Source organism: Lepus europaeus, chromosome 16, assembly GCF_033115175.1.
Source record: "Lepus europaeus isolate LE1 chromosome 16, mLepTim1.pri, whole genome shotgun sequence".
Classification (NCBI taxonomy): Eukaryota; Metazoa; Chordata; class Mammalia; order Lagomorpha; family Leporidae; genus Lepus; species Lepus europaeus.
The window spans coordinates 67,267,022-67,339,110 of record NC_084842.1 but is presented as its reverse complement, the minus strand read 5'-3'; positions in this window follow the sequence as shown (position 1 = coordinate 67,339,110).

The window sequence follows — 72,089 nt, the reverse complement described above, 5'->3', positions numbered from 1 at the left end:
TCTATTTGAAAGACAGAGTTATGGAGAGGAAGAGGCAGAGGTGGAGAGAGAGAGAAATTTCCCATCCACTTGCTCACTTCCCAAATGGGTGCAAAAGCCAGGGCTTGGCCAGGCCAAAGCCAGGACCTTCATCTGGGTCTCCCATGTGGGTACAGGAGCAAGTACTTAGGCCATAATCTTCAGCTTTCCAGGTGTATTAGTAGGGAGCTGGATCAGAAGTGGAGCAGCCACACCTGAAACTATCTCCCATCTGAGATTTCAGCACAACTGAAAAGGTTGCCAGGAATCCTAAATACCTTATTATGGACAATTTTACAGTCCATGAACTTACAGAGATAGTGATTTTAAAAGGAAAATATCAGTTGGCAATTCACAAATATCTTCACCAAAGTAATTGAATTTCTAGGTCTAATCTCATCTTATTCAATTGTCTTTCAGATAAATTCTAAACTAAGCATGTGAGTAGTGAGTTTATACATAATTATAACTGAACTAATACATTTAAAAATCTCAAACACAAATAACTTACTTTACTGTAATCTCCCATATTATAAAATAATTTTCTCTATACATCTGCCCTTAGCAATAATTAGAGTACATGTAGATTTGAGGTCTTTACCTTTCTTCATCTTTACTTTCTGTTACTATCTCTATTCTCCTCTAACATGCTTAGACCCCTAATTTATCACTTCTGAAGTTTAATGTTTTCAATAATTAAATCTTTTGTTTTTGTTAGGTACATAAGTCAAGTATAGCTACAACTCTAGCAAAATTGGATCACAAAATTCTTTGCATTAATACATATAAGTACTATAAGCCCTCAATTCAGACAGCTTATTCATCTGTATTTACTTGTCATTATTTTAAATCATTTATATTTCTATCAAAGTGAGTGATTTATATACCAATCTGAGCCAGTAGTCTTGATTTAAGCTTTAAAGAGAATGTAGAAGCTATCTGAAAATAATCTCTTACCTTCTACTCGTTCTCCTCTGATATGTGAATGTGTGCACTCATCTATTCCCTACCCTCTGTTTGTGTGAAGGATATCATATTAGTGCTAACACTTCATTTTACCAGGCTCTGTATCTTATGCTTCTGGAAACTTTCCTATCCATTCACCTTGTCTTCAATTCTTCACTAACGTTTGCATTAACATAATGCATTTAAACATGCATTAGCTTTTCTTTTCATGTAAGATAAAAATAACAACAAACAAGTTTTCCTTCATGACCTAAACTCATTCCACCCGACTCTATCCCTGGCCTGTTAAACAATCAAGCCTCTTGAAAGTGTTGCTCAGCACCTCTTGTTTCAGCTTTCTAAACTTCCCTTTTACATATTCAATAAGTCATTCATTAGCATCAACCTATTAAAAAATACTCCCTCTAAGAATACCTATGATCTCCATATAAGTGAACAAAAATGCCGTCTCCTATTGCATTTTTGTCCCCTAGCATCATTTGTGTTTATCCATCTCCACTGCTTTTCTGAAATACTCACACCATTCTTTTTCCTTGGTCCAGCTTCTCATATACTTTTTTTTTTCTTACAATGAGCTCTTTTCCTTGGCTTCCATATAATTATTTTTGCTTGGCTATCTTTTAATACAGGTGTTCTTCAGAGCATGCCCTTTTATTTTCATCACCTCCTACATATTTTCTTGACAAAACCAACAATTCTGTCTTAATTACCATGATCAAATAAATGCCTGTCTGCTATATGTTCCCAGCAGTTGTCACTATTAAACTTTGGGGTTTTAGATCCAATTTTATACTAAATATTCCCATTTGGATGCCTAAAATTAAAGTTCACAAATCACAAACATATTCTTTTTGCCTCCAAAATGTCCTTTCTATTTTTGTTACAGTTTCAACATACGCCTGCTATTCAATAACGAATTTAGATATTATATTTGGTTCCATTTTTTTCCTCCACATCCAACAGATTATTTCATTGTACAGAATTTTATATCTTAGATAACTACACTTTTATTTATGCAGCCATTATTTTAGTGGGTCACTCTATCTCTGGTTTCTCAATGGTAACATCCTCCACCTGTGTTCTGCTTTTGTTTTTTCTTTGTCTCCTTCCTACTCCATTTCAAATGAGGAGTAACAAATAACACTGAAATCTTTCTAATATAAATCAACAAAATCATATTTCCCATGAATTCTTTCTGTACCTCTCCTATTTGAGAGACATCCTTATCTCTACAATCCTCATTTAGGAATGCAAATGAAAAAAGGCTTCAATACCTGGTATATCACCACACTGAAGAAGGAAGGAGGAAATATAGAAAATTATTCTCTGACTCTTATAGGCTTATAGCCAGCAATAACATACATCCTCTTGTTCATATTTTTCTTTGCCCTAGGTAAATCAGTTGACCATTTCTAAATTTTGTTAAAGGAAGCATAGCCCTATACTTTGTACCTTATGTCCAACAATTATGTAGTTTCTACTACTAATACAAAAGAAAATAAATTTTCAGCAAATTTGGGAGCAATAATCCAAATAGCTACTTGTCGGAGAAGCTAGTTTAAGGATTGACATTTCTAGGTGATATAAAAAAATCCATACCATGTAAATGACAATATATTCTTGTTTCACCAATTGAAATATAAATGGGGGGATAATGAAGAATCTTGGGATACTAGTAATGCTTTGTTCTTAATTTGGGTGTTGGTTATGAGTGTGATCAGATGATAGAAATGCTCATTTATCTGTATACTTATGTGCATAAATTTCACTTTCTGTCTCTAAAACTCTTTTATCTTTTACTTCTTTTTTAGTTTTTACTTCTTGGATCAAGAATCAAAAATCCCTTTTGAACTGTAACAACACCTAAATTCATGGAATCTCCCTTTTCCTTTTTTGTACCAGTTTGCTTGTGTGGTAATAATTTTCTGTAACTACTTTGTACTTGAACTACTTGCTGATTACAGCTAACAAAGCCACAAATACCTTTAAATAATGGTTTCTGAATTCATCCTATAGTTCTCCAAATGTGTTTCTTTGGATAACCACAAGTTTCTATATATTAATTATAGAGGGGTTAGTACTAAGAACATGTTTTGTCTTTTTTCTTTTCTTGAACTTTTGTTTATACTCTAACATACAGTCCTCTAATTTCTGCCTCACATATTGTTTACTTCAGATTCACACTCAAAGAAACAGGAGTAGTGCAGGCAATGACAAAACACAGAAAATCGGTTACTTGAGCCTTGATTCCTTCGCGAGAATCTGCTGACATCATTCTACTCATATTTCACGATCAGGATGTGCAGCCCTGTGGAATACACACAAGTAGAACACAAAATATGAATGAACAACACTAACAATAGTAAACTGTCTTTAGCACGGTTCTTCACTCTATTTCTGAATATTTTAAATACATATTTCCTCTTTTAGTTAACTCATGCAATCAGGCTTCAAATAACAACAGGCTTTAAAAAACAACTTGGTTGTCATTTCATGGTTAAACTCTCGAGTAGTCAACACTGTGTCGTCAATACTGTGTGTAAGAATCTTTGATTCTCCTCCATGAATCTGTTTGGAACCAAACCCTATGCTAAGTATTGGCCATGAGCATGTTAGAGAGAAATTAATATTTCCCTCAACATAGATTTGAAAGAGATACATGCATAAATGCCACAATGATGTTTTCAGATATAAAGTTTAAAGTAGCAGACAGAAATGTATCTTTACATGTCAGGTATATGAAAACATTTCTAACTACAGAATCATCTAACACAAAGCCTACTTTATGAAAAAAAGTGTTGGCTAGCTCACACTATTATATATTGCTATATTTTACCAAAAGTGAAAGCAGAATGGCCATATGAATATATTTTTACCTAATCACAATGTTGTTAAACCAGAATTCAGCCATCCCAAGTTGGGAACTATGTGAATATTGCTTATATGAATGCAAAACTCATATGTAATTTTTATTTTATAATGCTCTAAATTTCTCCTGAAATTTTATTTAGAGGTTCTGAGGACAACTATAAAGCAAGGATTTTCTTCCCAATCAACAATTTTCTAAACTTGTCAGTTCCAAGATAAAAATGTCCTTAATGTAATGGAGTTTCATTGTGCTTCACTCTATAGTGAGTCCTATTACATTATAATTAAATAAATTATTTCATCTGTTCTAAATCCTAGATCACATTGTGGAAGGAATATTGAAGTAATCAATTTTAGAGAGACATTGAATCATCTTTCAAGCAATATATGATGACATTTTAAGCACAAATATCAAGATTATTATTTTTAATATTAAATATTACCTGAGTGTTTAAAGTGGCTGAGGAGCATATTAATATTAAATATTATTTCTGACATTTAAAAAAGGTCAAATATGCTGCTGTTGTACAAAAACTATTAGCAGAAACATCAAATTATTATAATCATTCTAAACACTAATTTGGTTCAAAAGTTAACATTTAAGGAGGTTGGACTCAATATTTCTTCTCAATGAAGGTCAACATAATTTCACAGCTCAAGTTTCAGCCAACAAGAGAAAAATCACTCAAAGTGAAAACACCAATGTAGTACCAACATGGACTTTCTAATTCACAGTGAACATTTTAATTTTTCCTGGCTAATTAAATGGGTAGAAAAAATAACTTTTCCAATTTCTAGATAACTTTTCTATAAAGTATAAATTAGCATTGAGCACAGAATGTAACTTAGAAACTATAGGACTGAGAAAAATGTATGCTTCTTTGTAACTGAAAGAACAAATTCCACTCTGCTATTCACAAGTGACTGAATAGAGGGCTGGACCTTGAGCAAAAACTTGGCTCTAGCTTCCGAGAATTGGCTTCCTTTACAAGATTTCGAATTTACTCTAATTATGGACTTCAATTGAATAAAATATCTTTCATGTTATTGCAATTATCCATGACAAGGTGATTTGCAATTGACTTTCCTTATCTTTCTAATTTCTCTTAATTATAAACTTTGAGTCAATATTTGCCTACTTCTCATTCATCTCTCATTTCATTCTCTTCTCTTTTTAATTTCTTTTTATCAATTTTTATTTTTATAAAAATATTTAAAGGTTTCTTAATTTATTTGTCAATAGAGTTGCACAGAGGGAGGGAGTGACAGAGAGGCAGAGATATTCCAACCATGGGTTCACTCCCTAAGTAGCTGGAATGGCCTGAGCCTGGGCAGACCAAAGACAGGAGCCTGGAATTCTATTTGTGTCCCCCCATGCAGGTGGCAGAGGCCTTCAGCCATCTTCCTGTGCCTTCTTGGGCACAATAGCGTCTATGCACTAAAATATTTAAAAGTCTGCAACTTGCTATATATCATTTTCTAAAATGGACCTCCAAGATATCACCTTATTTTGTTCAAATTCAAATAGCTGACAGTATCTTCACTGGATCTGAGACAGAAATTCTAAAAGAATGGCTTTTTAAATGTACTTTAGAAATAGTTATTTGAAAATTCACATAAAATCCTATTTATGGTCCCCTAAGATGCAAGTACAATTAAGCTACACAACTACTCAGAATCTTTCTATACTTCATACAATATTTTGAGGAGAATTGCAGATGGTGGGATCTTTCTGCTGCTATAATAAATTAGCCAAAAAGCTTTCTTGTTGTTGACTTTAAACATATAAGGGACAGTGGTGCTGACTCCCACATTTCATTGCAATTCATTTTCACTATAAAGAAAGTAATACAAATGAAATAAACAGATTTAAAATGACTCTGATGTACATTTTACTTATCTATGCATATATAGCTTTGTATCATCTATCTTTGTGCATGTTTAACCTTACATAGGTATAAAATATTTTAATAGTGATATATAGAAAAGTATGTCAGCAAAGAGAATAACTATTTTACTGAACATCTCTTTTTACTATCTTTTTCGGTTATCTGATTGTTGGCCTTCTAAGCTCCTACATTCTGTTTTCAGAATTATTGCTGATGCACCACATTTTCCGTTATTCATTTGGATATAATTTACTGATTTTAAAATCTATTTTCTCTCTCCAGGATGGTGCATGCTTGGTCTCTGTAAACATCACAAATTGTATGTATAATCTCTAGCAATTTAAGCCTCCAGTATTTATCTATAAGATGGGGAGAATAATGATAGCAACCCAAACTATTCACAACACCTGACATCTATCAATGCTTTATGAATAGTTTATATATTTTTGCTGTTAGACATAGGTTTATATTTTTTAATTTTGAAATATATTATATAACATTATTTATCATTCTTTGACTTTATGAACTAAAATGCATTTCAACAGCCCTGAAGGTTTGTCTTAGGACAACCAGTGTCATGTTTTCCCCATGGCTCAATCTGAAAGGAGGGCAGACAAGGGAGAAAAATAAAATCAAATTCTTCATCCATGGATAATGGACTCAACCAGTCTTGGGTTTTGCGACTATCTGGGAAGTGTTTTGAAATATTACCCTTTAAATTCCAATCCTTGTGAAAAGGAGATATTTCAGATATTCCATCTGTGGTTCATCCACATGTATATTTCTCCCTCAGCTTCCCTATAACCAAGACTGAGTCTCCTGAAAATAAACACAATTTGTTTTTCTGAGGGTGCCTGCAGGAGTCATTTTTCGGTATGAATTCTGTATTCAGTTTCCTGCTGCTTTCAATCCATCAAGGATTAATCAAAATTTACCTGTTTACAATAAACAGAATAGATATTGGTTATTTGATCAAGGACAGTCCTCAGGCCTTATAGTTTCTCCTATTTGTTGAAATTTAATGTCATTTAACCTCTGGGAGTGGAGCACAAGCTTTTCTCAAAACTAGATTGCTCTAATTTATAGGGGAAGCTTTTTGAATGAAATGGAGCTGCAAGGCTGATTCTTATTTGTTTTGTATCAAAATGTTTACATTTTTATATCACTTGCTTGCTCCAAGGGCTCCAAAGAATGGGTGATCTTTTGTTTGTTTTTACAGATCTGAAAAATAATTCAATCAATATGAGAATTTGTTGGTCTATAAACACTATTACTATTATAATCTTGTCTCTCCTGGACATCTTCTACAAACTCAGTTAATAAAAGAGAAGCCCTTACAGGGTTTTAAATCATGGTTATACTACAGACAAATAAATGAAACCAAACATCTTCCCTCAGTCTTATTTTAATAGAGCAGGAAAATTTAGTGTTTGGAGATTAAAGAGTTACTAGTGAGGCCCACGCATTAGATTTTTAAAAAAGTTTTATGGATGTTTGCAAGCTAATCATCTGATAAGTTTTTCTTGATCTCTCCTATCTCTGAATTAATGGAGGAGTATGAAGGTTATGTAACATATAGAGAAAAGTGTAGACAAAAATGAATAGGAAGACGGACAACAGGGCTTGATGCATACAATATCAATGCAGGTTTTCAGATACGGAGTACATGACATAATAGAAGTTTCCTATATCACATACAATATAGTCCCAAAGTAAACTTTGAAAAAAAAAAAAAGCCTGAGGTCAAGAATAAAACATAGTGTGTAGACATTAAGGCATAGATGGTTAAGCTACCACTTGGAAAGCCCATATCCCATATGGGAGTGCTAGGATTAAGTTTGAAATCCACTCCAAATCCAATTTCCTGCAAATGTGTATGGGAAGCAGCAAATGAGGCCCAAAGTGTTTGGGTCCAACCGGACATGAGGAAGACCTCGATGGAGTCTCTGGCTTCTGGCTTTGGTCCAGCCTTGCCCTGGATGTTATAGGTATGTGTGGAGTGAACCAGAGGATGGAAGGTGTTTCCAACCCTCTCTTCCTCTCTCTCTCTCACTCTGCCTTTTAAATTAAGTAATTTATAAAATTTAAAAAATGATAACACATAACACTTTGTAGTGTTAATTCATAAAATTTAATGCATAAAATCAAGTAAATTTGTATATAAAAAATATATAACTTCTACTGAAAATAAGAGGCCCTTTGATTTATATAGTAATAATACTTAAATATAAACATCATGAAGACTTTCTGAGATTAATGTTAGGTAATTAAAGTGAATATAAGTAATGCTCAGACTAGCACATAGTACATCTGTAAATATTATATCATGAAAATATGAGTGGTAAAGAATTAAGATATTTTATGAAAAAACAGAAAAAAATAATGGTTTTGTTTATGATTTGTAACCCATTTAACTTAACACAGGCTTACAATTTCATGGTCCCCAGCTTATTAATAGGCTTTGGAAATCCTAAAAAGTTTTGTACCAATAAAATTAAGCACTAACTTATGAATAAATTCACACTTTGTTTTTTTCAACTTTTATTTAATAAATATAAATTTCCAAAGTACAACTTCTCCATTATAGAGGCTTTTCTCCACATAACCTCCCTACCACCTGCAACCATCACATCTCCCCCTCCCTCTCCCATCCCATTTTTCAACAAGATTCATTTTCTACTATCTTTATATACAGAAGATCAATTTAGTATAAACTAAGTAAAGTTTTCAATACATTGTACACACAAAGACACACAACTTACAGAGTACTGTTTGAGTAGTAGCTTTACCATTACTTCGCATAGTACAACATATTAACGACAGAGATCCTACATTGGGAGTAAGTGCACAGTGACTCATGTTGTTGATTTAACAATTGACACTCTTCTTTATGACGTCAGTAATCACCTGAGGCTCTTGTCATGAGCTGCCAAGACTATGGAAGCCTTTTGAGTTCACAAACTCCAATCTTATTTAGACTAGGCCATAGTCTTGGCTTTCCATGCCTGCGAGACTCTCTTGGGCTTTTTAGCCAGATTCGAATGCCTTAAGGGCTGATTCTGAGGCCAGAGTGCTGCTTAGGATATCTGCCATTTTATGAGTCTGCTGTGTACCCCGCTTCCCGTGTTGGATCGTTCTCTCCTTTTTAATTCTATCAGTTAGTATTAGCAGACACTCATCTTATTTATGTGATCCCTTAGACACATAATCTTATCATTATCAATAATTATGAACTGAAATTGATCACTTGGACTAGTGAGATGGCATTGGTACATGCCACCTTGATGGGATTGAGTTGGAATCCCTGGGAACGTTTCTAGTTCTACCATTAGGGGTAAGTCCAAGTGAGCATGTGCCAAACTGTACATCTCCTCCCTCTCTTATCCCCACTCTTATATTTAACAGGGATCACTTTTCAGTTAATTTTAAACACCTAAGAATAATTATGTGTTAATTAAAGAGTTCAACCAATGGTATTAAGTAGAACAAAAAAATACGAAAAGGAATAAAATAGTAAGTTGTTCCTTGACAGTCAAGACAAGAGCTGATCAAGTCACTGTTTCTCATAGTGTCCATTTCACTTCAACAGGTTTCCATTTTGGTGCTTAGTTAGTTGTCACAGATCAGGGAGAACATATAATATTTGTCTCTTTGGGACTGGCTTATTTCACTCAGCATGATATTTTCCAGATAAATTCACTCTTTGAAAACTCTGTGTTAGGAATGTACATATTTTATTTTAGCTATAAACTAGTAACTTTGAAGATAAATTCATACTCTCAAAGAGAAGGGTGATATTGACTGGAGAGAAACAATAAATACAGTTAATGACCAAAACATGTATAAAAATGAAAGTGTCACCCATTACCTCTCTAAGAAACAGTCCAGGAAAACAAACCACAGCTTCTGTAGCAATTTCCCTCAAATGATCAAGACCTGATGAATGGCAGCCAGCTTCCCTAAGTTCTGTGGCCAGGTTGAATATAGTACCAACCAGAGAAATCCAGCTATGGTCCCCAAGCAATCATAAATGGCAGGACCTTTGGCTTCTTGTAAGTCCACCTTCAGCTTTCCTATACCACCAAAATCCAATCAGCACTTAGCTGATGCATGCCTTCTGTTTATAACAATGAATCTTTCACTCTATTCCATCTACCAAATTTAGAAGAGAGGGACTGCGTCCCCTCAAATCTGAATAAATAGCCTCTGCTTCTGAATGGAGAAATCTTTGTTTATTTTTATGTTACATAAAGAGGCATATCTTATATCAACAACTGAGAACTGCGCTGCATGTTGTTAAGAGGTAATGTGTTGCTATGAATTTTATGGAAGGCCATATCAGAGAATGACTTTTATTAAGGGACTGAAGATGGTTAAATGGCAAGATAATATTTCCAATTTCGATTCTAACATAAAAAGACTTAGTAATTGTCACTCTAGCTCTTATAAAAAGGAAAAATAATAGAGCACCTGAAAATGAATGACTTTTCCTGGAGCATTCAGAACTTTTAGATGCAAAAAAGCTCACCAAAACTGGAAAAGACTGATGCAGTCCAAGGGACAAACTATCCAAGATCTTCTTACCTGGACAGAGCAGTGCATGCTATCAATACAGGTAGGAACACTTGAATGGCGATTTTGACAAAATGCTGAAAGTAATGTGTGGACAAATTGAGAGGTAGAAACTTTGAGGGATCATAGCTTAAGTTTTCTCTGGTTCTCTGTGGGATTTGAGAAAGAAATTCTTGTGATTGTGCATGGAGATAAGGAAACAATACCATTAAAAACATGTTCATGGGGCCTGCACTGTGGCACAGCAGGTTAAAGCCATGGCCTGGAGCACCAGCATCTCATATAGGTATGGTTCGAGTTCCAGCTGCTCCACTTCTCATCCAGCTCTCTGCTATGGCCTGGGAAAGCAGTAGAAGATGGCCCAAGTCCCTGGGCTCCTGCACCTGCGTGGGAGACCCAGAGGAAGCACCTGGCTCCTGACCTCAGATAAGTGCAGCTCTGGTTGTTTTCCTGTCTGGGGAGTGAACCATAAGAAAGAAGACCCCTCTCTCTCTCTCTCTCTTTCTCTCTCTCTCGCTACACATCTCTCTGTAACTCTGTCTTTCAAGTAAATAAAATAAATCTTTAAAAAAATGCTCAGAATCCTCTTCAAACACATGCCTCTTCTCCGGTGCAAAGAACTTTGGCAAAGCACTAAAGGATAAGAACGTTTTATTCCTAATGGTGGCAGGGGCTATTCTGCTCAGTGAGCACAACCCAGCCTCTGGTCTCAACCAGAAAGAGAACACAAAATGGATGAAAAGCAGGGCCTCTAGAGAACAGAAAGGTATGACTTCCAAGGACCAGGTGGAAAAGAAAAACTTGTAGTGCATGGGGAGGGACAGAACCACTTGTGAAAACCACAATTTGAAGATAAAAGGTTGGTGAAAACTGGAATTAGAAAAGTCTTCCACCCCACCCTTTGCAGCAATATAAATAGACTCCAGAATAGTAATAGTAAATTACATCAAAAGATTTACACAAGATCTGGACTCCCACAAGAGCAGTACATCAGGAAGCTCTAAAGGCAAGATGGCAGGATACGATTCAGGGAAGCTCCAATGCCAGAGGAGCAGAGGAAACCGAGGACATTAGATGAATTAGAAGCTCCTGGTTCCCATGGTAACAACAAATACTAAACATCTATAAGCGTGGCGCCTGATAAATATAAATTCCCACTCTAAATGGCTTATTACTTCAGCTCTTGTTACCTAGTAGAACATAGCAAGGTTTCATTAAATATTAGGATGCATGACAAAAGACAAGACAAATACAGGCAGAAGAGACAACATAATCATCAAAATCAGACTAGCTATGACACAGATGTGGAGATCAGCAAAAAGGAACTTCAAATCACTCCAATTAACATACTAAAATTTCTAGTAGAAAATTTAGGCAATATGTAAAGCAGATTGGTAATGTTAGCAGAGATATAGAAACAAAGAAAGAAAGAAAATGCTAGAAATAAAATAGCTCAGTAACAAGAAAAATATAGATCTTTAAAGGATTCATCATCAATTAACTATGCTATTGGAAAAAAGAAAGAATAAGTGAACTTCCAGAACGGAAATTTTAAAAATGAATGATCAAACATGGAACAAAATACACAATAATTGTGAGACTATGGAATAAGTCATAAAACACAAATGTTAAGTTTTGTATTTGAAAAAAAAAATGGTAAAGATTTAAGGCAAAAGTCATTGGAAAATTCCAAGAACAATGATCAGAATGCATAGAAAGAGGCATGGAATTAGGAAAAAGCATGGTACATGCAGATTGGGAAGTAAAATTTGATTTAACCTTAGCACAAAACACACAGGAATGCAGCCTTGATGCAAAGATTCAGGTTATGGTGCTTCTGTGCCCCATGCTTTAATTTGAGACCTGATTCTGAGTACATTATGGATCTATTAAAGTTCTTTACACACACAGCAATAATACAAATTGGTTTGAATTTATTTGACATTTATGTTGCAGGCAGCTGAACTGTGATAGAATGTAAATCTGACTTTGAGGTTTCTTTTAACTCTAATTCAATTCCTTAGGAAAAAAGGGGTCAAGATTATTGAAGATCAAGAAAATCCTACAATCTTCTTTCTCATTTTCATTCTCCCACTGTGTCTCTTTAAATGAAAAAGGACTTCAAGTCGCAGAAGGAAACACTATTTGGGGAACAGTCTACCCATAAACTCATTAAATATGAGAGTATAACTTTGAAGTAATGCACATTTGTGTAATTTTCTTAGGAACAACATCTTAGTCTTTATAATTCTATCCAAATGGTTTTGTGACCAAAAAGAATATTGGTGTAAAACATTGTATAATACTAATTTAATTCTCAAAAATAAAATGCTGTAAAATATATTTACAATTACTATTATTGTATTTTTTATGTTTTATTTATTTTTTACTTTTATTTAATAATTATAAATTTCCAAAGTACAGCTTTTGGATTACAGTGGCTTCCCCCCCAAACTTCCCTCCCACCTGCAACCCTCCCATCTCCCATTCCCTCTCCCATCCCATTCACATAAAGATTTATTTTCAATTATATTTATATACTGAAGACCAATTTAGTTTATACTAAGTAAAGATTTCAACAGTTTGCACCACACAGAAACACAAAGTGTAAAGTACTGTTTAAGTACTAGTTATAGAATTAATTCACATTGGCCAACACATTAAGGAAAGAGATCCTACATTCAGGGTAAGTGCACAGTGACTCGTGTTGTTCGCTTAACAATTGACACACTTGTTTATGGCGTCAGTAATCACCAGAGGCTCTTGTCATGAGTAGCCAAGGCTATGGAAGCCTTTTGAGTTCACCAACTATGATCTTATTTTGAAAAGGTCGTAGTCAAAGTGGAAGTTCTCTCCTCCCTTCAGAGAAAGGTACGTCCTTCTTTGATGACCCGTTCTTTCCAATGGGATCTCACTCATAGAGATCTTTCATTTAGGTGTTTTGTTTTGTTTTGTTTTTTCTTGCAAGAGTGTCTTGGCTTTCCATGCCTAAAATACTCTCATGGGCTCTTCAGCCAGATTCAAATTCCTTAAGGGCTGATTCTGAGGCCAGAGTGCCAGAGTGTTGTTTAGGACATCTGCCATTCTATGAGTTTGCTATCTATCCTGCTTCTCATGTTGGATCATTCTCTCCCTTTTTTATTGTATCAGTTAGTATTAGCAGACACTAGTCTTGTTTATGTGATCCCATTGACTCTTAACTCTATCATTATGATCACTTGTGAACTGAAACTGATCACTTTGACTAGTGAGATGGCATTGGTACATGCCACCTTGATGAGATTGAGTTGGAATCCCTGGGCACGTTTCTAGTTCTACCATTAGGGGTAAGTCCAAGTGAGCATGTGCCAAACTGTACATCTCCTCCCTCTCTTATTCCCACTCTAATATTTAACAGGGATCACTTTTCAGTTAATTTTAAACACCTAAGAATGATTATGTATTTATTTAATTTAATAATTTAATAATGTATCTTAATAATGTAATAATTTATTAATGGATTATTTAATTTAATAATTTAATAATGTATTTGTTTAATTTAATAATTATGTATTTAATTATGTATTAATTAAATATTTCAACCAATATTATTAAGTAGAACAAAAAATATGAAAAGGAAAAAAATAGTAAGTTGTTCCTCGACAGTCAGGACAAGGGCTGATCAAGTCACTGTTTCTCATAGTGTCCATTTCACTTCAACAGGTTTCAATTTTGGTGCTTGGTTAGTTGTCATAGATCAGGGAGAACATATAATATTTGTCTCTTTGGGACTGGCTTATTTCACTCAGCATGATGTTTTCCAGATTCCTCCATTTTGTTGCAAATGATTGGATTTCATTGTTTTTGACTGCTGTATAGTAAATCTATACAATACATGTCCCATTATTTTTTTAATCTAGTCTACTGTTGATGGGCATTTAGGTTGATTCCAGGTCTTAGCTATTGTGAATTGAGCTGCAATAAACATTAAGGTGCAGACAATTTCCTTTGGGTAAATTCTAATCAGCGGGATGGCTGGGTTCAATGGTAGGGTGCTGTTCAGGTTTCTGAGGAATCTCCAGACTGACTTCCATAGTGGCATTACCAGTTTGCATTCCCACCAACAGTGGGTTAGTGTCCCTTTTTCCCCCACATCCTCACCAGCATCTGTTGTTGGTAGTTTGCTTATGTGAGACATTCAACCAGGCTGAGGTGAAACCTCATTGTGGTTTTGATTTTCATTTCCCTGATGGCTAGTGATCTTGAACATTTTTTCATGTGTCTATTGCCCATTTGGATTTCTGCTTTTGAAAATGTATATTGAGGTCCTTGTACCATCTCTTAAGTGGGTTGTTTGTTTTTTTGTTGTGGAGTTTCTTGATCTCATTGTAGATTCTGGTTATTAATCCTTTATCTGTTGCAGAGTTCACAAATTTTTTTTTCCCCATTCTGTCAGTTGCCTCTTCACTCTCTTGACTGTTTCTTTTGCAGTACAGAAACTTCTCAATTTGGTGTAATCCCAATTGTTAATTTTGGCTTTGATCGTCTGTGCCTCTGGGGTATTTTACAAGAAGTCTTTGCCGGTGCCAATATCTTGCAGGGTTTCTCTGATGTTCTCTAGTAATTTGATGGTGTCGGATCATAGATTTAGATCTTTAATCGATGTTGAGTGGATTTTTGTGTAAGGTGTAAGATAGAGTTCTTGCTTCAAGCTTCTGCATGTGGAAATCCAGTTTTCCCAGCACCATTTATTGAATAGACTGTCCTTATTCCAGGAATTAGTTTTAGATCCTTGATCAAATATAAGTTGGCTGTAGATGTTTGGATTGACTTCTGTTGTTTCTATTCTGTTCCGTTGGTCTATCCATCTGTTTCTGTACCAGTACCATGATGTTTTGATTACAACTGCCCGGTAGAATAAACTTAACCAAGGATGTTAAAAAACTCTACGATGAGAATTACAAAATCTTAAAGAAAGAAATATAAGAGGATACCAAAAAAATGGAAAAATCTACCATGCTCATGGATTGGAAGAATCAATATCATCAAAATGTCTATTACTATTACTATTACTATATATTCAAGAATCTCCGCCTATTTTTGTTTTACATTTTTTTTATTTATTTGAAAGAGTTACAGGGAAAGAGGGGAGGACACATACAGAAAGAAAGAGAGAGAGGGAGAGAGGGAGAGGAGAGAGGGAGAGAGAGAGAGAGAGAGATTTAAAAGAGAGATTTTTCTATCCCCTGGTTCACTTCTCAGATGGCTGCAACAACCAGGGCTTCATCCAGGTCTCCTACATGGGTAGCAGGGGCCCAACCTCTTGGGCCATCTTTCACTGCTTTTCCCAGCCCCCTTAGCATGATGCTGGATAGAAAAGAGAGTGGCTGGGACATGGACCAAAACCTATATGTAATGCCGGTGTCGCAGTGGGCAGCTATGCCCTAATGCGAGCCCCTCAGCCCATGATCTTTGTTTCAGAAAAGTATGCCATGATAACGTCCACACTGAGTTAACTGCGCCCCTCTTGATGGGTTAACACTGTTCACAGACACCCTTCTAATCCTGTACGTTTGAACCATTCTAAAACATAGACTTGTGTTCTTATTAGAATGTGAACTATGTGAGCACATGCTCAACTACCATTATGGGACACCTGAAAAAAATTGCCCTTACAATATTAGTTGAAAATGAATTACAGATTTGAAAATAAAATCAAGTTGGGAGACACTTAGACTTTTGGATATTTTATTATTTAACTAAAAAAAGTAAGACATTTAATTTTAGCAAACATCTTGAGGCTTAAGATTGATGAAAGTCCTAGATAGATGAGAAGTACATAAAATAGCAGAGAATAAATTAACCCATACATGCATTTACACACTATACTTAAGTGAAAATATGAAATCTTCTATCAATTTTCATTTCTCAAAGAGGTTTATTATGTTTAAACTTTTCCCCTAAGCTCATATGTTGGGAACTTAATCTCCAATACAACAGTGTTGTTAAATGGGGCCTTTAATAACTAACTTTAATAAATAACTTGTATTGATGTTGATATCAGGGTAAAGGATTTCTTAGAAAAACAAGTTTTGATTTCTTCCTCTGCAGTCCCCTCCAACACACGGATCAGCACAGCTCTGGCCATTGCGGCCAACTGGGGAGTGAACCAGCAGATGGAATACCTCTCTCTCTCTCTCTCTGCCTCTCCTATTTTCTCTGTGTAACTCTGACTTTCAAGTTAATAAATAAATCTTAAATAAAAAAGGCACTCTTGAAAATTTCTCTATTAGAATGTCTTCTGTTTAATATTAGAACAATTAATTATTATGAATAATAATTGTAAATACAGCAAAATTTTATTATTTGCAACACTGGGTGACATCAAAACCTTTCAAGCTCATAAGATTGTTAGATTAAATGAAATCACTATTATGTAATGCTTTTCAATGTGTCAAGTATAGCAGCATGAATGGTAAATTCATGAATGGTGAACGGCGATTAAACACTGCTTCTGAGATCTGCGGCGGCTTTAACCAAGAACTTTAAAATTAACTGTAATAATGATGCAAGGAAGAATCCCAGAATAAAATAAAGAAATTGCCCATGAGAGTTAATTCAGTTTATTTTGTCTATTAAAGCAAGGCAGTACTTTCTTATAACTTGCATGAGGAACCAGAATCAGAAACATTCCAGTCAAGAAGTCAGTGTTGCAGTAGTATGTCCAAAGTTACCCACTTTTTCTACTTTATGGTTTAACACATACCTGTGACTTACTATTATGGGAAATATTTATAACATGACCTCATTTAATAAATAGCAATGAGGTATAATGACATTAAGTAGCCAAGTACTTGGGCCTCTGCACCCATGTGGGAGACCTGGAGGAAGCTCCTGGATCCTGACTTCAGATTGGCACAGCTGCAGCCATTGCGGCCAAATGGGGAGTGAACCATCGTATGGAAGACCTCTCTCTCTCTCTCTCTCTCTCTCTCTCTTTCTCCTTCTAACTCTGCCTCTCCTCTCTCTGTGCAATTCTGACTTTCAAATAAATAAATAAATCTTAAAAAAAAAAAAAAAGCGCAGTGCGGCAACCTTGCCTTGGGATCAAATTGCGACAAGAATCTATCTTCTTTACCTTAAAGTGTTGCTTTTATATACTATTCCTAAGAATTTCAGCTTTAAGTCTAATCTCAAAGAAAAGTCATCATTCTTATGATTCAGTTATCTGAGGCCCGTCTATTTCTTCATTGGAGAATTTGTAAAAACATCCCAAAATCTGCACAAAAGATAAAGTGTTATTTTCTTATAGAAAAAAAGAATCATTGTACTTTACATTTTCTTAACTGCAATCAAGTTAATCAGAACCATTAAGTCAAAAAGTGCAATTAATATACTATTAAGAATATCAAAGAAATGTGTTAATGTTGATATATGTCCATCACCAGAGGCAAACTGCAAATCTTTTTTAAAATATTTATTTATTTATTTATTTGAAAGTCAGAGTTACACAGAGAGAGGAGAGGCAGAGAGAGAAAGAGAGAGAGAGAGAGAGAGAGAGAGAGAGAGAGAGAGATGTCTTCCATCCACTGGTTCACTCCCCAGTTGGCCGCAATGGCAGGAGCTGTGCTGATCCAAAGCCAGAAGCTTCTTCCGGGTCTCCCACAGGGGTTCAGGTCCCAAGGACTTGGGCCATCTTCTGCTGCTTTTCCAGGCCATAGCAGAGAGCTGGATAAGAAGAGGAGCAGCTGGGACTAGAACCAGTGCACATATGGGATGCCGGTGCTTCAGGCCAGGGCGTTAACCCGCTGCACCACAGTGCAGGTCCCGACAATTTGCATTTAGTAGTGAAGCTAAGCCAAGTTTCCTGGATAGAGCTAAGGTTAAAAATTATATTTTTCCTTATGTCCCTATTGTAATTTTATCTGAATAGTATTATATCTCATCCCCTTGTCCTATTTTTTTTAAAATTATCTTCCACCCACCTGTGAGCCAATGTAGAAGGCTCTGTTAACCTTTGGTTCATCTTGATTTCCTTCTATGTATCCAGACATTAAGTCAAATGGGAGTTAAATTCCATAAGATCATTTTGCAGTTCCTTTTCTTACAGTCTCAGGTACTACACCCTAAAAAAGTAGACAGAGAGACAAAATGTAAGTATTTTGTCGATGAAGGCCAAGACAAAACCTATTTTTCTTAGTACATGCCTAGCATGTATACATTTAACTACAGCATTTTACTAAGAACTGAGACTACAATTTACAATAAATGATTCAAACTTCATAATTGGCTGTCAGTTATGCCAAGGCATTGCACTACTCAAAATAAATCAGTTGACTTATGTTTTGTTATTTGTGTGATGATATCGTGAAGACCATCTAGGCTTTGAATTCCAGCGTTATTTTTGCAATTCTTGTAGGAAATAGTCACCTTCTCTTCTTGTTTGAGCCTAACAGCTTCACCAGAGGCATGCTGTGATCACCTTGACATGCAGTGCCTACTGTGTCACAGTGCTGCATAATTTAATGGGGAGAAAGAACTGCGCAAGCTGATGAACTAATTCAAGTTCTGAGGAGCTCAGCTCATTCTCAATACCCCAACAGACACTGAAATCATACTTCCTCTGGGGCCAGAGGTTGAAGATTCACATCTTACACCCTCATAGTCACCTTTTTTTTTTTTTAACTGTCTCTGTGACAAAGCATAACCTGTTCTTCAGTGTTTAAAAAATGGTTTGTTTTGTATGGAAAAATCATAAAAATAATCATAAAAATTTTTAAAAAGAAAAAAAAAAACAGTTCATGGACCCTAATGGTAGAGTTCCTTATTGTTCTAAAACATTTGTAGCTTCTCTAACAAATCTTCATAGCAGAACAAAACATCACTGTTGGAGACAGCCATTAGAAATTGTTTGGCACTTAAATGTTACTATCAAATAATTTAGAAATTATCATATTGCTCAGTTTTTTTTTCAGATTGCTCTCAAGTTGTCAGTCACACTTTAGTAAAATTTCCTTAACAAGTACTCACATTCTGATACATTGTAAGAGAAGAGGGATGACACCAGATATCAATGAAAAGAGAGAGATTATTTAGTTCCCACTTATGTTGTGCCTCAGTACTTTCTTCGGGTACTTCTACCATCACAGACTGGGAATGACCACCAGAGAAAAGGAAACAACCATGGAATCAAGCTCCAATATTTGTTGATGCCCAACACAACCTCACAGACAATTTGTCTTATACTATCACATTTCTTCAAATTTTGATGGAATATTAAAGCTGTTGACAGGGGAACCTGAGCTGAATAAACGATTTTCTAAAATCTTTGCCATTTCTCATCTCCATTCACTTGTTTGTTTCCCCCTTATTTTCTAATCAATTCTGATTGCTTTTCAATAAAAAATATTTCCATAAATCCCCCCTTTCTTATTTACCAAGATAATAAGTAAGAAAAATATATACATATATATATGCATAAACATACATATAATGGAAAATGTATATGTTCATTACCTCCACTTACATCAATCCTATATATAGTTTTCATGTTAAATAATTATCTCTCCCTGTTGTTCTTCTCCTTCTTTCTCTTCAGAGCTGTTTTTCTGTTTCTCTCTTCCTCTCTCTCTCTCTCTCTCCACCGCCCCACCCCCCACGCCGCAAGCACTTACATTCACCTGTTTATGCACTCAGTACAATCTTCAGCTAAAGAACTTGGCTTCGTGGTTCAAGCATACCTTGGTGTAAGCTTAGTTTCCTATCTTTAATTTCTCTGAAAGCCTCAATTTCTCTAAACTCTAATTATGATAGTACCTTCTCTATCGGCATGCTGTGATGATTGCGTCTATAAAGTGCTGCATGTTTAGTACAGATACATCTTTCCTAGTATAAGTGTTATATAATGATTATACACATAGCTTATACTAACACTTGATACCAATATTAGGTTCTCCAATGATGATCATAAATATACTAATTATTTTTATTAAAATTTCAAAATGAAGAAAAATTTACAAATCACTGTTTATGGCTTCATCATTTCAAAGCTATTATTTAAAAATTACATAATTTATAGTGTTTATAGAATTAAAGTGTCAGAAGGCTAAAAAATTTTAACTCACCTTTAAACAAGTTATAATTTAGTGACTCATATATTTTACATATAAACACAAACCCAGCAAATAATATTAGAATGAAAAGAAATTCATAATAAATATTTTAATAGTGTTTCACCAAACAGTCATCATGTACCAAGGAGTTGGCTAAATGACAGAGCTTGTGGGAAATGAAAGCTGTTCTCTACTAGACAGTTTGCGTTCACCCAAAGTTCCAATTTATGCATAAGGAAACACTCAGAAAAGTGTTAGAAACCACAATTTCAAGAGAGTTGAAGAACTTTCCTTGATTTAATAATCTTTATTATTGGGCAAAAGATTAAAGGCTGCAATTTCTATATTAGTTTGCGAGGGGATTAGATAAAATGATCTTTTATTAGTTTTTCTCCATCTTATTGAAGGGTTGGTGAGGACGCTGTTGAGCAGCCTTTGCTGTTTGTGATACAATTTAATGGTAAGTTACTTGAATCCTTCTTGTTTCCTTCTCTTAAATTCATTCAGGATAAAAGCCAATAAGATTGTTTGAAGTTCAATATTCTACAGTTGTTCTAACTAGAGTACATACCGTTCATAATAATGAATCTCAGTTAACAGTGTTCAGTCTACCTCTAATTTGTATATGGGTCTTAAACTTGAGGACCAGGGCCGGCGCCATAGCTCACTTGGCTAATCCTCCTCCTGAGGCTCCAGCATCCTATATGGGCACCGGGTTCTAGTCCTGGCTGCTCCTCTTCCAGTCCAGCTCTCTGCTGTGGCCCGGGAAGGCAGTGGAGGATGGCCCAAGTGCTTGGGCGCCTGCACCCGCATAGGAGACCAGGAGGAAGCACCTGGCTTCTGGCTTCGGATCAGTACAGCACCAGCCGTAGTGGCCATTTAGGGGGTGAAGGAAGACCTTACTCTCCGTCTCGCTCACTGTCTAACTCTGTCAAATAAAAAACAAACAAACAAACAAACAAAAACCTTGAGGACCAACCTTGAATAGTGACACTGAGAGCTCAAGAGAAATGTGGATACATTTACTACTTTGGTCCAAGCTTCTTCATAGATAAACAAACAAACAAACAAACAAACAAAAAAAGACAATAAAATAAATAAGAAAATGAATAAATAGGATTTTTTACTTTATCAGCAACTTATTATAAATATTGGATAATTGGTCAAGTTTAAGAGAATAAAGATGTATTTAAAATTGGAAAAATGAACTGGCAAGACTTATATTTACTACATACTCATTTTTTCCTATTTTAAATAATTGCAGCTATTGTAATTAGTGGAGTATCTTGTCTTTCCTATTGTTCCATAAAGACAAGAAATCTATTTATTCTGCTTCCTTTGATCTCTAATATCTACTACATCACTGGTACTTAATAGATCACCAGTGAAACTAATTTAAAAAAATGAATTAATGAACAATAGAAATAAAACAATGAATATTCCATGATTAAAACCTATCTTTCCTACTTTCTATGAATTTCAATTTAATGAGCTTGAAATGAGAATGAGAATATTTGGGTTACAATAGAGTAGATAATTTTTGAAACAATTACCTTTATAGATTATGTGTTAATTGATCTATTGTCTTTGACCTTGAATATCTGTCTGTGTTATAACTTACCTGGAAGACCAGGAACCAGCTTCTTCATTTTCCCACTTTTCACATTCTGATACTTCTAATTGTTATGATATTTAAATTTTGATCCAGGGTTGTTATTGAATACTTGTAATTACTTTGAAAACTGATTTTTTTAAATATGTTTTCAAATGAAAATGAATGCATCTGTGAAATATGGCAACTTATAAATTATGCCAATTCAAAAGACAGTATATTAAACTCTAGGAGATATTTCAAGAAGAAAATTAACAACCAGTATTCATTCCATTAAAAAAACATCCTCCTCTTTTCCTTCCAACTTTTACTTTCTAATTATCTAATTGATATCTGTACGTATTTCATATTTTTTTTTCAGGAACTGTTTTTCTCAAGATTTGGTTAATATAGATTTTTTTGAACAGGTTTCAATTTTTCCCTTCTAATAGATTCTCTTTACTGCCTTCCTGTCTCAGATAAATGTTGACAGATTCTCACTCTTATTAAACCACCCATGGTCCTGGAGCCTGGGGTAGCAACCACAGACATGTTTGGCTCCAAAGATAGAAAACAAGGTCTAACTGTTTCTTGTATGTGACAAAGGGAGAAAAGTTTCCTTTCATTTGCAGTCCTCAGAATCATCTGACACCTTCCCATAGATTTACAACAGGAAAGTGGTATGGAGCTTTCACCCATGTATTCCCTCGGGCTTCTTGTAGGAACAATAAAGAGTTCTGAGGGTGTGAGATCACTTCCCACATCTTTTTTAACTTACCTACTTTCCCCCAGTAGATTCATCATTCTTATCTAAGAGGAAAGGAAGACTCTCATTTTCCATGCTTTTACTCTACCACATTTCCTCCAGGGAATAATTTGTGGGAATGTGGGCTCCAGAGTGCCTTTAAATTTGCTAGCAAGTGCAATCAGCCCACTCTCGGAAGACATACCCTCTTCTGCTGCAACAGGGGTTAGGCAGTTGGCAGTGGGCCATTTGCTTAACATGCCTGTCAGAACAAAGTAATCTACATTTTGTCATTTGGTATTCTTAGGTAATATGCTTGTACCACCTGCCTTCTCTTGAAAGACAATATTATGTTTCAATCTTGGATTCTGTGCACTTGAACATTACCAAATTTCAAATAACTTTTTTTTATTTCTAGATATCTATTTCTAAGCTTATGATTTAATAATAGTGTCATATCCCTTAGCATGACATCACTACGAAGTCATAGTGAAGAATTATTATTTAAATAATATCCATTTTTAATTACTGTCATAGGTCAAGGTTCTCAGTAGAAAGAACTCTTGACTATATAAAACAACAAAGATTAAATAATCATAATCAACCAAGTTTCTATAACATGTATAATTATAAGAAACAAGAGATAGTACTTATATTTTATTTAGCATAAAGGGGAATAAATGACTCCTACTAACCTCAAAGTATCATATCCCAAAAACCCACTTTTTTCAATTAATCTGCAACATCAATTTCAAATAAATTATTTTATTTGTCATTTGAAATTATCGTAATGTTTCCAGTCTATAGTCTAATTGAAATTTACAAAATTTCTTTATTCCAAATTTGTTTTCAGCAACTTAATTTGAATATTCTGTCTTTCAAGAATAAGCACTGTCTTTGTAAACTTTTTACACATGGAGTCACAGAATGTTTTCATTCTCTAATATGTCATTGCACAAGCTCTCTCTCTGATACATCCACATAGTTGAGTACATATGCAGAATATTCTATGATCACCTCTTCTTTGTTAATTGATTCTAGCTTGTATAGTCTATTATTTATATGACATTACAAAATCTACTGTTGAAAAGCAACAGAAGAAGGCAAAAAAGGTGTTTATTATTTTATGATAATTTGATTCTCTATAACTGCTTGTAGCAAAATGTGCCTCATAATGATTGGTAGACCTAATTTTGTGTGGTGATAATTGTGGTTTGTGCATGGTGAAAGCTGAGGTGATTAGTAGGATAAAATGAGGCTTAACCAATGTGAAAGTGCAAAGGCAAACATTTGATATTTTGTTCTCCAAAAAAGTGCCAAATAAAGGTAAAAAAATGCTGTGCACTGTATTTGTTATTTGTCAGTATTGCTAATCTAAGCAGTATGTTGTAACATGGTTCTCAACTCACAATTATTCTTGGACATAAATATCTTCAATGCCATCATCAAAACATTCAGCTTGAAAAACTCAATATATTTTCTTTGTTGCTTACATATGCACACATTGTGAATTATCTCAGATTATTCATAATTTGTGTTAATTACTCAGAAACATTTGAAATTATCTTCACCATTTTTACTGAAACCAGTCAAAAATACCATACAGAAATTCTCATTCGAACATCAACTTCATGTTTAGATCATTTGTATGAAGTTATAGCTACAAATGCAAATACAGACTTTGGACTGTTTATATAGATCTCACTTGCATGCTACAGAAAATAATTTGAGCAAAAAAAATGAAGGTGCCAGTTTACAAGAGGAAAGCAGCAGTCTTTCACAGAGTTCTCAAAGGATAGCCAGGATTAAGGATAAGGGAACACTGAAACAGGTAACTTGAAAGGTGAAAGAGAACAATAGCATGCCACATATTCTCTTTGTTTGCTTAGTCTCATAATTATTCTGTTTCTGAAAATCATCTTCCTCAGCCATGGCATACATTGCAACTGGCTCATTTGTTTTCTCTAATATTCTGTCTTTCCAGTCTAACTCTTCCTTTCACCTTTCTTTCCAATTATTTGGATATCTGATGTTGATTATACCAATTTAGAATAGGTTACTGTCCCCAGAGTGGTCACGTAGAAGGAGGAAGTAGGCAAGATTAAATTGTGCAGAACAGTTAAGGAGGGGTGATGATTGTTGTGGATCTGAAAGGGGCAAAAAGAATAGTCCTAGGAGCTCTGCCACCAGTTCTAAAGATGTCCTCTGCATTTGAGATACACTTTTCTTAAATTCCCAGAAATTAGACATCCAAGCTACCCTTGAGTTAGGCATTTGAATAAGCAACTGTAACGCTTAGCTTTCTGAGTCTACATTTTTACTGTCCTAAGCAAGTTTTTTTTTTTTTTAAATACTTATTATGTATTTGAGAGGCTGAGACAGAACAAGAGAAGATCTCCCATCTATACACAATACCTGGGGATGGAATGGATCTGAAGAAGAGTAATGAATCCAGCTATCTCACCTAGGCTGAAGGACCACAATTACTTAAACCATCACTATTGCTTCTCAGGATCTGGCTTGGCAGGAAACTTGAATGAAGAACTGAAACTGGGAATTGAACCCATCTATACCAGAATGGGATTCAACATCCTATTTGTTAAGCCAAACACCTGCTCATGCTTATCCTTAAAATAAGGAAGCTTAGGCCGGCGCCGTGGCTCAACAGGCTAATCCTCCGCCTTGCGGCGCCGGCACACCGGGTTCTAGTCCCGGTCAGGGCACCGATCCTGTCCTGGTTGCCCCTCTTCCAGGCCAGCTCTCTGCTGTGGCCAGGGAGTTCAGTGGAGGATGGCCCAAGTGTTTGGGCTCTGCACCCCATGGGAGACCAGGATAAGCACCTGGCTCCTGCCATCGGATCAGCGCGGTGCGCGGGCCGCAGCGCGCCTACCGCGGCGGCCACTGGAGGGTGAACCAACGGCAAAAGGAAGACCTTTCTCTCTGTCTCTCTCTCACTGTCCACTCTGCCTGTCAAAAATAAAAAAAAAAAAGGAAGCTTATAATATATACAAGGATACTAAATGTATACAAATTACTTTACTTCAAGTTATTTGCACTTAGGCTATATTCTAGCTAAAATCATAATTTACACCAAAAATGTATATGGAGAGGATTAAGAAAGAAAAACTAGTTTATGAAGGGTGTCCATGAACAGCTTATTATTAATTAAATTCAGGAAAAAGTGATTTAAGAAGTGCAAAGTATGTCACTCAGTGTTAAATGTTTAAGAAGTTAAAACCTAAAAATGACAATATTTGGCAATATATTCTGTGTCCTATACAATAAGTCATGAAACTCAACAAAATACTTTAGGACTTAAACTAAAAGTACTGGTTTAGTAGTAAGTGGAAACTCACTTTGACTTGCAGTGAGTGGAACATGAGAAATGTCTAAGGGAAAACAAAGACAGGAAAAATGTACACAAATGTCCATTATCCCCTTCTTCCATTTGATTATAGATTCTCCCATGAGATTTAGCTGGCCATCTGGCTGCTCAGCTAGAAAAATGTTTCCTGTATTCCTTTGCAACCTAGTATAGCCACGTGCTGGCTTGAGCAGTCTTGGTGAAAATGAACCATACAATTTCAGATGATCTTCTACTTCAAATCTCTTCTTCTTGACAGCTGCTCCAGCTACTTAGAAGCAGCTGCTTTGGACACAGACAGGTAAATCATGTGCCCAGGAATCATGCCATCTCTACTATCATTGGCCAGCTTATTTCTAGGCTATTTCTTGTCAGAAAAATGAATTTAATGCCATGGAAGTCACTGTTATATGACTTTTCTTTGTAAAAGCAAAAGGTACTCTTTAACAACTAACTTATTTAATGAGGGAAAAAAGTTCATTATAAATTAAGAATGAAGAGTAAGTAAGTACAGTGAAAAGTTACAAAATACATTTTTATACAATAGAATTCCAGGTCTTGGAGGCAGAGTAGAAAAGAAACTTAACACATTTAAATTGCTAAGCAGTTAAAGTGATATTTGTAACTTTTTTTTCTTTAAAAGCAAACATTTTAATTAAGAAATTGGTCTAGAAAGATCAAAATATTTCCCGAATATTAAGTAACAGGCTGGTGTCAGTTCTTGGACAAGATATTAGGTTTAATTCTGTTTCTAAAATTTTACCTTCTGGAGCAGGGACTGTAAAGATCTCCAAGGAAAAATTTGTTGTGGTTCTAAGAATGTCTGTATGCGGTGTGTATGACTAAGGACTGAATGCAGAGATGACATAAACTCAATATAAGTGCTATCATGGGAGTTAATTATATTTCTACCTCCTTCTCTAATATGTGATTTTCATTATTTCCTTATGTGAACTACCATCAGCTCTGTAATAATTCTATAATTTACCTACCTCTCTAAACATATGGCAAAATGAACACTTTCTGCTCTCAGTATAGGCAGCAGGATTTATTTTAGTGCAGCTGGCAGCTAATCAGCGTTTTTTTTCCTTCCAACACAGAAATGTTACATGGCTTCTCAATGAATTTCTTTTCTCAGTCACAGCCATCTATAAAGAAGCAGGGAACAACACTGTAGAAGATCCCTACCTTGCCTTTCCCACTAAGTTTCCTATGTTTTCCCAATTTTCCTCTTTCCCCTCCTTGTCTCTCACTTTCTCTTCTTTCTCCTCTCTTTGCCTCTTTTCCTCCTTCCCTTTCTTCCCTCCTTCTTGTCTACATTCTTTCTTGTGTTACACAACAAACGTGAACACCTCCAAGCCACTGGGAACACCACAAGATAATAAAGATGAAATGCTCTGTTTTGTGGTAGAACTTCCCAAGAGCATGAACGGAAGACCTCCAAAGACATCCTGCCCAATTCAGAGGTCAGCAGAGACCCAAAGGGAAAAACAATACACCATATAGAGACGAAACTGCCAACCAAGGGAGCTTTGGGAGTATTTGAAAGTCAACAGTAAAATATTCCTCTCTACCATTCAAAATCAAATATTTGTACAGTGAGCAGCAAGTTTGCAAATTTTTCTGTCTGATTAACTTACCAGTTTCCTGAGAGAGAGACAAAATGATTTAGGTATAAGATTCCTCAACAAAGAAATCAAATAAAGTTCCAAACTATCCAAACTATCTTGCTGAAAGAGTAGGAAATCAGATGGCAGCTCACTGAATGCTTCCATCGACTAGGACATCACATATTTACAGTCAGTGTGTTAAGACTACCACTTGTTAGAGCTCTCTTCCATGAAGATGGGAACTAAATTGTTTCAGCTGACCAATGTCTCCAATGTGGGGTTCATGAGTGATTGATTTAACTGTAGCAGTTGATTTAAAGTAATGTCCAAATATGGAAATGATTATAGGTTGACATTATGTTTGTGATCTCATTTTGTTCCACTTCATATGCTTAAGTGTTCCCTATTGTATTTCTCTGTGCACATTCACATCTGAAATATGAGGAGCTCCTTTATGCTCTAAAGTACCACATGGCAAGCACATCTTCTGAACAAGCACTTCAGTAGCTCGGCAGGAAACAGGTTTTTCAATAAATACCATTCCTGAATAGTCTAGCTCATTAATGATTTTTATTGCATTCTGAAAATGTGCCAAATCCCTCATGGAAACTCAATTATATTTTGAGAACGAAAAGCACAATCATATGGAAACACTGAAATCTTATAAAAACCAGCCTTTTTTTCCTCCTCTTTTTTTTATCTCTCCCACAGAGACACTTTAGAATATAGGACTATTACATCTCCTGTTCTGTGGATCAACACATGATGTAATATAAAATAGAATGATTGAAAGCAGGTGAATTGCAACTGCTAGGTCACAAAAAATGTTCTAGGAAAACACACACACACACACACACACAAAAGGTCTCAAAGTAGAATCACAATCTCTGAACTTAACTCTTTGTATATGAAACAAGGAAAGGATTCTTGTGAAATAGTTTTTTATTTCCCCTGGAGAGAACAAAGTTATTGGGTAATAGGTTATCTTTCACTCAGCATCAGCACAACTATAAATCTACAAAGTCCCAAATCAAGAGAATTCATTACTTGCCATGGAATATGAGGCTTAGAAATCTCTGTGGAGAAAAATATCTTACTATATATGCCTGGTGTTACTCTCTGCTTGTTCTATATGGCATTCATTTTGCTATTTTCTAAGCACTTCAGGAACACTGATTATGTCTATTATTGATTTATCTTTATAAATATGTTAAGAACTTTGAATAAATATTACATAACAATACTTAAGAGCCTAAAAGAAAAATCTAGCTTTAGTTTGAAAGCCAGAATTCTCAAAAACAAGCAATATGTGTAATAAGATACAATGTAAATCAATTGGTACTTTTAAATTATAATGCATCTTGCCATGAGAATTTGTATGTTCCTTGTTCTTTGCTCTTAGATTTTTTTTTCATTTTTATTCTTAAAAATCAAAATAAGTCTGCATCTTTTAATGGAAGAGGCTATACTTGTTTTATGAAAAAATATAAACTGCTTTTGAGAAAAATTATATTTACAGAACTTGGTCTTAATGGTGGATATGGTTCTACTCTTTAAAAACTCCTTTTGAAACATGCCATCTAAATCTCACTTGATCTTTATAGATAAACATCACAGTAATAATGAGAATAGGCCAAAAATCAAGATCAAATTAATCTGCTTCAAATAAAATCACAGACATTCCATGAATAAAAAACTACAAACATTATTTGAACTTATATTATGTCCAACATATTTTGATCACAAGTGTTAAAACCTTAGCAACATAACTCACTAAATATGCAAGTACCTAACAAATTACTTATAAATTATAATACTAAAGGTGAGATCTCACAAATAATTGCAACATGTGTGTGAAAATATATGTATATATACATATAATTACAGAAGATAAAGGCAATGGCTATAATGATGTTCTTGTTGATGGCTCACAAATAAGGGCACTAGCAATTTTAGAACAAAAAAAGAAACACTGAATTTCTTTTAGAGTAGTAAATACGAAAAGTTAATTGGATGTTGACTTTCAAGCATTGTTTCAAATAAAGGAACACATTTTTATACAAATTAAGTGGTATAAATGACTTGAATCCAATTTTAAGATGACATAAATAAATATGTAAGAAAAACTGTTTATTTTGAGTGGAGTATCATCAATATATTTTTAAAGATAGAAAAATCTGATTCATGATAGTTTATTGAAGAAAGAACTAAGCTTATTGATGGATCTTTGACACAATAAAATTTTCTTTATTATTAGTTTTAATTGCAATCGCATTTTAAACAACAGAGTTCTATCAGTGAACTTGTATAATAGGGATGAACTTAATTGAGATTTATGTAAACTAAAGAGAATATAAGGGAATGTTTTTCAGATTTATGTCTTACATAAAAAGTGCTAAGAATGTATGAATATTTGTATTTTTGTATGAAGTCATTCAGTTTAATAAGTAATTATTTTAGGTTGGCAGAATATTTCAGCATAGTAAAATTTAGGATTTCACATTTGTACTCTTTATTTCATATAATTAATCATGTATGACTAAACCAGAAATTCTTTCAAAGATACCAAGTATAACTTGTTCATCACAAAATCAAAGCTTGCTACAAAAGGGTGAATCTATACTTAATGAACAAATGATTTTATGAATAACAATGTAATCAATTTAACAGATCTGGATTTGTGAAGATTTATAATTTCTAACTAATAGGTTCTAACTGTTTTTGATCATCTACTCTTTACAATAATTCCTAACTATGAAACTTTCTGAAATATTTTAGTATTATGTGTAATAATTTGACATATGCTTAAATAGGAAATAATGTAACATTATATATACTGATACTTTAAAATAAATATAAATAAATATGTTATTATCAAAGTATGTATACAATGCCATAGACATCCAATATTTTAAGTGTTTAGTTGTTAACAAATTTTAATTTGTTAAATTTTATTTGTCTTTCAGACAAATAGAGATGTTCTATCTGCTGTTCCATTCCCCAAATGCTCCCCAAAAACCACAGATGGACCATGTGAAAGCCAGTAGCCAGGAAGTCAATCAAGTTTTCTCATGAAGAAGCAGAGATTCAATACTTGAGCTAGTATCACTGCCTCCTGGGACTTGCATTAGAATGAAACTGGAATCACCAGGGAATCCAGCATTCAAACACCGGCACTTGAAATGGAATGTCAGCATCCTAACAGGCATTTTAACCCCACACTGTAGACTGATTTTACTATTTTGACAAAGGGCGAGCTTCTTGCTCAGGTGTTGAATCAACAACCTGAATCCTATGTGAGAGTATAGGGTCCAAATCCCTGCTGCTCTGATTCAAATCCTGCTCCCTGCTAACACACTGACTGGGAGTTAGCAGATGATGGCTCAGTACTCAGGTTCTTGATACCCAGGCGGGGAACCTGATTGAATTCTAGGTTCCTAGCTTTGTCTTAGCCCAGTTTTGGCTGTTGCAGGGTTGCAGGCATGTGGGGATAAAGATGGAACAGCTCTCTGTTGTCTTTGTTTTTTTTTTTTTTTTCTCAGTATCTGTCTTTCAGTAAAATGAAAATAAATAAATGAAGAAAAATAAAACCACCTTGATCACATATAGTCAGTAATTTGACAACATTAATTATCTTCTCTAACAGGAATTCATTTTCCTTCATTGGGCATCCTATTTTCATCAGTCATTACTGCAGAAACTTGATATACACCATTGACTGCAAGGTGTCTGGCGCGTAACAAATCTTCCCAGGCAGATGAATCAATTAATTCACAGGCTTTTATTGGGATTCTGCTCCCAGGCGAGGTTCTCTGGTACCAACAGAGCAACAGAGCGGGGGCCAGGGAAGTCGCGCGTCAGAGATTGGGAGGGCTCCTTTGATAGATTCAGGGCATGGGGCTTAATGGTTGAGGCGGGTCTGATCCTCATTGGTTGACCTTTGGGCACCTGCTTGTTTTAATGGTAAGCCCACGCATATGAATGTGATAGAGTAGTGTGGCTCATCACTTCTTCTCTTCTTTACTCTCTTCTTGAAACTGTAAGTCACTTGGGTTCATTCTTCAAACACACACAACATCCAGGGCTGGGCCAGGGCACAGCCAGGGGCCCAGATCTCAATTCTGATCTCCATAGTAGGTACCAGTAACCTAAGTACTTAAGCTATCGTCTGCTAGCTTCCTGGCACTCTGCTAGGAAGTTGGATAGGAAATGGAGTAGTGGAGGCTTCAGCTAGGTATCCCAAGAGGTGACTTAACTTCTATTCCATAATTACAGCCCCTAATGAGTATTTTTACTGGAAAATACTATGATAAGCATTATAATTAATTTAATTGAAATTTTATAATAAATAATACAATGTCGAACATTTAACTTATCAATAAAGATGACATTTGGGAAGCTGCATCCCATGTCAGAGTAACTAGATTCTAGCTTTCTGCTAAGGTACAGTAAGGGAAATGCTAGGTGACGGCTAAAATACTTGGATCACTTCCATTTGTGTGGGTGACCGGGACTGAGTTTAATCCTCCAGGCTTTGGCATCCTACAACCCTGAATTTGTGAGCAAATGTGCCATGGACTATTGGATGGATGATCTCTGTCCATATTTGTCTTTAAAATAAATTTTAAAAATTGTTTTTAAAAATCTAATACCCAGTGGAATGGAGTTGCATATTCTCAGCTGACGAATAATTCGTTTTCTACCCTGAGACTTACATTAAATCCTGACTTCTGATACTTTATTTGGGGTATGAGAGAGTCAGTCTTCCTCATTCTTAGTCTTAATTTTAGATTGCTGGCTCAATTACAAATGCTTCTTTTTTTCCTCTTGCCGCTAAAATAACTTTCTTCAGTTTTGATGAGTTGTTCCCTCTCTGAAACTATGTCAAGCTTGATTTCCTCTGTTTCCTGTCTCAGAGTGCTGAACAATGTATCCTATACTGACTACCTTCCTAGGGCAGGAGCAGGCCCAGAGCTTAATTAAATCATGCAAGTTTTAATAATGGGAAAGTGCAGGCAGCCAATAAACTTGTTAAATCTACTTAAATGTGAAACACAATGGGTCAAATCATGACAGTCAAGCCTCAGCAAGATGGTCCATTTTGTATTTTTTGAAATTTTATCTCAGAAATAATAGCAATTTAAATTCCTTGTTAGGAAAAATATAAATTTTATCAAGAAAATCAAGTCCTTAAGTGAATATAAATATAGAAAAAAATAAGAAGTGTTTTTAGTTTCTATTTAGAAAGCAGTCATGCAAAACCACACACACACACACACACACATAAAAATACACATCATACCAAACCCATATTGCCTTATAGTTTCAAATTATCATTTGGTCTTAGACTTTTTACTTTTTGTATGTCACTTGACTTTCTTATTCTCTATTATTCTTCAGGAAATATCTAATGATATAAACTAGTTCATCATCTCATAAAAATTTTAGGAATATAGAGATAGAAACAATATGACCATAGAAGGTGAATGTTATTTTATTTTAATTTCATTTTTTAAAAGAGTACAGATTTCATATATTTCACATATACAATTTTACACATAAATGGTATCTCCCTAGCTCCCTCTTCTCTTCTTTTTTCCTTTTATTCTTTTAATTTTTGTGACAATATATTATCAATTTACTTAATAATTACAGGCTTATTCCTTGACTAAATAAAGAATTCAACAACTAGATAGACCACTATTCTTCAGGAGTATAGATAAGGGATATAAATGATAATCAAATCTCAACACATCAATTTTGCTAGCATGCATTATATTTTTGTACTCTGTATATTAGCTACCATAATTCAGAGAAAACATGACATTTATTTTTTAGGGTCTGGCTTATTTCACTAAGCATAATGGTCTTCAATTGCATCCATTTGTTGCAAAAGAAAAAAATTCATTCTCTTTTTTGGTTGAGTAGCATTTCATCATGTGTATACACCATTTTTTCCTTATCCACTTATCATCAACTGATGTATATCTGGGTTGATTGCTTAGCTATTGTGAATTGACGTGCTAGAAATATGGGGGATACACGTACCTCTTTCATATGCTGATTTTATTTCCTTTTGGTAAATCCCATGAATGCAATGACTGGGTCATATGTTAGATCTATAATCAGATTTCTAAGAAAACAACATACTGTTTGCCATAATGGTTATACAAGTTCACATTCCCAGCAAAGGTGCATTAGGGTATCTTTTTTTCTACATCCTCACCAACATTTGTTATGTTTTGATTTTTCATGATAGCCATTCTAACTGCGGTGAAGAGAAAACACATTACGGTTTTTATTTGCATTTTCTTTATGGCTAATGGTGCTTCATTTTCTTTATGGCTAATGGTGCTTCATGTATTTATTGGCCATTTTTATTTAATTCCTTGTAAAATGCCTGTTCATGTTCTTTGCCCATTTCTTAAATACATTGTTTTGCTGTTGTTGAATTTCTTGAGCTCCTTATATATTTTGAATATTAGTCCTTTATCATATGTATAATTTGCAAATATTTTTCCTTCTTTCACTTACCTCTTGATTTTGTTGAGTGTTTCATTTGCAGTACAGAAGCTTCTTAGTTTGATGTAATCCCATTTGTCTATTTTTTGCTTTTATTGCAAAAGAGTCTTATCTGGAGTCTTATCCAAGAAGTTCTTGCTCATGCCACTGTCTTGAATTATTCCAATTTTGTTTTCCACTAGTAATTTGATGGTTTCAGGTCTTAGGTGTAGATCATTGATCCATTGTGAGTTGATTTTTGTATAATGGGTAACATAGGGTCTTTTATCATAATTTTGCATGTGAGCATTCAATTATCTGAACACCATTTGTTGAAGAAATTGTCTTTTCTCTAGGGAATTATTTTAGCTTATTTTTCACAGATCATTTGGTTGTAAATGTGTGAGTTAATTTCGTAGGATTCTACTCCATTCAAATGTCTGTTTTCTGTGCCAGTACCAGGCTGTTTTGACTGTAACTGCCCTGTAATATGTCTTGAAATCTGGCACCAAAATTGGAGAACTGAAGACAGCATTTAGTTTCATTGGGTCTGGCTTAATACATGTTTTGAAAAGTAAATTAAATAAAGGAAAATAAGCAAAATAATCAGCAAAAGCATTCAGGGAGATGGAGCTGAAATTTTATTAAATGAACCTGCTTCAGAGTCTTATGATAAGTAGTCCTGAATAGTTAGAATTAAATGTTCATCTGAGGAATGTAAAGTTCTAAACTATTGTCCCTAATGGAGGTAGTTTGTCTTGACTATGAAAGCATGTGTTTTACATTACATATTCTTTCTCAGAGAATGTCATGTTACTTTGAATTTATACTACATCAAAGAGAAATTTGCATTTTATTGGTTAAAAAAAGGATACATGGACTCCTATGCAGATACACACACACACACACGTTTTACACTAGAAGGAATAGTGAACCTGAATAAGAAATACAAAGCAATCTTAATGATTTTCATGAAAATGAGATTCTTCCAGTAGTCAATCCATAGTTGATATAATATTCAGAGGGCTCTAGACACATTCTTGTTTTCCATGATGTTATGACAAACTTATGTTTTTCAGGAGACTTAGGTGATCATTAAAGACTCATTTCAATATCATTGCCTATTTCATCAAATTATATATCTGTTGCAATCAAAATTCCATTGCACATAGTAGGTGTTCGATTGTAGGAGGGAAACTATTCGGAGAGATTAAGAAATAATAGTGCTAAAATAAATTTATTGATCGTTGTTAAATATTGTTTCCTTTCACTGATTTGACAGACATTCTGGTTAAAGAAGAGCTGTAACTATTTGATGACAAAATAAGATGTATTTGGAAATCCGTTTCTTTCTTTTTGCTTTTTTTTTTTGATTCTAAGTGCTCCCAATAGAAAAGTAATTCTGCTTGTTCTTTCCCAAGCACCATGTTGCTTGAGGACTTTGACAAACTGTGTAATGAAAGGTTTAGTCCCTAGTAATGAATGTCGTGATCCTAACAATAAGATCCAACAAACAATTTGAAGTGATGTAGTGTATGCTGACTTTGTGTAGAGTGCACACAGAGTCTGATGGTCTAGATAATCAGCAGAGTTTGGCAGAGATACAGTATGCTCAGCCCACTACCCTGGCACCTGCTGAGTCTCAGCATTATTTTGAAAAATAATAGGTTCTTCCAAAAGAAAGAAATTTTCATAGTACAGTAATTGAATGCAGGCATCAATACACTTACTTTCTTTGTGCTCCTGAGAATCGCTTTATTTAGGGGTTTTTGTTTTGTCAGCCATGTTATATTTTAAGGACTGTCCATTAGTCTCAGCATTATGGTTTTTTGAATCCCATCAAAGGATAAGTAGAAGACATTTTTGGGAGAAGTATTTTGCAAAGGTTAAAATAAGGATTGTGATTATCTCCTTATTGCTTATTTACATATCATTATAGTTATATTTATATAATTTATTAATAGTTTATATAATAAATATTTATACAATGTCAATAGAAAACATGGCAGAAACACTTTTATGGAACACATTGATTGGGGGAAATCTATAGTGTTCTCTTTATATGGTTTTGATAATCTACATCTTTTTGCTTTTTTTTGTCCTTTCTGTAATATTGCACTGAATAAATGTACAAAGGGGCCATACTTAGACTTTTGGAAGAAATTAAATATTTTCTTTTCTCTGGTGTATTGAAGGATTAATAATGCCACAAGATAATTTCCATAGCTTATTTTATTTGTAGCAGATGATTTGAGAGACAGAAACTTTATAAAAGGACCTAAGACACGGTCCCTGATGGGTTACTCTTGGACATTTGAATAAATTAGAGCACTGGAATTTACCAGAAATAGAACTGTGTCTGAATTTCAAGAAAAGGTGTCTTTCTGTGTTTCCCAAAGTGTGACTCATTTTTAATTACATAGCCTGATCTGAATTGAGAGGACACAAATTTGGCATGTTTTACTATTCACATGGTGAGGACTAGGTCATGTCTAGGACTTCTATGAAATTTCAGGATGATCTTTATAATTGGAGAAACTTCTTATCAGATGGCACAGCACAGACATAATTAATTTGGATCTATCCTTAAAGAACCATTGAATTCAGGGTGTCTTTGGCTTTTCTTTAAAAATACTTTTTATATCAAGCATAATTTTTGCCTTAACAATTATCTTTAATATGGTAGAAATTTTAAAGCTTTGGGGTATTCTATTTTACTCTCTACATTTATAAAAAGATTTATTTATTTATTTGAAAAATTAAACTTAAATGGGAGAAGAGAGGGAGAGAGAGTGAGGTAGAAAAGGGGAGAGAGAGAGAGAGAGGGAGAGAGAAAGGGAGAGAGAGAAAGAGAGAGAGAACTCTTCCATTCACTCATTTACTCCTCAAGTGGTCGTAATAGCCAAAGCTGTACCATGCTCAAGTCAGGAGCCAGGAGCTTCATTTGGATCTCTCTCCTGGGTGCAGAGGATGGAGCACTCGGGCCATCTTCCACTGCTTTCACAGGCAATTACCAGGAAGCTGATTGGAAGGAGAGCAGTTAGTACATGAATGAACCAGCACCCATATGGGATGCTGGAGTCACTGGTGGCAGCATTACCTGTTGTGCCACAATGCAGGCCTCTAATGCCTACATTTTTATACAGTGGAACTAGTTACCAGAATTTGGAGTGCAAAGTAGTCAGAGGCATTTTTCCCCTTTATTGAGTATGAAATTAAAGCAATTCACCTTTGAAGTATTGCCATTATTTACACTAAAGCAATACAGTGCAAATTACCAGCTGGAAGTCTCTCCTAATGCAACTATTGTGCCTTTCTTTAAGGATAAAAATCGACTTAAAAATACTTGCAAAATAAAAAATACTTACAAAAATTTAAAAAAAAAAGTTTTAATTAACCACTAACTATTTCTATACCGCCCAAGAAAATGTAGACTCTGTTAAATACAGATAAAAATATCTATTTTTTATTTAATTAAAATAGTTACACATCACCACAAATGAAAATTACATTTAACCAAATAGATTTACTAGAAAGCAAACTTACAGATTGATGAAAGAGAAGTTAGGTTCACTTAGAGAACAATAAATCTTTAAAGGTTAGGTTTTAAATGAAAATATTAAACTTTTTTTTTTTTTTGACAGGCAGAGTGGACAGTGAGAGAGAGACAGAGAGAAAGGTCTTCCTTTTGCCGTTGATTCACCCTCCAATGGCCACCACTGTAGGCGCACTGCGGCCAGCGCACCGCGCTGATCCAATGGCAGGAGCCACGTGCTTCTCCTGGTCTCCCATGGGGTGCAGGGCCCAAGGACTTGGGCCATTCTCCACTGCACTCCCTGGCCACAGCAGAGAACTGGCCTGAAGAGGGGCAACCGGGACAGGATAATAAATTTCCAAAGTACAGTTTATGGACTACAATGGCTTCCCCCCCATAACTTCCCTCCCACTCACAACCCTCCCCTTTCCCACTCCCTCTCCCCTTCCATTCACATCAAGATTCATTTTCAATGCTCTTTATATACAGAAGATCAGTTTAGCATATATTAAGTAAAGATTTCAACAGTTTGCACCCACATAGAAACACAAAGTGAAAAATACTGTTTGAGTACTAGTTATAGCATTAAATCACAATGTACAGCACATTAGGACAGAGATCCTACATGAGAAGTAAGTGCACAGCGACTCCTGTTGTTGACTTAACAAATTGACACTCTTGTTTATGGCATCAGTAATCCCCCTAGGCTCTTATCACGAGTTGCCAAGGCTATGGAAGCCTTTTGAGTTCACCAACTCTGATCATATTTAGACAAGATCAGAGTCAAAGTGGAAGTTCTCTCCTCCCTTCAGAGAAAGGGACCTCCTTCTTTGATGACCTGTTCTTTCCACTGGGATCTCACTCCCAGAGATTTTTCATTTAGGTCAATTTTTTTTTTAAAGACCCCCCTCTCATTTGAGACAAATTGAAAAGGGTAGAATGTAATCAATGCATTTCTAAGGAATACCTATAATAAAAAAGGAAAATACATATCCTGAGAAATTATGGATAATATAGTTAATTCATGTAAACATATAAAATAACATGTATATAAGGATTCCTGTATGTGAGGAATCATCTCTATATACATATAGTTTTATAAATTTGTAGTATTTAATATATTTAAATTCAATCCACTTTTCTTAAACTCATTTAATAACTAGAGAAAATGAAGTTTTCAGCAAAAAGTAAATGGACCAAGTTCATGTAACTGGAGAGTGACCGGGCAAGAATTAACAAGAAAAAGTATCTGGACACTACTGCTCATTCTATTAGTGTGTACATCAGAATGCCTTTCATCAGAAATGTAAATTTTCAACAGGGATACTAAAAATATTTTATCTCATTAATTCTCAAAATTATCTAAATAACGTTTTTCAATGATAAAAGCAATTATATGTCTGGTCTATATTTTAATTGACAATAACCAATGATAAAACATATAGGGGTAACTTTCATATATTAAAGTGAATAGAATATGTTCAAATTTTTGAAGTGTGATTTAGCAATGTGTAGAAATATGTTTTATAAATAATTTTATTTTTGAATAAAGTTATTTTTTAAATAATTTTTCAACAAAATATTCTTGTGGGCACTTTGTAAATATACATTTCCTATTTTATCCTGCTGTAGGTCTTTATTTATGTGAGTAGTATTTAATGTATGCTTATTGTTTGAAATAAATGCCTAATTATTGATACTCCTTATGTATTATATATAACATTAAGGGTCGATAATCTACATGTTTTCAAATAGGAAATTAATTACAAAAATGATACTTTATCTATAAAAATATATTTTGCAGTCAGTATAGATGCAGAGGAGCAACTGAAGACAGGCAGAAGTAAATATGCAGGAATACTTTATAAAACACAAGCATTAATATGGGAAGTTATGTTACAAATAATAATATATACTATGATTATATGTTATAATATTTGTGATATATGTTATTATTACTAAAGTCTTCAAAGCTTCAAGAAAAGCATATTTTATGAAAATACTACCTATGGATTTCAATTTATTTTATAGCAAAGTAAGTAAATACTAATTTGCTGTAACATGTCTGAAAAAGATGTAGTCTGAGGCAATAAGAATAAGGCATTAGTTTAAAAATATTCCCTAGCAGAGCAACATGAACTTTAATAAAATGAAGCAAGAGCAAGCCTAAAAATTACATGAAATTTGAGTGGAAGAATAGTGGAATCATTGATACTTCGTGAAAAGTTTACATGACAATGTAAAAGAAATGCAAAATGATCAGCACTTTACAAATTAGAGAACTCATTCTAAGAAGGGAAGAGACAATGTGACAGATTATCTTCATTAATTTGTAAGAGGAAAAAGAGTCCTTTTACAGCCTAGTTGAAAAAAGGCCGATCATGAAGAGCAGAAACGATAGTCAATACCGTATGCGTTGTAATTCAGCCAACACCGTAGACATCAGTTGGTTCCGCTTATACAATTCTGAGTAAAAATCGAAGTCGAGGACATTTCTGCTGGGTAGATGCCAAAACTGTTGTGCCCAGATCTGCTGCAAAGAAAAGAGCTTTCAGAGGAGGCTGTAAACAATGGGCTCCGGATGTTAAAGTATTTCTTCAAGGAATTGTAACAGCGATGAGGTATTTCTTCCCCAGTATGATTGTAAAGACAAAGTGCAAGCAAAGTGATGGCTACCACAAAGTAGAAGTGGTCCAGTCCAAGGAAAAAAAAGCATACTAATCAAGCACAAAGGACGTGGCTTTCTAACTTGCCTGGCAAGACAGTGCGTCATCCTCCAAGGCCTTGGGCTACTGCCTGTCATGTGAGTGACCCGAATGGAGTTTCTGACCCCTGGATTTTGTCTGGCCCAGCCACTGCTGTTACAGCCATCAAGAGAGTGAACCAGGGATCAAAGAGCTGTCTTTGGCTCTCCTTCTGCCACTCTGCCTTTCAAATAAATAAACAAAGTTTTTAACAAAAAAAATCAAGAATAAATTTTATGATAAAAGCATTTACCTCTACATACATAAGCATACGCCTCTGAATATATATTACTGTGTGAATTAACTCAGTTATGTATACATAAATATCATATATCTATATCAATGTTTGGCATATAAATACATGTATATATATGTGTGTGTGTGTATTCATATATGAGGCTCTGATATGGAACATTTTATATATATGTATATATATATATATATATCACTTTTTTAAGAGGATAACTGTTTTTTTAAGATTTTATATTTATTTATTATAGAGTTACACAGAGAGAAAAGGATAGGCAGAGAGAGAGAGAGAGAGAGGTCTTCCACCCACTGATCCACTCCCCAAATGGCCACAGTGGCAGGAACTGGGCTGATCTGAAGCCAGGAAGCAGGAGCTTCTTCTGGGTCTCCCACGTGGGTGCAGGGGCCCAAGTACTTGGGTCATCTTTCACTGCTTCCTCAGGCCATAGTAGAGAGCTGAATTGGAAGAGGAGCAGCCGAGACTTGAACTGGTGTCCACATAGGATGCTGGCACTGCAGGCTGAAGCTTAGCCACTACACAGCAACGGCCCCTTTGCATCACTTTAAAACCTTGAAAATCCATTCCTTTGTGTAAGCAGCAAATATATTATATATCATCAAAAGCTAGACTTTACAAACATTTTTTCTAATTGTTTCTAGAGAATTATTTTATTGCCAATTTAATTCATGGATCCGTTTCATTTACATTGGTAGTGTTTAATTTTCTAATGTATGATAAATGTACATTATTTGTGAAAATAGCAACACAAAATTTATAGCTTAAGATATGTTTGATAAATGGTACAATTTCTCATGCAAATTTAATATATATATATATATATATATATACATGTATATTATTTATAACACTGAAAGATAGAATGAAAGAGGGGGCGGCACTACAGCGTAGAGGGTAAAGCTGCCGCCTGCAGTGCCGGCAACCCATATGGGCATCTGTTAGAGTCCTGGCTGCTCTGCTTCCGATCCAGCTCTCTGCTGTGGCCTGCAAAAGCAGTAGAAGATGGCACAAGTCCTTAAGCCCCTGCACCCACGTGGGAGACCCAAAAGAAGCTCCTGGCTCCTGGCTTTGGATCGGCGCAGCCGTTGTAGCCAAATGGGGAGTGAACCATTGGACGGAAGACCTCTCTCTCTCTCTCTCTCTCTCTCTCTCTCCCCCTCTCCTCTCTGTGTAACTCTGACTTGCAAATAAATAAATAAATCTTTTTAAAAAAAAGATAGAATGGTAGAGAGAAACAGGGTGAGATCTTCATTCCACTGGTATACTGCCCAAATGTCTGCAACAGCTAAGGCTGGACCGGGGCAAATCCAGGAGCCTGAAACACAATCCAGTTGTTGCATGCGAGTTTCTGGGATCCAAATACTTGAGCCATCACCTGCTGCCTTCCAATGTGTACCTTAGAGACTCTGGAATGAGAAGCAGAGCTCTGTCTCAAAAAAATGAAAGGAAAAAAAAAAAAAACAAAGCAAACAAACAAACAAAACAGGCACTTTGATAGGGGATGTAGGTGTCCCAGGAGGCATTCTAACTACTGTGCCAAATGCAGACCCCTGCTAGTACAGATTTTTATTTGAAATAGGAATTTTGAAATGTTTTCTAGGTAAAAATGGATCTTTGAGCAACTGTTCAACATTGATGGATAAATAAACGTGATATTGTAGACATTATAGGACCTTGAAGGTATACCAAATGGAAAATAATTAGCTTGTTAAAAATAATATTTACTAATTTATTTCTGATATTGTCAGCTGCATCCATAAATATATAAATCGAATGTGCTAACTTGTACAATGAAATTTTTGTTATTCCCCTCCTATTGAATTTAATACTTATTTAAACTTCCTAGACAACTGATCGAACCTAAGTGGCTTTGAGTTTACTCAACACCCGAGTATCAGTGAGGAGTGGAATTTTGTCTGAGAATCAACCTGAGCATCTGAGTTCCACACAAACCCTCTGCATCTTCCTCTTCCTGTTGCTCTGGATTCATCAGTCCTACCCGCACTGATTCACTACTTTTCTTTAAGGCAGTAAGTGGGGACCAGGAAAACATTCAGGCATTATTCCCAGTGCACAATCCTTGGAAAACGTAAAGGAATGTTGACAGGCACTGTCAGATTGTCTGTACACACCACACCCTCACTCCTGGAGAACTTCCGCCATTCTGTGTAAGCACAGGGAGCTGTGTGAGTCATGCTGCCTCCAGGGGTGATGATGGGGAGAGGTGGAAAATGCCTTATAATTCCATAACTCAGGGGGCTTTACCACTTCCTTCAGCTACATCCAAAACACAATCTGAGAAAGCAAGAACAGATTTTTCTCAGATGAATTGAACTTTTCTCTCTAGTGTTTCATGTCCTATTGCTTTCCTCTGACTCAGGCATAATGTTAAAGGCAGATACTCATTTAAAAGTTTGTAAAGAATTGCTAAAAATGTTGTCAAATATCTACAGTACATCTTTTATTTCCTAATCAAAGGTTGATATGATTGAATGTGATATTTACAGCTATTTTGTTAAATAGATTTTGGAACTAACATTCATACAGTATTTCACAGAAAACTTTAGTCTGCTTCTGTGGTATGTAAAACAGACATAGAAATTACATAACAGAAAAGAGGTTGATAAATTTTAGATATAAAATAATCTGGATTCAGTTTTTTAATAGAAAAGCAAATATTAATTTCTGTGTGAATCTTCTGTTTAGAATATTGAACTGGGTAAATTTTGGCACTAGTGAATTTATAATAAATGTATATAATCAATAAATTTTCAGTACTGTTCTTATTGACTTATAAATATAAATTTTCAATATATATTACTTTCATCTTGATATATTAATATTTCAAGTTCTGTATTGTAACTATAACTGCATAATTGTGTTTTGTGGTTTTTCATTTCATTCATCAGATTTTCAAGGTCTTTGACTTCTTTAATGCTACTTACATTATCCAAAATTTCTAAATGCCTTCCACTCTCTGTTCCATTAATACCAGCTTCTATCTCTGTGTGTCTTGGCTTTTCACTTTATCATTTATTTTATGTCATAGACTTATGATAATGATATTGATAAATATTTATTAAACTATATACTATTTATATTTTAAAATTATTTCAATCCCTGAATTACTTCCAAAGTAAATTTTAGGATTATCACACTAACTTGCCTTCTCATCACTTTCTAATTTGCTTACAAGAATTACAACTATTATATATTTTTTTTCCTAGAGCTTAATTAGAATTATGTGTATTAGTTTAACATATCTAAGATTTTGAGGCTTATTTTTTGAAATTTCCTACTTTTCTTGTTTTTCCTACTTTTCTTAAAAATCATAAAATTGTAACACCTGTGATAGTATGTGAGATGATAATTAGGACTGTCAGGTTTAGCAAATAAAATATGATACATAATTAAATTAGACTTTTGGTAAACAGATAATATTTTTATAACATGTTCTACAGTTTTATAGCAGATAATTATGCTAAAATTCCTTATGTGAAATTCAAATTTAACTAGTCCAATATTTTATTAGGCAATATCATTAACAATATTTTTATAATAAATTATGGATTGACTTTTTTCTAAATTTATTAAAACATACAAAATGAATATAACTAAAATTGTTAAGGAGGCACAATAAATAGCGTCCTTGTTGAATACCAAACTAATGAATAAGTTGAAAAATCAGATGAGTCAGCCAACAGATAGAAAATCAATTTCATCGCAGATAAAAGCTTGAATAGAGAGCATGAGTTCATGAAAGCTAAAATATGCTGACTCCCTAGCCCTACTGTCTAGTCTGGAGAATTGATCATTTAATATTAGAGTTCTCAGGTCCATTTACCCAAATTATGTCCTAATGATATGGTTGCAAAGAGAAGGAAGAAAATATACAATTTATCATACTCCTGATATCTGATGTGCAAGCAACTTTGAGATTTGACTCATCACTAGGTAGTCTACCTTGGTGTGAAAAGTGAATGGCAATTCAACAAGTAAGAAATATTTAAAGAATACAATCACCTCATGGAAGCCATCGGTGTAACTATCTTAAAGATACAAACACAGAAATAGTCTTCCAAAGTACTTACTTTTCCAATAAATCTTGTCAAATTTCATCTTCTTCATTTAGGAAAAAAATTTAGAGTTGTAATTTCTATATATACTGAAGGTGTTCTATTGTTTTATTAATATGTATATTCAGAAAAATAAGGAGGTCCCAAAACTCTAAAAAGAGGAAACTACTTGAACAGCTTCTGTGTGTGTGTGTGTGTATGTGTGACATAATTTCAGTGATGTTTATCGATTTCCTGAATAATTCTGTCAATTTAGTACTGCTATGAAATTAGTTTGAATCATAGCTCTTGTTTGGTGTAATAGAGTCTACAGGTTTTAAGGTTTCTTAAGAAACTACAAAATCAGTGTTAAATGTTTATAATACTAATGTTTATTAAATGTGTATAGTGTCAATATTCACAGTACTCTAGTTTATTATTTTGATTTCACATGTTAGAACAATCAAAAAAGTTTGATAGAATTTATTGTAATTTTAGTCAAAGGAAAAAGTGCTATATATCATGGGTTGCTTGTAATTGTCAACTCATTTTAGTTACTACTAAATATAAAGAAATGTGGAGTTGTAAATTTATCTAAACTAGGGAAAAGTATAGTTTATAAATAAGACTAGCTTGTAACTCAAAGATTAAAAGTACTACACAAGATGTCTATGTATATAATCATTACTTATAAAGCAATAGGTACTAGTGAGAAATAAATGAATAAAGAAAACACAGTACAGTTTTTTGATGAAAATATGTAGGTAGTAACGTGTGTTTAAATTCCTTATGTTTTGTGTCCAAAATTGTAACCATAGTCAAAACTGATCCATCATGTACATAACTTGTTGCCTTTAATAATTCATTTTACCTACTGATATTTATTTATTTATAGTTAAATTTATGTTTGACAAATAAGAGTTGTATGTATTATTTTGTAAAGTTGTTAGCAAAAGGTAATTCTAATAGGGAATTTGTCAAATTCTGAACTTATTTGAGTTAAGAATTAAGCTTAAAAATACTGAAAATCTTCAGAGTGGAGGATGCAGCTGAAAGACATAAAATCTATGCCATATAGTTATTAGGTATAAACTATTTCTAGGAGGAATCAGCAACAACTACCCTGACACACAATCATATATTGAAGATAAATTGATTAATATACAAGTAATAATTAGTTAAAAATTTGAAGCAGATCCACTGACTTTTTGGATGTTATCATTAGAAGAAAGGGCTTTGAAACAATCATAAACAAGATAAACAAAATATAGGCCATGACACCAGTGACAGGAATTTAAGAATTTATTAGACACTGTAATTTAAAAATATAAACTAAGAAAATAAACACTGAAAAGCAGAAAACCTGCAAATTTTAATGAAAAATTTCTTAAACAGTTGCAATAACAGATCAGATATAGTACACTAGCACCGAGTTGTGAATGTCACATGACAATTAAAAATACTCAGCCAGAGTAGAAAATACTTTAACACAGAGAAGAAAACATGAAGAAAAGACCAGAGAAGAGGATGAAGATATGTGGCATCACATTTTCTACCATAACAGCAACAATGTTGCAGTAGAAGAGAAGAGAGAGAATCTGACATGAAGAACGGAAGAACGGGACCTGAGTGGTGGCCATTTGGTGCAGTGGCAAATATTGCCTCCCTTCCATTTCTGAGTTCCTGCTCCACTTCTAATTTCCGCTTCTAACTAAAGCAGTAGAGGCCAGTAGGAATTTGTAGTCAAGAAGCAGGATGGAGGTCAGTAGATAGGAAACTATTACAAGGAAACATCAAGGGTGATTCTGACTAATCTGACTTAACAGACATCACCTTTGGAATTGTGGAGAGTAAGGAGTTCTATCAGATTTCCAGTGAAATCAGATATCAGAGGAGCTAAACTGAAATTGAGCACTGCAGACACAAATCCAAAAACCCAGAAGCCAGGTCTAGTTTAATAAGAGTTCAAGAAAACCTCAAGAGAGTATAGTCATTAACAGTGTCTCCCACAGAAAACAACAGGAAGGAAATGTTCACAGAAAGTGTAATAAGGCAAATATTTGATGAGAAAATTTTCTGATAATTTTTTGTCTTTCTTATACACATGGTTGGATCCCATTCAAATTCTAAATTTCATTTACTAACAGATTTAAAATATCTCATTATTTTCCTTCTGTTCATAATCGTATAATTAATTTATCCAGTAAATAAATTTCCACAGTTTTTTTTTTTTTGTATTTACCCCTTTGCTTCTTAAAGATTCTACTTTCAGAACCATTGCAGTAGTCAGATGAAAAGGTCTGCTTCAAGATAATAATAAATGAGAAAGTATCATTAACAATATTTTCATATTAACAATATCAGGATTTGCATACATGTAAGAAATGGAAAAGTAGCCTTGCATTTGTGAACTAAAACATAATGTAAGTGGAAGATGGCCCAAGTCCTTGGGCTCCTGCACCCATGTGAGCGACCAGGAAGATGCTCCTGGCTCCTGGTTTTGAACTGGCTCAGCTCAAGCTGTTGCAGCCATTGGGGAGTGAGCCAGCAGTTGGAAGACCTCTCTCTCTCTCTCTCTCTCTCTCTCTCTCTCTGTTATCTGTAATTGTCTTGCAAATAAATAAGTCTTAAAAATGAAGTTAAAAATAACATAATGAGAGCATTTTGTTCATCAGCTGATTTCTGAACTGCCATCCAACCTAGTTCTTAGAGTATCCTGATAGCAGGTAATGGTGCTAGTGTTTAAATGAAGATATTCAGGGGATGAAGAACTATTATATAACTGAGAGCTGTAAAACAGATTTGACCATGTTATTTGCTGTTGCATTCACACTGTACATGTCCATTCCTTCTTAGTGTTTGCCTAGCAGAAAACCTAAGTGCTAATGGTAGATAAAAACACTATTTTGGAATATCTATTATAAAATTATTGTTTTTGTTTATGCAGAATGCTTAATATTTTAGCATAGTATTATTAATCTTCATGAGAAAATGCCTAAATACTGGCACTCAATATCGAAATTGCATTCCAATATCATCTAAAGGTCAACTCCAATTCTGAAATCCTTTCTCATATTTACTGTGAGATTCTTAAGCATAATGATATTAAATTATAAACCTCATGAGAACAGGAGCTGACTATATTGTGGTTAAGACTATTTTCAAGTACCTGGCATGGAGCCTAGATATAAATATCTGATAAAAATTTGCTGAATGCGTGAGGGACTACATGAATAAATGAATAAAGATAATAAAATATATGAGTTAAGTTTGAGATTGTTAATAAGATATTTACTTTAATTAGCCTTCTGAAATTAATGAAAAGAATATTACATTAGTAAAAGCAATACAGGCTTAAAATTTATATGCCTGGCCTTCTAATACTTTACAGTAGAAACTTAAAACTAAAGAGAGAAATACTCTATTTATTAACGAAGGAAGAGAAAACAATTCTGTTCATGTTGACACAGGAGAAGAAACTTAATAAAGGCAAGACATACATTCCCTGAATAAAAGAGGCTTTCTTTATTTTTTTCTAGGAATGAACAACATCGATGGCCAGCTATTCTGTTTAAACATTAGAGCAGATCTCAAGGGACCAAGCAAAGAAAAATATGAAGTAGATGAAGTTCATACAATGCCAGGGCTACAAAAATCCTAACAGTCTGCTTTAGCCCCAAATTCTTTGGGCAGCACTTTCTGGTAGTTGCTATCATTTACAAAGCTCTGGATTGTTACCTCTATCTCCACCTCTTCTTTTGAAGAAGAGATGAAGACTGAGATATTACAGTGAATTAGAAGTCCACCATTACACTTTTTTTTAAAAGATTTTATTTATTTGAGTGGTAGAGTTATAGACAATAAGAGGGAGAGACAGAGAGAAAGGTCTTCTGTCTGTTGGTTCACTCCCCAGATGGCCACAACGGCATGAGTTGCGCGGATCTGAAACCAGGAGCCAGGAGCTTCTTCCCAGTATCCCATGTGGGTGCAGGGGCCCAAGGACTTGGGACATCTTTACTGCTTTCCCAGGCCCAAGTAGAGAGCTGGATTGGAAGAGGAGCAGCTAAGACTGGAACCGGCACCCATATGGGATGCCAGCACTGCAGGCGGAGGATTAACCTACTGTGTCACAACGGTGACCCCACCATTATATATTTTTTTAATTTCATTTTTTTTAACTTTTATTTAATGAATATAAATTTCCAAAGTACAGCTTATGAATTACAATGGCTTTCCTCCCCCCCATAACTTCCCTCCCACCCGCAACCCTCCCCTTTCCCTCTCCCTCTCCCCTTCCATTCACATCAAGATTCATTTTCAATTCTCTTTATATACAGAAGATAAGTTTAGTATATGTTAAGTAAGATTTCAACAGTTTGCCTCCACATAGTAACACAAAGTGAAAAATAAGTTGGAGTACTAGTTATAGCATTAAATCACAATGTACAGCACATTAAGGACAGAGATTCTACATGATATTTTTTAAAAATTGATTAATTTTCTATGCAATTTCCAATTTAACACCAGATTTTTTTTAATTTTCAATTATCTTTATATACAGAAGATCGATTCTGTATATACTAAGTAAAGATTTCATCAGTTTGCACCCACACAGAAACACAACGTGTAAAAATACTGTTTCAGTACTAGTTATAGCATTACTTCACATTGGACAACATTAAGGACAGATTCCACATAAGACGAGAGTACACAGTGACTCCTGTTGTTGATTTAACAATTTGATACTCTTGTTTATGGTGTCAGTAATTCCCTAGGCTCTAGTCATGAGTTGCCAAGGCTATGGAAGCCTTGAGGGTTCGCTGACTTCGATCTATTCCGACAGGATCATAGTCAAAGTGGAAGTTCTCTCCTCCCTTCAGAGAAAGGTACCTCCTTCTTTGATGGCGCTGCACTGGGATCTTACTCGCAGAGATCTTTCATTTAGGTTTTTTTTTTTTTTTTTTTTTTCCAGAGTGTCTTGGCTTTCCCTGCCTAAAATACTCTCATGGGCTCTAATTTTTTTCAGTAAAGGGGATATTTCAGAGATTACAAAAGTCAGTTCCAGATACATGTTGACATAAAATGATAAGCAATTTTGCAGACAAAAAATGGTGCACAGATATTTTCACATTTGTATCTAGTGCATTCACAAGCTATTTAAAGTACGATACTGTTCGGGCCAGCACCATGGATCACTTGGTTAACCCTCCGCCTGCGGTGCTGTCATCCCATATGAGTGTCAGGTTCTAGTCCCGGTTGCTCCTCTTCCAGTCCAACTCTCTGCTGTATCCCAGGAAGGTAGTGGAGGATGGCTCAATTGCTTGGGCCCCTGAACTCGCGTGGGAGACCAGGAGGAAGCACCTGGCTTCTGGCTTCAGAGAGGCGCAGCGCGCCAGCTGTAGCTGCCATTTGGGGAGTGAACCAATGGACCAAAGACCTTTCTCTCTGTCCCTCTCTTTCACTGTCTAACTCTGCCTGTCTAATAAAAAAAAAAGAAAAAAGAAAAAGTGCAATACTGGTAATTTTGTATTACTATACAATATTTTAATTATAAACATCAACTTATTTTAATTTCCTAAGTTGTTTAGAAATGTGCATTTCAACAGGCCTAATGTACATATTCCACATTGTACTACATACTTATCATACTTATTTTTGTCCTGCTTTATTTACATCCTGATTGTATCAAAGTCATCATGTACCTTTCTTCAATTCCCATTCCCAGCCATTTCTATTATATCGCTATTATTTGGTAATATGTTGCATCTGTACCTGGAAATCGTACGTGTAGGCACACCTGACAACACCTTATGTCCTGGCTTTTATGTTGAGGTTTTGCCTCATCTTGGGGCTTTATTTTTTGGGTCTCTATAGTGTTCACTTCAGTATCCAAGCATTTACAGTGGTGAAATTTGAACCATTTTTCTATAAATTCCTCCTAGGCAAAGACCATATGGAACACACCTATAATCAAATTTCCATGTATTAAACCAGTAGCAAAGGAGACAGAGAATAATGGAAAACATGCGACCTTATCAATGAGAGATGTTCAGGTAGTTTACAAAGTCTGGGGTATATTTTTGGAGACTTAGGGAGAGGTTCACGGAAGCATGGGCTGTTCAAGATTAAGTCCTGTAAAACAACTGTGAGAATGTAGATATTTGATATTCTTATTTTTTATGTTGGATGCAGGAGGAACATAGTACAGGTTGGACTATAATTGAACAGACAGCTGCAAGAAGTGTTATGATTTTGTACTTGCAAAATACATTTGGCTTTTTCTTTCACACTCTTTAGGCATTATTTTGGATTTTTTTTCCTTGTTCAATTTCATTCAGGCCATGTTCTTGTCTTATGTTAAATTTATGGGAAGGGAATGTGTTCAACAAGAAACACTACGACTTGGTGGAAAACATCTATCAGATATTATGGCTGCTCTTCAAATCCCCTTTCGCCAATTAATGAGATAAGATGAAATAAATATATGCTTTGGGGGGAGCAGTTCTTTTTTTCTTTCTTTCTTTTTTTTTTTATTTTTTGACAGGCAGAGTGGACAGTGAGAGAGAGACAGAGAAAAAGGTCTTCCTTTGCCGTTGGTTCACCCTCCAATGGCCGCCGCGGTAGGCGCGTTGCGACCCGCGCACTGCGCTGATCCGATGGCAGGAGCCAGGTGCTTCTCTTGGTCTCCCATGGGGTGCAGGGCCCAAGCACTTGGGCCATCCTCCACTGCACTCCAGGGCCACAGCAGAGAGCTGGCTTGGAAGAGGGGCAACCGGGACAGAATCCGTTGCCCCCAACTGGGACTAGAACCCGGTGTGCCGGCGCCGCTAGGTGGAGGATTAGCCTAGTGAGCTGCAGCGCCGGCTAAGCGGGGAGCAGTTCTGAGACATAGTTTTAATAGCTTCTTTCTGGACAATCCAAAACTATCAAGCAATAATACCCAACCTCTGATGACTGTGTTGCTGCTGAATCTTTCTTTTGGTTCTTCCTAGCTACTGTCCTTGCCTTTCCCTTGCAAGCTTTGAAGTGTGTTTCATCACACTTCATCACTATCAGGCTAGTTTTTGATAGATCCATGCATAACAGTTATACCAGGAATGGTAATGGGTATTAGGTGTTCAAGATGATTTTTGGACCTAGATTCTTCCTCAGTCCAATATCTAGAGGACTGCATCACTACTGGTAGCTAGAGTTGCGATTACTCCTGCTTTCAATGCACCATATTTTTTTAAGCTTTACCTGTGATTGAGAGGAAATTTAGTGAATCACAAATGACCAGAATATACTTGTATTTGCTTTTTTGTAGAGAATGATGTTGGGAAAAATTATAGCAATCCTAGAGTACTCTGGCTTCTTCAAACTGCATTTAAAGATTTGTAACAAGAAGGTTATGTTCTCTGGGAATACACTTTTAACTTATGACAACCTATGAAAGCTTGAGGGTCTCTAGGGCAGGGTCTTAAGGAAACTCACATCTCTTACAGCTGCAGTAAATCAGGCTTATGACCTAGAGCAATGATACTATTGCTTTCAAGTATATTGTGAGCCCATCCTAGAAAGGAAAGGAAAAGATTTGGAAGGTAAAACCCAATATATGAACATCTATATAAATGAACATGAGGGTTTTGAATTCTGATTTTTCTGACTCTTGGAGGTTGTGAACAGAGCTCATGGAAGGTGTTTTTTATTGAGGATGTTTCGTGTTATTTCAGAGTAATCAACTGCAAACTTCATTGTTTTGTGTTAAAAATAAGGGCCAGATCATGACATAAGCCATGTTAGGAAGTGCAGTACCAAGTCTGAGAGAAAATTTATATGTTGAAAGATTTGCATAAACTAACTAATATAGTGGGTTTGCCAATTTTGTCTATCTATTAGGACAGGTTAAATAACAAGAAGTAGTAGTTAAAAGAATATAACTACTAGTTAAGAGAATATATGTGGATTGGCTAGTGACATTATTGAGTTATTTTTGAGGGAGCAGGAGATAATACAGATGGATTGTGAAACATTAATGGACACAGGGCTACTCAATGTCTCCAGATACAGTTTTTTTCAATTCCAGTACACATGACCAATATTTTCCTGCTATTTTTTAAGGTAATAGCAGGTGACAGCTTTACCCACTACACCATAATGGTAGCTCCAAAATATAAATCTTGATTATCATAAAATATTGGTAGAGATACCAAAAATTCCTTGGTAAAAAGTTAGGTAAGATCTGTAAGAGTCAACCAGGTGAGAACTTTAGAATAGTTTTATCTTGTGTGTTCTGGAAACCCACTACATGAATTTGTTGCCTCTAATGTGGCTATTGACAGAAGATCCCAGGGATTTAAAGTTTTCGATAGGAAAAAGAAATGTAAGCATACAAATGACGGGAGACAGGGTACCCGTTGTTAATTTTCAGAAGCCCCTTGTACATTGTTATGGATTAAATGATGTTGTCACAATTCATGTTTTGGAGGTCTAACGTCTAATATGGCTGTATTCAGAGATAGGGAGTTTAAAGTTAAAATGAAGTTTAAATGAGATCATAAGAGTGACATATTCATCATGTAGAAAGAGAAAATATTATTAGAAACCAACCATTGCCTGTGACTTCTAGGCTCTTGACCTGTAAGTAAATATGTTTCTGCTGTTTAAGTCACACATTTAGTGATGTGTTGCTATGGCAGCTCTAGCTGACCCATGTATCTATGTAGACTCGGGTTAGTGGTTGAAGATGAGGCTATACAACAGGGAACCCTGAGATGTGTATGACCAGAAATCCAATGAAATCACTCATCAATTAGATACAAGTCCTGGGTGAAGAGTATGATGCACTGGTTCACAAGAATCTGTAGCAATGGCTAATAGAGTTTAGCATATTTGAGGCAAGATTAATAAATGACAAAATATCTGTATATTAGCTTGAGCAACAATGTTCAATAATTGCATTAATGACAGTCTTAAAAAATTGATTTATTACAAACAGAAATTGGTGTTACCTTCAGCAGCAGTGAAAAACCACAATTGTTCCAACTGATTCCAGTCCAGAGTCATTGCATGGATCTAAATCTCAATAGAAAGGGAGAATAAGGAGAGTACAGGGAAGACCTCAATGATGAGGAATCAGCAATATCAACTGAACTATGCTCAATTATATATATATACATATATATATATATTATTTATTTATTTATTTGAGAGGTAGAGTTACAGACAGTGAGAGAGAGAGAGACAGAGTAAGGTCTTCCATCTGTTGGTTCACTCCCCAGATGGCCGCAACAGCCAGAGCTGCACTGATCTGAAGCCAGGAACCAGGTGCTTCTTCCCAGTCTCCCATGTGGGTTCAGGGGTCCAAGCACTTGGGCCATCGTCCACTGCTCTCCCAGGCCACAGCAGAGAGATGGATTGGAAGAGGAGCAGCCGGGACTAGAACCGGTGCCCATATGGGATGCTGGTGCTACAGGCGGAGGATTAACTCACTGCACCACGGCCCCAGCCCCCTAAGCTCATATATTTTTGTATAATGTTTTCCACTCCTTCAGAAGATGTCTGTGAATGTTTTCCAGTCAACTACATATTACTGAAGAGGTAAATACTTTTTTTTTTAATTTTTAAAGATTTATTAATTTGTCTGAAGGCAGTTGGGGCTGGCCTTGTGCTGTCGTGCATTAAGCTGCTGCCTGCTACCCCAGCATTGATATGAGCACTGAACTCAGTTGGCACTCTGATATGGGATGCCAGCATCACAGGTGGCTACCTAATATGCTATGTCACTATGCTGATCTCCTAACTAAACACTTTCATTCCATTCAACACTGTTGAGAAAATAATGCATAAAAGGTAAGCATCAGTTCCACTCTTTGTTTTGTAAAGTACTTTTAAAAATCATTTAATACCAATAACTGACTTGGAAGAATGTTAGTGGGAATTTTCTGTTTCAGTTTCTTTCATAATGTGGTTTAAAAAAGAAATAATGCAAATTAACACTAAAGAGCTTCATTTGACTCATAAATCATTTACCTTTACCCTAATGCCACTTTCAGACTTTAAGTTGTGATCATCTGGGAATTATTCATTCATCTTTTCATTCATTCATTCATTGATTCATTAAATTTATTCATTTAACTTTCTACCAGAATGTACTCAAATGACAATCTACCTAAAGTAAATTTTTACCAGTGTTGGTGTCAAGAAACTGAAAAGTAGGTAGGCATTGTGGCATAGCAAGTTAATCCTCTGTTTAAGTGCCACTATCCCAAATCAGAGTGCTGATTGAATCCTTACTACTCTGAGATTTCAACTTGGCTTCCTACTAATATGCTTGAGAAGGCACAGGATGATGGTCCAAGAACTGGGTGCCCTGCCCCACATGTGGGCGACTTGGATGACGTCCCTGGCTCCTGCATATGGTCTGGTCCATCCCTGGTCTCTCCCTCTTCCTCTTTCTCTTCCTTGTTCTCTGTCATTCACCTGTTCACTGAATAAATTTATATATATATATATATATATATATATATATATATATATAAAAACACTAAAAAAGTGACTTTGCTAAGTTCATCCTACTTAAAACCACAATTACCTTGCCATTGCTCATTCCAGATCACAACAGGAGATTCTGAGGATGGGAGTCTTCGACCACATGGTTGGCTGTGAGGTGCAGAAAGCATCCTGGAGTTTGTTCTGCACCCTTTGAATTTATTGGAATGACAAAGCTATGACTTTATGAAGTTTAAAGAGTGGTTACTAGTATTTTTTTGTTTCTTTGGATTAAATATCTTACAAATTTATTTTGTCCTCTAAATACGAAATCTCTTACAACTTTCAGCACCCTACACCTCCTGTTTTGTGACACTCTGTCATTAATTCACTCAGGATACACTCATTATGACCTACTTCCTAGTCTTGGAACAGTGAAATTGATAATAAATTAAACTTACAACTTAGGTACTTGTGCCAGCGCTTGCTCATGTATTTTACACAAATCACCGTAACTTCCAACCTGAAAAAAAGATTACTATTTAGAGTCATCATCTATTATGCAGACCAGGAAAATGACAGAGTGATTGCATAAGTCATCAAGCATTACAGAGCATGAAAATGAAGAAGGAATTAATCAGGCATTTAGGGTCCTGACTGTATGTATTTTATCGTGACACTATACTGCATTTTCTGATTATGTCACAATTTAGTTTTACCAATATTAAAATTATTTAATTGCAATTGTTATAATTTGTATTAAGGATAAATGTGTATGATATGATAATGATATTTGATGCTTACACATCCAAGGTATTACTAAAAATATCTCTTCCATTACATGAAGCAACTTTTGCCTTGTTTATTATGCTATCACATTTTATGCACGTTATTTAATTTATTTATTTATATAAAGGCAATCATTTTATGTTTTCATATATGCAGTTTGAGAACATAATGCTACTTCTCACACTTTCTCTCAGTTTCTCCCTGCATTCCTCACCATCATTCTTACTTTTCTTTTAATTTTTGTGATGACATACTTTCAATTTACTTAATAATCACAAACTTAACACTCTAGTATATAAGGAATTCAATAAGGAGTGAGTAGAAAGATTATTGTTCCTGAGGAGTATAGTCAAGGGCTATAAAAATATCAAATCTCAAAATGTCAGTTTCACTCATATACATTATTTTTGGTACTCATATTTGTTACCACAAAGTATTAAAGTCATGTTTGTCTTTCTTGGGACTGGCTTATTTTACTAAATATAATGGTTTTCAGTTGCATCCATTTTGTTTTGGAAGAGAAGATTTCATTATTTCTCATGGCAGAGTAGTTATCTATCATGTATATATAACACATTTTCTGCATCCAGTCATCATTTGATATACATCTGGATTGATTTCATATCTTAGCTCTGGCAAATTGAAACACTATATTTACCCAAAGGAAATGAAATCAGAATACGAAAAAGTTATCTGTACCCCCATATTTAGACATTATTTTTTTAAACTAATGTATGGTTTACATCAATTTTTAAAAAAGATTTATTTTATTTATTTGAAAGACTGAGTTACAGAGAGGTAGAGACAGAAAGAGAGGTCTTCTACTCACTGGCTCACTCCCCAGATGGCCACAACTGCCAAAGCTGCACTGATCCAAAGCCAGGAGCCAGGAGCTTCTTCCGATTCTCCCACGTGGGGGCAGGGGCCCAAGGACTTGGGTCATCTTCCACTGCTATCCCAGGCTATAACAGAGAGCTGGATAGGCAGAGGAACAGCCAGGACTAAAACCAGCACCTATATGGGAAGCCAGTACTTCAGGCCAGGGCTTTAACCCACTGCACCACAGCACTGGCCCCTGTTTACATCAATATTGAACAGAAGTTACAGAAATTTGAAATATATCCATTCTCTCTACACATCCATTGTCTCATCCCCAATGAGACTAGTACATTTTTCCAGCTGATGAATCTACACAAATATGTCATTATTACCCAGCATTAATAGTAGGATAAAATCTTGATGTTACAGCTTCTATGAGTTTGAAAAAATATATAATGAAATATATAGATCATTACGGGATCATATATGGTAGATTTATTGCACAAAACTCCCGTGTCCTATCGATCAATGCTTCTTATCTGCCCATCTATGCCTCTCCTGTCTTGAACTCTTATTACTTTCTTTATTATTTATTTTAACAACATTTGCTGTTTTGGATAACAGTGCTTTATCACCTTTGTCCCTTGTAATAATTTCTACCAGTCTACATCTTGTGCTTTGATTCACTGTACATTGGCTTTCACAGAGAAAATATTTTAATCTTAATGAAAGCTAGCTTGCAAATTATTCCTGTAATAGATCATACACTTGATGTCTATCTAAAAATAAAGAATCTCCTATTCATGAACATGAATATTTACCTGTTCATTTAGTTTTGAATTTGTTAGTTTGATTTTTCTATTTTTTCCAGTATAGACCTTGTACGTAATAATATTTAGTTAGCTATATTCCATAGTATGTTATTTTGGTGCTGTTAATATAAATGGTATATTGTTTTAATTAAAATTAAACTTGTTCATTGCTCCTATATGGGAAAATAATTGACTTTTGTGTATTGTGAATCCTTACTCTAACTACCAATTACTCCAGGATTTTCTGGCCTTTTTTTAAAATTTTCTATATAAATGATCATCTTCAGAAGAGATTTCTTTTCATCCACTTTCTTTTCTTATTGCATTAGTTACCTCTTCAATGTGGTTTGAAAAATAGTGTTGACAGGGATACACTTGTCTTGTTTCTGATCTAAGTGGGAAAGCTATGGTTTTTCTCACCACTATCATGTTAGCTGTATGATGTCTGTATATATTCTTTATAAAGTTAAGTAAGCTTATTTCTGTTTCGTATTTCCTGAGCATAAAATTATTATTTTAAATTATTAATTTAAAATTTATTTATTTGAAAGGGGAACACACACTAGAAAGGAGAGCAAAAGAAGCAAATGCGCTAGAGAGAGAGAGAGAGAGAGAATCTTTCATTTGTTAGCTCACTTCCAAAATGTCTACAAGGTCCAGAAATGGGCCAGGCAAAAGCCCAAAGTCTGAAAATCAATCTGTGATTCTGATAGGTTGCAGGGACATACGTACTTGATCCATCATTTGCTGCCTGCCATGGTGCACATTAGCAGGAGTGGAATCAGAAGCAGAGACATGGTTCATACTCAGGTACTCTGGTATGGCAAATGAATGTCACAAGTGACATCTTAACTACTGTGCCAAATATCTCTATGTTAATATTTTCATTAAAGATTTTAAATGTTGACAAGATGATTGTTTCGTGTTGTTTAATTATTTTTGCATTATTTTGTATTATTTTAATTATTGTATTATTTTGCTTATTATTTACTGTTGTGCTGTATGTTTGGATTATTCATTAAATTATTTTCATATGCCAATATTCCCTTATTCTCCTATAATGTTTAAAATCAGTGTACAAAATCAAAAATATGAATCTTGAATAAATGTTTCTGATAATTTCATTTAATATTTGTAAACAATTAGTTTTTGTAATGGTAACTTCTGGATAAATGTATGCTATACTGATCCATTTACTTAGCTTTCAATTCCCTTTTATAGCTTCCATTTCTCTTTATAGTAATGCCAAATTCTAAAATGGATAGATCTCAAAATGTCAGTGTCTTAGATCATGCCAGAGTACAACATGAACATTGAAGTCAGGCAGCAATTCTGGGTCACTGTTTCCAAGGGATGTTGCAGTAGAAACTGTCAATCTGTTTTCAGTAGTGATAATTATGGATCATCTTCAGCACTTCTGTAGCTGACATAAAGGGTCATTTCTGTTTAGGTAAGTCGAAAAAGGGAAAGAAAAAAAAAGGAAAGAATCTATTGAATATGTGCTTTGGCTTGATCTGATAGAGTACTATTTCTTAACTTTGTATGGTCCATTTGTTTGAAACCACTTACACTGAGGTGCCAAAGTTCAAAGGGAATTTTCAGTCACTAATTCTGCTTTTTTAATTTCTAATATTTTCCTTTGTTGTATTCCTAATAGCTAACATGTTATTTCTTCTATCTTCGCCTATCTTAAATTCTCTCCTAGTTTTGTCATTTATTTATTCTTTAAAATTTTTTGTAGGCTCCAATATTGAACATATTTTAGTTTTGAGCCACCTTCATTTTTCTATAAACACAACTTCTGAGACCCTCATATTCCTTCAAATGAAAGGCACATAGTTAACATCTTCACAAATCATCATATCAAGTATATTTCATAATTCAAAATGCTATTGGAATATTGTGAGATATGATTTCATAATTATAAAAACTAAATTTATTTTATAATGTCTCTTGTTCATGCATGTTTAATATAACATATTTCTTTTTTTCAAAGTCTGCCAATTAATGTTTATTTTAAAATTTTGTCCTATTTATTCTGCTGTTATGCTGTTATATGTTTTCTTTTTTTTTTGTTTAGATCTGTGTGATACTTGATGTAAAATGCATTAGATGCTACTTTTTCTCTCCCCAGGATACAAACATAGTAAGGAGTAGTTCATCTTGGAAGTAACAAGATATTGGTTACACACTCAGGTGGTAGTTCTTATTTAATTTCCTCTTTGTTACCATCCAAATCCCTATGTTTTCTGTCCCAAATCTTCAGCCTAATCATTTTTCAGACTGACTTTAGAGACATATGAAGGAAATTTGTTCCTGGTCCAGTCTGGGTATTTGTTACCTAAGCTGTAGGTAAGCCCTGTATTTAACCGGGCCCTCCCAACAGTGGCCATAATTGGTTCTCTCTCACACAGGCTCATGTTTTGCCCTTATACAATATAAATAAATAAATAATCACTTTCATTATCTCCTAGATTCCTGAAATTCTCATTACAATTGCTGATCTGTATCTCTCAGTGTATCCTAGCAAACTCCTGGGCTTGAAGCCCAAATACGTCCTATGGAAGTCTGAGATTGGTCTTGTGTAGTTCAAATTTATAGAAGTTTCATTTAAATTTCAGTAACAATGAAACATTTTCATTTTGCTAAATTGAATATATCCTTGTTTGGATATAATACCATACATGTCATTATACCATGACATGTTAAACAAAGTACTCTATGGAGAAAAAATAAAATGATTCACTTTTTTCTTTTAAAGGAAAAATCAAAATTCTGTCTTGTTTCCTTAATTTCCCAAATCATTTAAGTTAATGAAAATAGCATTATATCATAGTCTCTCTAATAAAATAATATTCATCAAGAGTTTCCATTTTCATCAAATATGAATATGTTTTCAATTCAAAAATTACATTATGAAAATCTGGAACTTTAAATTTTTTTAGATAAGCTGTTATTATTAATATTTTTTCTCTTACTTCTATGCTTAACAGTCTCTTCTATCTATGGACTTAAGATTTCCTGTCTTCCATTACAAGGAGTTGCACTTTGAGAAAACATATGATTTCAAATATTTTTAATCTATCTAAATAATAGTCATAATTAAAGTATACATCCTTCCTCTTTATAAAGCGTAAGGTTACAGTGGAGGAAGTCACACTCTGACTTTGGAGAACAAAAAGTATTTGAGAGGCAGCAGTACAAACCAAAAACATCTGTTGTAATTTCATTATCATAAATAAATATGGCAGGAAAAGAGTAGTGCCAAGTGATAATAATGTATTTAAAATAAAGGCAAAAGATGCTTCTGGGTACAGGTAGGTCACATGCTTGTGGCAGGGTCCACTGTTCTAAGATAGTAAAAGACAATGTCTATATCATGTCTAATATCATCTATATCGTGTCTAATTCATCCCCAATCTACATTCAAGTGTTCTGATTCATCTTCTTTAAAATGAATTAACTGTGCACCACTTTTCAGGGACTGCAGATGGAAGGCAGTTCTTATCCAGGATGCTTTTGAGATGTTTGAAATGCAGAAGAGATAAGGCATGGATTTGACTCTAGAGGTAAAACGCTGGGTGCTGCTGCTGAGAATCAAAGACATCTGAAAGGGTCAAGGAGACAGCTGACGGAAAGAGAAATAATACAAACATACTCCTCTATTTTCATGGTGTATCTTACAATTTGTATGATTCTGAGGCACAGACAAACACCTGGGGTGTGCGTAAGCACCTGCTTACTATATTTAGTATCATAGGATATTTTCTTTTTTCTTCCTCTTGTTCTTTCTCTCTTACTTTGATTAACTTTTAAAATTTAAATTCATGTATCCACTAAGCAATATTGGGTCTACAACTTTAGATACAATACTAAAGGTACCAGTTTCTCAAGTTTCAAAAATGTTATGTTGAAATACAAAAATGAACAAAGGAGTTTAATATAACATTTGAGCAATCCACAAGTTTGTGACTACTCTGAATTCAGCAAATCCTAATTCTTAGTGACATTTATTTTTTAAATCATTAAATCAACACCAATGGGATCACCCATTGCAAAGAACGATTTCTAAATAGTATATATGGGACATTTCTTATCTACTCTGGTGAGAGTGACAATGTGTGATAGGACACATTTGGCATGAGGTATCTTAAAAAAGGTAATGGAATATACACATTATGAAAAAAACAATGCATGGGATTTCAAATTTGTTTTCAATCAAATAAACTTATCTTTCAATTTTATGTTTCATAAATTCTTTAAGTAGCTTGGTAGAAGAGTCATATCTGGCAAAGCTCTTAGCAACGGGAGAAATCTTTCAAAATATAATTTCCTAGAATGTCTCAGGTTTGATAATTGCTGAAAGTTACTTAGCAATGCTTTAATCACTTTACATTCTTGAATGTGTTAGAGACGTCTAGGTCATTTGTTCTGTCTTTTCTTCCGTTAGTTTGTGGAGAAATGTGTAAGGTTTTCCTTGACTAATATGTAAAGTATTCCTTAATGTCACACATTAGGACACAGGAGAGCCAGGCCATATCTTTTTTATTTTCCAGGGACACATGCATGGGGTTTCTTTCTCAGTGACAAAAGTTTTATATACAATCAGACAGACTACGAAAAGGAGATCATATGCCTGAAATAACGGCCTGGGTTTGTGTGAAGCATTGCTGCCATGCTAATATCAACCTTTCACTTGTAAGAGTCAAATGATGCACTAGTTTCCAAGCATGTTTTAAATTCAGAGAACAAAATACGTGTCATCCTCAGTCAACCAAATCACTGGAGATGATTTTTAAATGATGCACAAGTGTGCCTAATGATGTTGTAAATTCTAATACTCTATTGATAGGAACTTATGAAAGTGTCATAAACATTAAATGAATACCATTTTCCTAGTTTTATTTTTATTTTCCTATTTTATTTTTATTGTAGAATCTCCCAAAATAGTTTAAGCCTGTCATCATTAGGCAAGGGAGTGTGGGAAGGGATTAAAAGGAGATAAATATGAACTATAATTCTCATTAATAAAAAATCTTTTAATTTGATACTCATATAGGAATACCTAATAAAAGGACAGATATCCACACAGCTATACCTATTATATAGATAATAGGAGCATATATAGATAAACAAAAACCAACCTGCATATGTTAGGGAAATGCGTTTTAATTGGTGGGGTGCTTATTTCCACAACCCGCCTCCCCAAAGAGGGAGTTGATGACACTGCTTAAACAATAGAAAGAAACACACCTCACTAACTGTAATTTCAGACCCCCTAATCATTATCCATTTGCACCTGGCTCATTATCTGCATTTACTCAAGCAAATTCCACAAGATAGAGTTACAGCCTTAACTGGCTACTGGCCAAAAATAAGCAGAAGAATGAATTTTTGCATCCATTGCTGCATAGAAAATTACTTTCAGACACTAGGTTTTTTTCAGTAAAAATATACTATTTTCCAATATATTAACTTCTAAATATTTTAATTCCCATTTCAGATGAATACCTTTAATGTCTGTTTTATTTTGTTTCAAAGGAGGTGCAAAAGAGAGATGGGAGGGGAGAGAGAAAGAGAGAGAGAGAGAGGGAGAGAAAAGAATCTTCCATTGGATAGTTCACTCTAAGTGTTCACAATAGCAAGGCTGGGCCAGATAAAAGCCATGAACCCAGAACTCCATGCAGGTTTCCTGCTAGGGTGGCATGTTTTCATGTCCATGAGCTATTGTTTGCTGTCATCCAATATATATTGGCATGAAGCTGGATCTGAAGCAAAGAAGCAAGGACCTGAATTAGGTAGTGAGATATAAGATCCAAATATAAGATGTGGGCATCACAAGAAGCTGGGTAATCTATTGTGTCACATTGAGAATAGTTTTTTAAAAGAGTTACCTTTTAAATACTATTGAGATATTTAACATGCACCAATTTTTTTTTCTTGTTTTTTTTTTTTTGTGTGTGTGTGTGTGTGTGTTTTTTTTTTTTTGACAGGCAGAATGGACAGTGAGAGAGAGAGACAGAGAGAAAGGTCTTCCTTTGCCACTGGTTCACCCTCTAATGGCTGCCGTGGCTGGCGCACTGTGCTGATCCGAAGGCAGGAGCCAGGTACTTATCCTGGTCTCCCATGGGGAGACCCAAGCACTTGGGCCCAAGCACTTGGGCCATCCTCCACTGCACTCCAGGGCCACAGCAGAGAGCTGGCCTGGAAGAGGGGCGACCGGGACAGAATCCGGTGCCCCGACCGGGACTAGAACGCGGTGTGCCGGCGCCGCAAGGCAGAGGATTAGCCTATTGAGCCACGGCGCTGGCCAACATGCACCAGTTTTAATTTCTTACATAAAGCCTGCATTTTCTAACTCTTTTGAATCTGTGTGTTTGGGTTTTGCTAAACTAATCATTCTTGCTTTATTGTTCTTAGTACATGATACAAATTTTTATACATATTTTAAATGATGATTTTGTGGAAATTTATGTTATAAAGTGGTAAGTATTATAGAACATATGCAAATTTGTTTATAAAATATGCAAATTTGTTCTCATTAATACTTACACCTGTCCAAACCATGTGTTGTTATTCATAGGGAAAATGTATGTATTTGTTGCAATAAACAGTTTGCAAAATTAAATTTCTCAACAATTCTTTCTTTTGACATTTTTCTGCAAGTTTCAGTTTTAGTTACCAATATGAGAGAATAAAATGGAATTGTACCATGGTTTTATTATTATATTTCTAAACAAGCTGGTTTGACAAATATAGGAAAGTAAATAAGAACAAATAAGATACTTGTGTATAAAAGTAACTTTGGGTTTTTAAAGATTATCTTTAAACTATTGAACCATTATTGAGATCATTTTGTGTGTTCAACTCACTGTAGTTTTTTAAACACTTTCCTGATGGGTGGGGAGAAACCCTATATTTAGAGAATAATTACAGAGCTTCAGAAGAAAATTAAATAGTTAAATGATGGATATGGATATAAACAGTAGAGGGTAAAAAGAATTCTACTGAGGAGATTCAGAAAACTCAAATACCAGAAGACAAAATGGCCAAATATTAAAATAAAGGCATATATTCAACACAGGAAAACATGCCAAACTACTATGTATTTATGGAAACACTTAGGCTATAGTCATGGTTTATCAGGCTATTGTAATAGTTTCTTTTATTTCATTAAGCCCCATTAGTATTTATCAGGATACATATTATATAAAATGGATCAAGAAAATCAGTAGAAATAAAACAAAAATTTTAACAGTCCACGATGGGAAGTATTTTTAAGTGTGTTGTAGTGGAATAGTTGTGTGTAAAGAATTTATGACCACTTACTTCAAGGTATGAGCTATCCAAAATTATTGTTATTGTAATCACTTGCAGAGGACAGAAAATTGGCAGGTGCTTCCTGGTTCTTATAGTAAGGCAGAGCCAAGCCCTGAGATTCAACATCACAGCTGAATATTTGAATATTATTTCCTAGTTTGTGCACTTAGCTCCTTTCAAAAAATTACACATAGAGGCAAATTACTTAACCTGTGTAAACTTCATCTTCCTCAGATTTAAAATTAGGTTAATTGAGGAGGCTGCCTATTGTATTATGAAAAGGAAATGAAGATATACATACCGAATATTGTAAGAGTGACCTTCTCAGTACAGCTGAAACAGTTAGTTTCGGTGGCACAAATTTGATCCTAATCATTTTCATTGATGAAGTCTAGGCTTTATTGTCAAGAATCTGGATACCAAAGCTAGTTCCCAGCTTTCCTTTTTGCATAGCTTCAAGACTTTTGTGAGTATGGCATATAAATACTTCAATAAAGTATTTGAAACAGTAAGTTCTTAACAAAGATTGGGGAATTGGATCATTATGAATTAACTTCTCTAATAATTAATTTACATTTTAGAAAAACCATGATAATAGTAATACCATATTTCAAGACATACTATCGAGCAGTAATAACCAAAGCAGCCTGGTACTGGCACAATAATAGACATGTAAAGCAATGCAACAGAATAAAAACCCCAGAAATTAACCGAAACATCTATAACTAATTAAGCTTTGGTGAATAAAATAACTCCCTCGAGAAAGGACAGTATCTTCAACAAATGGTGTTGGAAAATTGGATCTCTGCATACAGAAGTATGAAACAAGACCCTTACCCTTGCACCCATACAAAAATCAACTCACAATGGATCAAGGATCTAAATCTATGACCTGATACCATCAAATTGCAACAGGAAAACATTGGGGAAACTCTGCATGACATTGGAATAGGCAAAGATTTATTGGATAAAACTCAGGAACAACAGCAACAACAAAACTAATAATCTGGGGCTGGAGCAGTGGCATAGAGGTTAAAACCAGCTGCCTACAATGCTGACACCCTATTTGGGCACTGGTTTGAGTCCTGGCTGCTCCACTTCAGATCCAGCTCTATGCTATGGACTCAGAAAGCAATAGAGAATTGCCCAAGTGTGTGGGCCCCTCCACCTTCATAGGAGACCCAGAGGAAGCTCCTGGCTCCTGGCTCCTGGCTTCAGATCAGCTCAGCTCCAGCCTTTGCCCCTATTTGGGAAGTAAACCAGCAAATAAAAGATTTCTCTCTCTCTCTGTCACTCTATCTCTCTCTCTCTCCCCCCATCTATTCCTCTCTGTTTTACTTCCTTTCACATAAAATAAAGAAATCATAAAAAACCTAATAATCCAGTTAAGAAATGGGCAAAGAACATGAATAGGCATTTTTCAAAGGAGGAAACAACAAATGGCCAACAGACATATGAAAAAACGTTCAGGATTACTAGCAATCGGGAAAGCAAAAGAAAATCACAACATGGTCTTGCCTCACTCCAGTTAGGAAAAAAAAAAAAAAAAAACATAATTGCTGGCAAGCATGTGGGAAACAATGTACCCTAATCCATTGTTGGTGGGAATGTGAACTAGTTAGAACCATTATGGACAACAATATGGAGATTGCTCAGAAATCTACAAATAGATCTTCCACATGACCCATCCATCCTGCTCCTGGGGATATACCAACAGGAAATGAAATCAGCATATGAAAAATTATTTGTGGGGGCAGGTACTGTGGCATAGCTGCCTGCAGTGCTGGCATCTCATATGAGCACCAGTTCAAGTCCCAGCTGTTCCACTTCAGATCCAGCTCTCTGCTATGGACTGGGAAAGCAGTAAAAGATGGCCCAAGCCTCCTTGTGGGAGACCTGGAAGAATCTCCTGACTCCTGGCTTCAGATTGGTACTGCTGCAGTTATTGCGGCCAATTGGGGGGTGAACCAGTGGATGGAAGATATCTCTCTCTCTCTCTCTCTCTCTCTCTCTCTCTCTCTCTGCCTCTCCTTCTCTCTCTGTGTAACTCTAATTTTCAAGTAAATAAATAATCTAAAAAAACAAAAATTATATATAACACCATGATCATTGAAGGTCAATTTACAATATCTTACACACAGAATCAACCTAGCAATCCATCAACTGATGCCTGGTTAAAGAAAATGTGGTATATATACACAATGTAATATTACTTTGTCATAAAAATAAGGAAATCCTGTCATTTGCAACAAAATGGATGCAATTGGAAACCACTGTGCTTAGCAAAATAAGAAAGTCCCAAAAAGGCAAATATATGCTGTCTCTGATATGTGGTAGTTAATGTAAAATTCAAAAGAAATGTGTAGTAATTAAGCTGATAGTTTATTATTTCATTTTCTTTAAATTTTTGTGTGTGCTCCCGTGGAACAGTGTTTTTTTCTACTTTTTCTTGTTGAGAATTATGGTGAGTGGTGGATTAAGCCTGTGATTTCAAGGAAATTGTAATTATGGTTGCCAAAATTAAAAGAAAAAAAAGGAAAAGAAGGAAAGAGCTGTGATTGAAAGACGGAGAGATGCATGAAAGTATAGCTATCTTTTAAGAATTTTTATCTATGAAATTTAAAATCTATTCCCTTTATAGTAATCCAAATTTTAAAAACCATAATAGTATCTGTCTTTAGCAAATGAAAACAGATTATGTATTTGTTGCCCTAGACTATTATAAGGAATGAACAAATTACAATCATTATTTTATATTAAGAAATATTGTCATTATAAAACTTGTCACCTTCTTGTGCTCATCACATTGCAAAACTATTCAGTTGAGCAAAACCAAGTGTTGTATTTTGCTTATTTTGTTTGTTTTTATTTAGTGAACTGGTTCCTCTGTGCAAATGAAAGTTACTTTAGAAGTTTATTATTAAAAAAAAAAAAATGAAGGCAAAGCAGAGCTCCTCTATTTGAAGCATCAGGTGCTGAAGGATTCCTCTTGCTGAACTCATTCTTGCTGAATCAAATTACCTTGGAGAGTCTCTGTGGAAAACAGCTGGAAAACTGATGATCTAACTCTCTCATTTCACATAAGGAGGTTGAAAAGTAAGTTATCCTTATCAAAGTTGCAGAGAAAGTTAAACCATTACAGGAATAAAGCACCAAGTATACCATTTTCCTACTTCATACATTTCATAAGCATGATGCTGGTTTTTACAGTGACATCATAAGGTATGTGTGTATATCACAGATTTCAAGAGCTAAGGACAACATGATTTATTTTCCCATTTCAAGTGCATTGAGCACATAGCACATACTTTGCTTGGCCCATTCATTTATTTTACAGTTTAATTTTATTGGATGAAAGCCATTTGGGTTTATTTTGTGAAATAAAATTTTTAATTCACCTGCAAAACCTCTACTAGAATAACTAGAAAGCTAAAATGAAAAAAAAAAATTCAGTTATCCACAGGTTAAAGTGATACAGAAAAAAAATATCAAATGTTATTTCCTAATAATGGTAATATTCGTGAATATTATTTAAGACAATCTCTTTTTAAAAATACAATGAATGATATTTACAAAGGCTTTGCAGTAACAATGTGTTGACATTAAAATTATTCTTTGGCATTGTGACTGAGTAACCAACCTTTATGTAACTGATAAATGCAAATGGTCATGCTCTCCTTAATTAGGATTATTTGATATTTATTGAGACATTGGATTTTCTTCTGAAACTTCTTAAAAAAGAGATCATTTTGTAATTGTCAGTGATTAGTTAAAATGTAGAAAAAAATCATTTCTGATTTGTGGTAGCTAATAATAGAGTATAAAAATAATATTTTTGAGTGAATTTGACATCTTGGGTGGTTTTCTAAAAAGATTTATTTATTTATTTATTCGTTCATTCATTCACTCATTTGAAAGTCACTCTTAACAGTGACAGAGGTAAAGACAGAAAGAGAAGCATCTATCCTCTGGTTCACTCCCCAGATGGTCACAACTGCCAGGTCTGGGCCAGGCCAAAGCCAGGAAGCAGGAGCTTCATCTGGATTTCCCATGTGGGTGACAAGGGCCCACGCACTTCGGACATCCTGAGCTTTTTTTCCCAGGTCATTAGCAGGGAGCTGGATTAGTAGTGGAAAAGCTGGGACAGAAACCAATGCCCATATTGCATACCAGCAACATAGGTGAGGCTATACCCACTATGCCACAATGTCAGCGCAGATCTTGAGTTTTGATTATTTTTATATTACTTGTGTATATTCCTGTTAAACTGTTTATTTGTAGAACTCCATATTTAGCAGGTCATTAATTCTGTGAGTATAAACTAAAGTAAAAATATGTTATCACAAAAATTAAAAAAATATAAAATAAAGGGAGGCAGGTGGAAGGAGGGAAAGATCATCATATTCTTTTTTTTTTTTTCATTTATTAAACTTTTATTTAATGAATATAAATTTCCAAAGTACAGCTTATGGGTTACAATGGCTTCCCCCCTCCCATAACTTCCCTCCCACCCGCAACCCTCCCCTTTCCCACTCCCTCTTCCCTTCCATTCACATCAAGATTCATTTTCAATTCTCTTTATATACAGAAGATCAGTTTAGTATATATTAGGTAAAGATTTCAACAGTTTGTCCCCATATAGCAACACAAAGTGAAAAAAATACTGTTGGAGTACTAGTTATAGCATTAAATAACAGTATACAGCACATTAAAGACAGAGATCCTACATAATATTTTTTTAAAAAAATGATTAATTTTCTATGCCATTTCCAATTTAACACCAGGTTGTTTTTTTTTTTTTCATTTCCAATTATCTTTATATATAGAAGATCGATTCAGTATATAATTAGTAAAGATCTCATCAGTTTGTACCCACGCAGAAACACAAAGTGTAAAAATACTGTTTTAGTACTAGTTATAGCATCACTGCACATTAGACAACACATTAAGGACAGATCCCACATGGGATGTAAGTACACAGTGACTCCTGTTGCTGACTTAACAATTTGACACTCCTGTTCATGGCATCAGTAATCTCCCTAGGCTCTAGTCATGAGTTGCCAGGGCTATGGAAGCCTTTAGAGTTCGCTGACTTTGGTCTTATTCCGATAGGGTCATAGTCAAAGTGGAAGTTCTCTCCTCCCTTCAGAGAAATGTACCTCCTTCTTTGATGGCCCTATTCTTTCCACTGGGATCTCACTCACAGAGATCTTTCATTTAGGTCTTCTTCTTTTTTTTCTTTTCCATGATATCTTGGCTTTCCATGCCTACAATACTCTCATGGGCTCTTGAGCCAGATCCGAATGCCTTAAGGGCTGATTGTGAGGCCAGAGTGTTATTTAGGACGTCTGCCATTCTATGAGTCTGCTGTGTATCCCGTTTCCCATGTTGGATCCTTCTCTCCCTTTTTGATTCTATCAGTTAGTTAGCAGACACTTGTCTTGTTTGTGTGATGCCTTTGACTCTTAGACCTATCAGAGCCATCAATTGTGAACTGAAATTGATCACTTGGACTAGTGAGATGGCATTGGTACATGCCACCTTGATGGGATTGTATTGGAATCCCCTGGCACATTTCTAACTCCACTATACAGCAGTAAGAAACAACGAAACCCGGTCATTTGCAACAAGATGGAGGAATCTGGAAAACATCATGCTGAGTGAATTAAGCCAGCCCCAAAGAGACAAATATCATTTGTTTTCCCTGATCAGTGACATCTGAGCACCAAAGGGGAAACCTGTTAAGTGAAATGGACACTATAAGAAACAATGACCTGGTCAGCTCTTGTCCTGACTCTAGATGTACAATGTAATACTTTATCCTTTTTAGTATGTGTTGTTGTTGTTGTTGTTGTTGTTGTTCTAGTACTAGTGTTGGAACTCTGTAATTAACACACAATTATTCTTAGGTGTTTAAGTTTTAACTTAAAAATGATCCCTGTTAAATTTAAGAGTGGAAAAAGAGAGGGAGGAGATGTACAATTTGGGACATGCTCAATCGGAAAGATCATTAAATTCTTAAAATTGTACCTGTGAGCTACATGAAATCTGTAATGCTTTTAATGAAAAGATAATTTTAATAGTTTCTCAAAAATTTTACTGATTAAATTGAGATACAAAGGGAAGAGAGAAAGAGAGAAATGGCATTCGCATCTACTGATTAACAACCTCTCAAATCTCTGAAATAACTGGATCTGTATTGGGGCAAAATTGGAGATGGTTAAGTCAATCTAGGACTCCCATATGAAAGATAGGGATTCCAGCACCTGACTAAGCACTGCTGTCCCTCAAGCTATGAAATAACACAAAGCTGAAGTCAGGAGTCAGTGCCAAGTCTCAAACCTAGGTACTCTCAATGAGACAAATGCATCTTAATCACAGTTGCGCATTATGCCAAGCACCTGCCTTCAAAGTGATCTTGATTATATATGTAGATTATTATTGTGACTCACAAAAATAAAACATATTATCATGTATTTTTAAATATGATGATTAATAAAAATTGTAAGTAAATAAATCAACATAAGTAGAGTCCATTGTGGACTTTAAAAATAATCATATTAGGTGAGGATTCATAGATAAGGTAAGATGAGGAATTTGGGGAAGGCATTCATTGTTGAGGGGTGCAAACTCCGTGATACAATACTGAAGAATTGATGGACTTTGCAGTAATTATCAAATTAAATAATTCCATTAGTTGTTGATTTAATTTTTCTGGGAAAGAATCTGTCAGAATATTGAAGATATGATGAGGAAGAATGTAAAACAGAAAAACCTCATTAAGGATGAATGTATACCCTGAAGCTTTACATTATTTTACTTTTTTTGTTTGTTTGTTTTATTAGGAATAGCATGTGAAAGCATTAAGATTGAAACACTAAAATCTGAAATTACACTGAATACAAATCAACTTCAACTCCTATCTACATATTTACCTTTTCAGAAAATTCCCCACATGTATTCCAATCCTATTGAATTGTTTGAAATTGTGCTCTGGAAGCTCACGATAACTCCAATGGCTTTCTCACTGCCTCAAAGAGTTAATGATAATTTCACACACAA